Source organism: Uloborus diversus, chromosome 3 (genome assembly GCF_026930045.1).
Source record: "Uloborus diversus isolate 005 chromosome 3, Udiv.v.3.1, whole genome shotgun sequence".
NCBI lineage: Eukaryota > Metazoa > Arthropoda > Arachnida > Araneae > Uloboridae > Uloborus > Uloborus diversus.
In genome coordinates this window covers 203934383-203995330 of record NC_072733.1, presented here as the reverse complement: position 1 = coordinate 203995330, position 60948 = coordinate 203934383, and the positions used below count along the sequence as shown (strand labels likewise).

Sequence of the window (60948 nt, the reverse complement as noted above, 5' to 3'; positions counted from 1 at the left end):
CAAATATCTATATCTAAAACATGTAGAAATTTGGATAGCTAGACGACTTGCAAAAATCCATATCCAAAATCTGGATATCCATAAGCTATCCGAATATCCACATCCAAAACATGTAACCGTTTGGATGTCTTGAAGATATACCAGAAATCCATATCCATAGACATAACCAGATATGGATATCCATCAGCTGTATGGCAAATCCAATGGATATTTGGATATGTCATGGACCTTTTTGGATGTCTAAGAGACATTTGTGGTTGTCTCTGGGGTGGTTGTGGTTATGACGTATTTGGGATTTCTCTAGAAAGCCTGTTAGAACAGCTGTGTTTCGAGCGTTTGTGGTTACACAGCGGTAGTTCTAGTTCAGCAGCAAAGTGTAACTTTCGTGATGGGGAAAGTCACGTGCGTTACGATCAAAACATGAAACTACCGGATCGGCCGACACAGACTATGTGACGTATGTGACCTCGCTAACCGCTTCTAGACTGCGGTACGATAGGTTGCTACCAAGTCGACTGGCAAAAAACGACCGCAGCGTTTCCGAACGCTTGCGGTGGCACCGAGGCGACCGATCCGTGTTTCCGAATGCACCCCTTTGAGAGCGTCGTTTGCTGCTGAATTAAAACTACCGCGATGTAGCCACAAGCGTTCAGAAACACAGCTGTTCCACCGGATAACCAGAAAAGTTCCAGAGATGTCATTACCGCAACCTGACCAGCCGCGCGGTGCGACCGGAGAGGTGTTTCCGAACTTAGCCTCCATGTTAAGAAGAAACCTTGCCTGAGGCGGTCATCAACCAATAGGAAAATGATGCCACCAGTTAATCGGTTATTACTCTATGCTTACATTCGATGAGCTCAACCGGTACATTGATCACGTGACAACTAGTGACGTCAACTTATGCTAAAGCATTGGAAGTGACCTCATTATTTGAACCGGTGATCGAACACAACCTATTAGAACGCTCTGGTTAATCACCGGTAAACCGATTCGGCTATCTGAACGTAACATAGACTAATAATAAGAGTAGACCGAGCTATGGCAACCCTTTTGCTGCTCATAAACCAAACCATGTGACTGGTGGATATCCTAGCAACAGCGAGCGTTGATCGTAGCAGACGATCAACGCCAGCGCGAAATAAAATAAATAGAATTGATGGAACACGGAAGAATGATCTTTTATGGAGTCCGATTTGTAAATTTGTTATTCTAAGTTGTAAATATTTTGTTAATATAGTGAGTTTTTCGTTTAGATAGTATTGTGCATTTTCTTTAGTCAATTTCTATAACTCTCTAAGCAATAAAAGATGCAAGCGACCAAGAGGAATCAGCAAACGGTAAGATTTTTACCTACAGTTTCAATTTAAGATACCGATTAGTACATTTTTGCGTTAACGCAAAACGTTTACGCCAATTCGTTCACGCCAACGCTGACAGCTCCAAATGAAATAAAAGTTGCCGAAAACTGATCAAAAACTATTACTAATGTCAAAATAGTGCATAACTAAAAGAAAAACAGTTCAATCTCTGCACCTGGAAGTTTTTTTAATGAAAACATTGTCTTAAAATACATGTCGAGTGCCAAACTATAGATAATGCTGCCATCTAGCAACCATGCTGCCAAAGTCTTCGCCAAGCCCTTCCACTAGTCACATGATACATCTATGAACCAATTTTCTTTATCAGCAAGAATGAGAAAGCTCGGTCTACTCTTATTATTAGTCTATGGAACGTAACCATTGGTTGCGTTCGACGAATCGCACCGGTAAGCAACCGGTTACAAACCGCAGCGTTCTATCATCTATCGGTTATCAACCGGTTACCAATTTCAGCTGTTGATTGGTTGATTGAAGCACGTGATCATTAGCTGTCACATGATTAACTAACCGGTCGCTCCCAGTCGAGCTCGTCGAACGCAACCTTTGTCTTCCATGTCTTTTAAAAAAAAGTCTTTCTATCCGTTACCATAACTGTAATTTTTTTGTACCTGTGTTGCATTGCATTGTGTATGGCGTTTGAAAGAAAACTATCATTAAATGATTTTGATCAAAAGTTTCGCGTTCAGATGTGTGTACGAACTTCTTTTTTGCAAAATTCATGATTCATTTGTAAATTCGTATTTGTGTTTTAGAGTCAAACTATGTCGACGATCATTGTTAATCACTTAGCTTCTTCGGATGTTGTGGAAATAGAACCAGAAATCGGTGAAATTGAAATTTGTGATATTACCGGCGGAATCCAAGTTGAAACAGTCGACCCCACTGCACATTTAATCGATTTGCAACAGCTGCCGGACAGCAATAGTCACGAAAGTATGCTGCATACACAAGAGGAAATAATTGTAGACGTAGATGTGCCCGATGCAGAAATCTTGTCTGCTTATGACACTATTAGTGTGCCTCATTCGGAAGTGTTTTTAGAAACGACTGCTGGGTCTTCTAAGCGTAATAAAAAGTCCCGAAAATCGAACAATAAACTGAAAACGAAAAACAGCCTCCCATTTGATATGGAACGAAGCACGCGTAGGTGGGAACAGAAGCAAGTCCAAATCAAAACATTAGAAGGAGAATTTTCTGTCACGATGTGGGCCACGGGAACGGACGAAGGTTAGCATGTTCTTTTCATTTCATATCAGCTTTTTAATGTTTCTTAAGATTCCGCAGTTTATCGACCCTTGAATTAATTTATTCGTATTGTTTCTCGACAATTCGAAATTATGATGGGCGCCGCCATCTTTTCAAAATGGCTGCTTTTGTTATTGTTTACATTCTGTCAGTTAAACAAAGAAAGTGAAAATATTGGTGTTTCTCTTTTGGTCTCTCTGAATGTAGTCCTGACTAATGGAAACTAAAGATTTGCTATGAAAAATACTTTCTAATATAGTTGCATTGTTTTCACCTTTATTTATTCAAGTAGGAAATCAGTGTAAAAAGTTAACAAAATTCTTAATTAAATAAACTACCCTGTTTTTTTATCTGAAATAACAGGAGAAGAAAGATCCATTTGCATTGTAATTTTATAATTCTTGATTGCTTTTGGATAATTTAAAAAAAATTCATTGGTGCTGTTGTCTGGTCTATCATTAAGGGGAAGGGGGTCAACCGACTGACCCTCCCCCTCTTCAAAAAGTCGATGTTTTTTGCACAAAAGGAGGTGGTTTTTGTTGTGTTTTAATAAAACGTTGAACTTATGTCATACATCCCCCCTCTTGGGGTCAAGAGGAAAAATTCAGATAAAAATAGATGACCAATAAATATCTAGGAACACTGGTTAAAAATAATTTTCAGTTCACTTGTTCTTTAGTTCTCATAATCTACAAAAAAGAGCAAAGTGGGTCAAATTGCAATATTCCAAGGGAAGAAAACATCCCGCAAACAAATCACAAACGAAAACAGTATTAAAATCATGAAGTAAATTACTAATGAAAATAGTATTAAATTGTAAAAAACTATAGGTCTGCTATTTTACATTTTACAACACCACATTTATGACTTGACCAAAGCTAACGAATTTCTGTAGTAATTTTGTGCCAAGAATGTACGCTGACTACCTATTAAGGTGCTCTAAAAATTTATCAGCAGAACAGTTTTCTAACACAGGGCTGGACTGGACCATTAAAACGATCTGGACAATTACACAAAACTGGCCCGAAGCTCAGGAGTAAATCCCGCCCCCTCCCCCCTGTACACAATCTTGCAACTTTAAGGGTTTTTTTAAAATTGAAAGGAGAAAATTGAAATAAAACAAATGCAGGCCATTGCAAGGTTAAAAACTTGGGGAGTGTGAGTTTGATGGCCCCTTAATTTTTAACGCATTTTAACAGAGAGAGCGAGAAAGATTTTAGTTTCTGGTTTTTAGGAGAATCATTACAAGATTGAAGTGTTAGCAATATATAATCTAATCGTAAGTGTAATATTCTCTGAGTTATAGGGAGTTCGGGTGTTTTTCTCCCCCGGAAATTGTAGTTTATAATAAACGCCATTTTACAATCTTTATAGTGTAGGGGGAGGGGGGGTTTTGAGGGACTTCGCTCGATAATTTTTTTAAGTTGAAACTTTACCAATGCACGTGCAGATTATCTTCTATTATGATAGGGGGGATGGGTAGGGGATCTTCATCGGAAAAATTTCAAAATTGTAGTTCTGTAAACACAGTTTTGGCCGATCTTTGGTGGTGGACGGGAGAGATGAGATGGAGGAGTTTTTAAGAGTCTCTTCTGGAAATTTTCGATGTTAAATTCTTAAACGATCTCGAAATTAAATGGAGGAGTTTTCTGAGAATCTCTTGTTTGAGAAATTTGCCGATAATGTAGTTTTAAAGGTGCAGTTTTGGACTATCTTTGGTATACTGTGTATGAGAGGAGAGGTTTGGGGGTTCGATAATTTTTCGAACCTGAAGTTCCAGAAACACTGTTGTAGATGATCTCCAATTGATGTTATGAAGGGAGAAGTTAAAGGCTCTCCTCCGGAAATCGTTTAGAAGTGATGCCCTTGAGCAAAAGTTCAGATGATCTTTAATGATGGACAGGACAGGGGGCGTTTCTAAGGGTTACTTGGGTGTGCTCCTCCTGGGAGTTTTTCGAAATTGAAGTCCTAAATACACAATAGTGGAGTTTGGAAACTTCCCTCGGAATGTCTCCAAAATCAAAGTTTCAAAAACACACTTCTGGGCTATCTTTGATGACACAAAATGAAAGAACAAGGTTCGAGGAGCCTCTTCATGGCTATCCTCTGTTTTTTATTCTAATTATGGTTAATGTGCAAAACCCACCCTCAGTATTCTTCTAATACCACTGGACTGCTTTGGTTGCTTTGTACAGCCTAGTATTTTTATCCATTTGGAATACAAAGCTGTTTGTGGCCCCAATAAAAAGAACTTTTAACATTTTGGACTGATGAGGTGTATTTTGCAATCTTTTTTTCCAGTTTTTTCTTTTTTTTTTAAATTCTAAATATCATTTATCCTGAATCTCTTGATTATTATTTTTTTTTTTACATTAAAACACTTAGAACAACTGGTGCGCATATTCATTGCAATATTTTAAAACTCGTCCACTGTATTTTAACGTTTTTTTTTTCTGTTCAAAACCTTCAAAATATATTTTGGTAGCTCTTGTGTTTTTCTCATGAATGATATTTAATGTGAGCAGTTAAAGATATAAATATGTCAGTGGCCCATATGAAGCTTATATATAACTTTCATTGGAATACATTGCTAATGAACGTTTTATTAATTATTGAATGAATTCTGGCTCCAAGGGTTCAAAACACACAATTTTAAAATTAAATACACATTTCTATTAGGTATAATTTCTGGCCAAATCACAGCTCATGATTCGGCCAAGCTGAAACTTCGTTCCATCCCTAGTATTTAGTTGTACATTTGTTTTAAAATGTAAAAGCTTGTAAAATGTGAAGTGTCTCAAATATGCCATTTCTCCTATAGTGAAATAAGAAATTATCGTTAATGAAGAAAATGCGACATTGAAATAAAATGAAGTTTGTTACAACATTAAAATTAATTTAAAGCTGAGGTTTTTTTTATTTTAGTTCAAGTTTTTGTTCTCCATGTTTTCAATCTGATTTAATATCTAATTGAACTTAAACTGAAATTTCTTATATTATTATAATGCGTGTTTCCAAATATGTATATAGGTAATTTCTTAAAAATGGGCAATTCCACAAAAAACGTAATATATCGATATATATATTTACTGTACTGTGGTAAGGATTTTCAGATTTCAATCTGTCTGATGGGTCCTCGGACAGGACTTAACTAAGGGCTAATTAAAATAATGACTTCAAAATGCATATTCATTCACAAGTCTTAGTACTGAATGAGTGGATCTTACCTGTCAACTCTTCCACAGAGGCGTGCACAGAGCTTCATTAATGGGGATACCACTGCATCTAGAAAACATTAGAGGTCAGGTGTTGGCAGCTGCCCCTTCCCCATGGCTTTGAAAATTAATGCTTTTACATATAAGTGGACTTGATTTTTCTTGCTTGCCGATAAAATTTTCGTTCAGTCTACACCTTTCCCCCCCCCCCCCCTCCTCCAGAAAAAAATTCAAAATGATCGACCTGTTTGCAACTCAATTATTCTAGCTTTTTGGCAAGGACGCCCTACCCATCTTCCCCCTCCCCCCTTCCAAATAATGCAAGCTTTAATTCAATGCACAATAAGCTTCATAGCAGGCTCTTGTGTGAGGGGGAAAACTGCCCCTCACTTCTAAAAGTCAAACAGCTGTGCCCCACCACTTTTTAAGTTGCAAATTAACGAAATAACGACGGATTGAAAATTAATATAGTTTTAATCGATTTACGTGTTTAAAAAAAGGATTGACTTTCTCAGTATGTGCCTTAGATTTTTCTCATGTTGTTATTTAATATAAAATAAAATGGAATTTCGAGGATATAGTCTACTAGGAGGCCATTTGTCTAAATTTATGAGGCTGGGTTTTGATTTTTTAGAGGAATTTATTTAATCAATAATGACTTTAAAATCCAATAATATAGCCTAATTTTAAAAAAATCGTAAGGGCGCCGTCCACCTACCTCCCTGCCCCCACCATCTCCTTTGATCCCCCCTCCATTTTTTTGTTGCCCCAGCTGCCTATGATAAGTTTGATAACGACCATAGACAGAGTTTGACTTTTTTGTCTATAAGGAAGCAAAGACAAAGCCCCCCTTGAAAAAAAAAAAAGCACTAAAATGTATAGCTTGTACGCAATTTTACAGTTCAAGCCTAACCTCCTAGGGTACCTCCCGCACAAATTTTGTTGCATTGAAGACCTACAGTTTTAGTTTTTCTTTGATGGTATTTGGAGGAAAAAGTCAGGGACGGGATGTTCAGGGCCCTCCCCTGAAGAAATTCTTAAAATTGACATCAGTAACTGTAATTTTAAATATATTTTGATAATGTTAGAGGAAAAGATGAGAATTCTCTCCTTAGTGTTTTTCAAGATCGAATGTAATTGAATTCCATCTTTGATGACATTAAGAGGTCGAGGGCTTTTCTGGGAAATTTGGACATTAAACTCTCTGAAAAATGCAATTGTAGGCGACTTTTGCTGCCCCTGAAGGAAGGCTGGGTGCTATCATGAAAAAAAAAAAAAAAAAAGTTTTTAACACTCAGTTTTCAGACAGGGGCGGATGCAGACTACCATTTTAGTGTGTCATGATGAGGAATGACCCCCTTTCTCTTCCCCTACAAATGAGCGTACGGTTTTGGATGCAGAAATTTTCTGAACCTGCTTGGCCAAATCAGCCAGGAATAGTGCACATAATAGGGCAAAAACATTACTAATTAATTTCACGTATAGTGAAAGAAAGTATTTCAAATGTTTACTTTTAAAATTTTTGAATGAATTAAAAAGGATTACTGCAATCATTTATTTTATTTCTAAATCATTCGAACACAATGTTTATAGATAATGTCCACAGTTTGGGGGGTGAAGGGTCATGATGCCCCTTCTGTATCCACCCCTAATTTTAGACTACCCTTGATGGCTTTCTGAAGAAAACTTTTCAATACTGAAGCAACAAAATGCAATTTTTTATAGTATTTGGAAGTTACAGAAGAAAAGGTAGGGGTTTTCAGTGTCAATTTGTTTTTTGAAACTAAAGTCAGCTTTAGACTAGCTTTGGAAGAATGGGTTTTTGAGGACTCTTCCACAAAATTTTAAGCTATCGTTGGGGATGTTATGAGAATAGGAAAAGAGTTGCCTTTTTTTTTTTTTTCTGAAGTTGATGAAAGAGAAGAAGGTTTGGGTTTCTGTGCTTGAAATATCTTTTTTTGAAAATGAAATTAATTTTAAGGCATCTTTGATAAGGAAAGGGTCGGGTTTGCTCACGCAGCCGCATCTTATCATTTTCTTTCCTTTTCTTCTGCTTTCTCTTTATTTTTCTTTCTTTTCCTTTTCTTTATTTATATTTATTTATTTATTTGCTTTTGAGTTGATGGGGGTACCGCTTCTGCGCACGTCACTGATCTTCCAGATTTCAAAGACATTTTACGGATTTTCATGTTTTTTTCTGTTCTGATTACGAGCAAAATTTTCTTGTTCTGTAAAAGAAAAAAGTATCGCCAGTTTTGGCACTACAAGTTTTGTGGAACGCATGCGTTAGATGGAGTACGAGAGATGCTTGTTCTGTTTCGATGAATACTTCTGCAATACTGGGAATTTCGATATTATGTGTAAGTTTCAGCCTTCAGAAGTGAAGCTGTTTGCATGCTTTGGATATCAACTCTTGTGTGCTGGCCCAGATCTACGTACTATAAAATCCAGAAAGTAACCCCCCCCCTATTGATTATAGCCCCCCCCCCTTCTCCTAAAAAATTTCTGATCATCTTCATTTGCCACTCCCTCCAAAAATAAATAAATAAATAAAGGATAACATTCTCTGCTTTACTTAGAAAGCCCTTACAGAGGTTTAGTTTCCCCTCTTTGTGCAGGTTTTCTTTTCTAAAAAAAGAAAGAAAACACAATGATTTAAACAAAAAACAGTTTCCATGGATGGAAAATGTCTAGACTCCTTTTGTTGCAAGGGCGCCTTTTTTTTTTTTTTTCATATATTTTACAAAAGGAATTTATGCAATTGTAATGATTTTTATTCATTTTGGAAGGAGCATTTTTGTTCGGACTTGTGAAAATAAACAATCTTTAACACGACGCCAATTCAGATACGTGTTGCTTAAAAAGTAGCGCGAAACTTAAAAATAACCATTTTTAAAGGAGAAATGAAGTAGTCTGTAAGTTTAGGATCATCAGAAATGTATATTTTACAAAATCAAGTAAAAGAATTGTCTCTTTTTACGTTCGCGAATTTTGGAAGCGCAGTTTTCTAAATTACGATTTTCGTTACGAATTTGTGCTAGTGATTGTATTTTTTGCTTCTATTTTGAAACAAGAACATTAAGATTTTGCTTCTTTTACTATAACCTTATTACATTCAGCACATGATGAATTTTCAAGCAATAAATTATAGGGGTTTTGCCAACTTAAGGTGCAAACTCCTTTCTTCAAAAAAAAAAAAAAAAAAGGCGTCCACGTGCAATTTATTACAACGAGAAAAGTATGAAAGATTTTAATTATTTTCTCACTCTTCATTAACATTAACTCTCATTTACTTATTATTTCTTTTCTCTACTCTAAAACTAATACTACTAAAAACAATTATTTTGGCTAATTTTTCAAAAAAATCTCGATTTTAACCTCCCCTCCTAAAATTAACAAGTTTTGTTTTGAAAATAGGGGGGGGGGTACTTTTGGGACTTTACAGTACCTGCAGACCTCACAATGTAGGGGGCAAGGTATGCATGAGTAATATGCTTGAAATATTTTCTCAATTAAGAGACAGAAAAACGGAAGTGTTTTCACCTGCCATAGGATTAACAGTTCACTTAAATTTGCACAGAAGAAGTTTAAAAACATTGAAGATTAAAATTTCTGTTTTTTTTTTGAGCAATCACATTGATTATTGTTCTCATTTGACTGTTTTTAATGTCTATGATTTTATTTTCCCCCGCCTCTTTCTGCAGCACCACCGTCGACCGGCCTCATGATGCTGCTCCTCTAGCGAAAACCGTCTCCAGGTTGGGTCCGTATCCCACACACACATACGCCTACACAACGCATGTGCCTGCACATGTACACACACACTCACAAATGCCCGCACACTCACACCTGTACACAGACACAAACACACACACACATACATAACACACCTACACACACACTCATGCAAGCACGGACAGACACACACACACCCATAACTCATGCCTGCACACAAACACATACACACACACAATCACACTCATGCCTGACACAAACGCACACGCCTACATACACATACACACTCGTGATTGCGAAAAACATAAATTGAATTCGAGATGTCAAAATTCAAATTTTTTTTCCCAAAAATTTTTCAGATAAATAAGACTTTGATTTCATTCTGTATTGACATGAACTGCGAAAAGAACTGTATGCTTTCAGTGAGATATACGCTGGTCAAAATAAGAGCAACACTGCAGGAGACTTGTTCTAAAAATAAAACACTGAAGAAATTTGACAAAATTGCTGATGACTTTCCTGAGAGGACATTCATTTGTCCTTTGCGACCGGGATTTTAGGACAGTAAAACGAATGTTAAGCAAATATGACAGATTATTACCATGTGAAATCCAATCTCTTATAAATTAAATTCTGAAAATACATTCAGATTCACCGTCACACATCTGTTCAAAACAATGAAATCTTTAATTGCTAAAACAGGTGCCCTTCATTTTTTAAGAGGACTTATCTCCCAAATTGAGTTTTTGGAAACATTCTACTAGGCAACAAATATTTTCACTTATCAACATTCATGATGTTTATATATTCGATAGAACATCAAAGGAATGGTTTCAGGCTTTCTTTTCTATAGACAGTTTTCAAGAGAATATTGCAAAGTAACACTTGTCGGCTGAACTGCCTTTGCCAATATTGAGTATAAAAGGAAAATTTTCATATTGTTGGAAGAAATAACAAATATCAAGATGATTATTCAGTGTCATTTGGAGCATAGTCATACTAATATGTGCATCAAACTTGGTGTACATGAAACTAGACAAAAGGGGAAGGATAGAAAAAAAGATTTCCATGGATTATGTATTTGATGAATATAGTTTCATACACATGTAAAACTTTTGCCTTTTATCTCAGTTTGTTAGTTTTTGTATTTTTTATTTTTTTTACACCAGACTTGATTATTTCACTAAAACAAAATGAGAAAAAGAGGAAAACACACAATGTATTTTCTTAAGATAATGTATTTATGAATACGGAATATTTTTGTCACTTTGTTATATTATTTTTTACTATCATAAATCAGTTTGAAACATCTGTTTCACTTGATTTACATTTTCATCACTCTAAACTAGTCTTTCAGGATATTTATTGCAGAAAGGGCATAAGTCCAAATTTAAAAAAAAAATTCAAATTAATTTCAGTGACAAAATAAAATGTAATTTAAGGTGAGGTAATGATCCTGCTTGTGGCTAAATTAGTAGTAAATTTTTTTGTAGAATTTAGTTCATTTTTGAATGAAATAATCGCTTTTTATTGATTCCTGAGAAACTGCATTTGTTGGACTTATGCCCTTTCTGAAATAATCGATTCACTTGTACCTTGGGTATCCACTTACCCACCTGTTTTGGATGCCCAAGGCCCTGTGGCAGAATTTTATTTTACTTTCTGCGACAAATTTTCTGGACCTAATTTCTTTCTGCAAGAATGTTCCGTGAAGTGAAAAATGAACTAATGGACAAACTTAAGCGCAGTTCATTTCAAAAGCGAAAAATTTATTTATTTATTAACGAATTTCACACAACTTCTTGTTTAGGTAAATTCCTTTACACGAAAACGAAAAGCATTAAAGCTCAGTATCAGGGCTTCCAACAGATTTTCAGTTTTCGCTATGGAAAAAAAAGAGGTGACCTTGAGCTAAATTTATATGGTAAAAAATATTAACACCATGGTAATAGCAATTGGTAAGTGGAGAAAAAAAAATCAAATCTAACCAAAAGTAATATAAATTATTATGCAAATGTATGCAATGCTAGTGTAAATTATGTTATAGCAGGAGTGATTGTTTAAACAGAGATGCCAATCTTATATTTAAATTTTCAGTCTTCATCTCTTAGCACTTACTTATCTGCAGTTCTCAATACCAGAAAAATACAGATGCAACATCTATTCAATACTCAAAGTAATAAGATCCGAAGAAAAAATAATTTTTAATTAAAATATTCAATACAGTTTGGAGCCCCCCCCCCAAAAAAAAAAAATTAAAATGTGCATGTCATTTGAAAAAATAAATAAGGATCACCCCTCCTCCTACCATAAAAGAAAACTAAATTAAAATATGCATTTTACACAACTAAAACAAAGTATCCCCCTCCCCTAAAAGGAAAATGAATTTAATTAAAATATGCATTACAGTTCGGAAAAAAAACTAAAACATGCATGTGATTTGGAGGAAAAAATGAAGAAATAAAGGGCACCCTCCCATAAAAAAATTAATACATGCTGTACACTAGATTAGAAACAAAGTATTCCCCTCTCCCCAAAAGGAAAATAAATTTAATTAAAAAAACACATTTTAGTCAGAACAAATTGAAAATTCAACCAATCCCCCCAGAAGAAAATAGGATTTTATTAAAATACTAAAGCAAAAAAAGAAATTCCACTCCGGGACTGCCTCCCCCCTAAGGGCAAGGGCGAACCCCCTTCAGAATCGCGGAGACCCCCCCCAATGAAAAAATACCCCTAAAAATAACTCCCCCTCCTTACAAATTTTAATGTCTCAGTCTGCGCCATGACCCCCCCCCCCCTCAGGTGGGCACTCCTGCTCTCTCCCTCATATGAAAAAAAGAATTTAAATCAAGTACTGGAGCAAACAAAAGTTCCCTTTCCATACGAAGAAAAAATAATTTAATTAGAGTATGCATTTAGAAAAAAAATCTGTAACTCCTCCAAAGAGAGAAGATTTTCATTCATGTAAGCACCCCTATCTAAACAACTATTGGTCAGCCCAAAATAGAACACAATTTATCAAATATTCCATCTGTTTTCTGTTGCTGCAACTTGCGACACCGCAAATAAGCAATTTTTTAAAGGCTTAAATTAATTTTTCGACAGAGGTGAAAAAAAGCAAGTCGGTACAAGTCTTTCACACAAACAAACACAAACATGTACATTGCTAGAACAGCCACTCTTCTTTTATCAACACAGGGTTGCTTTAAAATCGCTCCAAGTGGTGAAGAGAAGTTCTGGTTAGAACTGGTTTCTATCCATGCCATACCTCCCGATCTCCGATGTTGCAGATTACCACAGTCATCAATGATCGCTCGATTTGGCGATCGCCAAAGTTTTTTTTTCTTGTAAAATATCATAATTATTTTGTTTTTCGTAGGAAATCAGGCCTTTTTCTTAATTTATAGTCCAGTTATATTTTTTACCGTGAAACAGCTATCCTTTGGTATTGTTCTGCAGAATGATTTTATTGCTGACCTTTTTTCCCCCTATCTCTTTTTTCCCTCCTTATTAGTGCAAAATCTTTCTGCACAAAATTTCTCTCATTCTGCGACAATGTCGCGGTGTCGGCAGCTTTCTGCCACGGGGGCCCAAGGTACACGTTAGTGACTTTCAATATATTTTTGAAAAAACATTAAAATGTTGTCAACAAAACAGAAAACCCAATAGCACATTGTGAAGCACACATTTCAAAGTATAGAAATAATCTAGCACTGAATTAAAAAAAAAAATAAACACTAAAAAACACAGGTGATTGGGTGAGAAAAATTTACATTCTACCACTTGTTTCTTACATTACTGCACAAAACTGAAATGGAGACCGAAACACAGGAGCAATGTTGCCACAACATGCACCTCAATTTCCCATGTTCACACGAATTTCCCTTCCCAAATGACAGAGATAGCAGGGGGTGCCCAAGATACACGACCTTCCCCTACTCTGATTTTTGGGAGAGGTGCCCATTGTACACGGGATACGCAAAAAATTACTTCTGATGTTGAAGATCCCAATCCTTTTGTGTCATTTTAATATTTCAAAATTTTTTGATGTCACAAAAACCAGTTTCGCCATCTCATATTTGTTTCCAAGTTGGTCTGCAATTGGGCAATATATCACCAAATGATCCGCAGTCTAAGACTATATTAATTTTTCATTGAAATAAGTAATTAATAGCCACAAAAACATGATTAAATAGGCCTTTTAAAACACTCGATTGAAAACAAAATGGGAAGTGCACAACTGGGACGTTCACAGACCCCACATATGAAATTTTAACCTCCTTCAGCTTACCATTTTTGATTTATGACTTATGAAAGATACATATGTACATCCAGTTGCAAACAACAATGCAGTTATTAACTTGTTTGCCCCTGAATGCAATATTAAAAATTCTTTCAGAGGTGACTAAAATAGAAATTCATACTGAAATTTAAGTAAAAAATTTTATATGAAAACACTCCCTTCACTTTGTATAAAAAGTAAAATAGCGAAGGTCCTTTTTTCGTAAACATTGGCCGATTCCATCGGCTTTTCGAAGTTTTTTAAGGCCGATGGACCGATGTTTCCTGCAAGTTAGCGGCCGCCGATGCCAATGACTAAATTGTCGAACTATTGGTGACGATGCAATGGCCAGGCAGATGCATTGGTCTAGTCCTAGTATTTATTTATTTTACTGCTTGTTTGGATTTAAAACTCATTATGTTTATTGTGCAGTTTATTGCAACAAGTACTGCCAGGAAACTTTGAAGGGAATGTCAAAATAAATGCTGTGCACAAACTTCAACATTCAAATTAATTGAAAGTCAAATGTGCACTTTTCTTTAGTCGATTATTATTATTATTTTCCTCAATGGGGAGGGTTTAACCTCCCCCCCCCCTTGGATACGGCCCTGGGTTTCAAGTACAGTAGACCCTCGGGTTTATTTTACACAGTTTTGATTTTACACGGTTGAGTTTCGGTTTTACGCGGATGCGGTAATGCAAACAGATAAAATTTTCCCCTCTTTCAAAATCCAAACTCCTAAATATCGCAGATTACGTGTAATCAACTGCATTTTGGCGGGCTAGTAATCGAGCTTGGGCCACTGGAGACATTTTATGCGATTGGTTCCAGAGAACTTTCCAGAAGTAAAGTTATTAAACTCCCACAGTTCAGAACTCACTGGAAGAAGAGCTTTTAGGAATGACAAAGGGGGCCAAAACCATCGAGGATACCGACATCAGTGACGCACAACCGGAAACATTCACATTAAAAATTTTGAGCCTTTCCTAGACAATAGAAATGATCTTTCTGATTTGTTACTGAAGGAAGATTCTATCCTGGAAATGATGCATGTGATCATGGATGCGTTAATGCTCTGCAAACGCAACGAAAAATTCTTAATGACTGCCAAAAGACTCCACTTATCAAGCCAGCTCCTCTTTATAAACAGAACACGAAATTAATTTATGTTTTCTTTATGCATGTTTTGCATAAAAGTCGATATAAGTACACATTAAACTTATTATACAATTAGGCATCACTAGAATGAAGTATTTTGCTATCTAGGGAACCAAACCCCTATTTTAACACTAGTATTAGGTCTCAATTTACATGGTTTTGATTCATGCGGCATTTCCGTGGAATGTAACCCCCGCATAAAACGAGGGTCTACTGTAGTTGTAAACAGTAGGTAGCACTTTGAAAGCACTACAACAAACCATTGAATTTAAAAAACAAGAAAGAGTTTTCGTAGGTGTATCAAATGCTTAGTTTTCAAATTATTTACTAAAATATAACTTTTACCCAAATTATCCCAAACCCCCCACTGAATTTTTTGAGACTAATAGTTTGCAGTCTAGTTTCAGAAAAGGTACTAATTTTTTGCATTTCTATGATAAAGTTACCATGGCTGTAGGTAAAAAAAAAGTGTGTAGATGTTGTTTATATTGATTTTCAGAAAGCTTTCAATAAGGTGCGTGCATGCAGGGGCGTCGCACGGGGTCACCAGGGATACCACGGTACACCCATTGTCTCAAAAAAAAAAAAAAAAAACCACTGCGATGGAAAGTTCAGAGCACCATAATGTTTTGCTGCGTTATGCAGGAGGCTGAAATGAGACTGGGGTTGGGTGTTGCTGACTGAGTGACTGGGAAGGAAACTTCTACATCACACACCCAGCTTTCATCATTTCTTCTTCTTGTATAAACATTTTATTTATGTTATGATAGTATTTTGAAAAAAAGTGTTTTCATCAAACTGTGCTTCAGAGAGGAAAATTTATGTTTCGTGAACTCAATTCTCTTTAAACGAAAATTTCTCTTTAGGTGGACTCTTGAATCCTGTCCTCCGACTATCACCGCACCTGCAAAGATTAACTAAAACTGTGTTTCTAAGTCTTCAATTCGGAACATTTTCGGGGAGATATCACTTGATCCGCCCACCTTCATCCCTCTTCTTATTCAAAGACAATAAAACTTTTAAGGAGTTATAACTTTTGATATCTGTCTTTTGACATGAGGAGGCAGCTAAAAACTGCCATCTTGTTGAGCCTTCGTTTGCCCTTCCTTAACATGAATGCTGGTTATGCCCATGCTACTGAATGCTTATTAAAAAAAAAAGTTTTTTGTGTGTGTGGGGGGGGGGGGGGACACTGACAGAAACATTTGATCCAATATTGTTGGGTTGCTGGCCTGCCTCGCCTTCAAAAATTCTCAATGTGGCCCTCAAGTAAAAAAAGTTGGAGACCACAGATCTCTCTCTATATATATTTATATTAAGTAAGAGCAAGATGAGTCTGCAGGAACAAAAACAGCATTTCACTTCCAAAAATGTAAAAAAAAAAAAAAAACACTTAGATCTACCCTAAAATAAGTATACCTCTGTCTTATTTTTATTTATTATTATGAAGCGATGTTAATTGTATTCAATCATGGCATTGCATATTTTTATGTTTCAATCATTTTAAATTTACCACAAATGAATTAATATTCATTTAAAGGAAAATATCATGCTGTGTCTACTAAAAACAGCTTGCTGGAATGATAAGCCGGACCGCATACCCATTTTAGCCCATTTTCAAAATATAAGGTGAAAAATAGAAGAATTTCTTTATTGTTTCTTCCCTGGAAAGCAACAAAAATGTCCAACTAAAGATATTATTACACCGTAATAGAAATTCCTCAAAATCAGGAGCTGGAGATAGAAGTTCAAGCAGGCAACACGTGACTTTTATTTATCTACTCTAATTTAAGGTGTTACCACTCACTAAAAAGAATATTGAAAAAATATATAACGTTGAAATAGAATTCATAACAGCTCATTTTATATCCGACTCAAAAAAATGTAAATGCAATTTCAAATAATTCGTTTTTTAAACTATATATCTTGCTACCCTTTTTACCCCACCTGACCCTACAATTCAGTTATTTAAATTTATTAAAATGAAAGATGTTAATGGGTTAAAATTTTGCACGTAAAGCAGGACAAGGGATTCTTGTTTTAAGCTTTTCAAATCTTATGCTAACAGGGAAATTAGGAAAAATTACTACCTTAGTTCAGTTGTGAGCACTTGAAACAGCTTACTGGAAGAGGCTGTAATGAGCAAGAGGGTAGATAGCTTTAATAGGGCCATTGATCTTGATTGAGGATAAATAAATTGACTTGAACCAACCTACCTGGGCCCAAAGCCTGTTGCTGGTCATCGTATTTGCATTTGTAGTGTTTTCTTTGTTCACAAGCAAATAAAGCAATAATCAAAAGGATCCGTCTAAGGAGGCAAAAATGCAAAATGTTACAATTGTTAGTATTTTGCACAAATGCTGATGGTTTTGATAAAAAGGAAACTGACAGCGATGGGTTAAGCAGCAGAGAATTTTAACACATCTTTGTTTGTTGATAATAAAAATAATGCAGTACCTTGCCTTATTATTTAACTTACAACTGTTGCTTTCTTCCTGTTGCAGATGATTCTACTTTACCAGAGCCTGATCCAGATTACACTGAATATATGATGGGTAAAAAATTTCCTTCTGAGGGTGGTCTTCCAGGTGTGGATCTTAGTGATCCTAAACAGTTAGCTGAATTTGCAAAGTATGAATATATTTAAGCTTAGCTTGAAGAGTTTTATCTTGATAATTAATTTTTAATATGCCATTTTTCCTTTTTTTTCATTTTAAGAATGAAGCCTAGAAAACTATCAGAAGATGATTTAACAAGAACGATTGCTTGTCCACATAAAGTATGTTCTTGCAATTTTCTTCAGTCTCATTAATATATATGATTTTTACATTGTCTTAAGGTGAAAAAGTTTATTTTAAAATATTAGCAGAATAACAGATAATTATATTCAAAATTTTGTTGATTTGTGAGCTGTTAATTTCAATGTGTTACAATTGTAAGTTCAACACGTTTGTGTTCTGTTGTTCTTTATGTACTATTCAATGTATAGCTCATTTCTTATGAAAAATACCAATTGATTTAAGAAATTAGAGTAAACCCTCATTAATACAGAACCTATTACAACGGGCTTTTCCTGATCCAGATAGCCATTTAGATGCACATACTGTATGAGTTGAAGGTAAGTAAGCATTATAATGTATTTTTGTTGTCTGTATTTTGTATTTTTGTAATTTTTTCCCTATAGTTTTTTATTTCATTCTCCCAAATTCAAAATTGGTGGTTACTTTACGCAGTGTGGCTTGCCTTCCTGACAATTCTATGCACATGTCGTTATCTCAATCATTAAGTGCAGGTGATCAACCACTGCAATGTCCATGGTGAGAGTTTAGGTATAAAATTATGCATTTTAGCCTTCTTTTTTTTTTTTTTTTTTGGCATTGGGAGTCTCAAAATGGTTGAATTTTTCAATGAATTCCCAAATTGAATATCCTTTGCTTCTAAATCCAACTACCAATTTGAGTTCAAAGTCTGTGAATTCCTGTTATATAACCATAATCAAGTGTAAAACATATTCAACTGAAACACTTGAGTACAAATAAAAACCTTACCAATGAATTTTCTATTTATACATTTTGTATGTGACAGGGCTACAAAAAGCTTTTTTTTTTCTTTTTAAAAGAGCCAGAAGGTTCCGGCTTTATTTAAAAAGGAATGGCCTTTTAAATCATGCTTTGCTCATACTAATGACCTCTATAGATTTGAATAAGGTAAGCATTGTCAATTTAAGTAGAAAAACAATACCGTTGCTGAAAACAATGATAAAAAGAATGTGTGCAAAAAAACGCAAATCATTTTAGACATCTAACAAAATCAATACGAATTTATTAGATAGTCTTCCACTTAAGTTGACATCTTTAACATTGAAAAGGGCTTCCTTGCAACCCTAAAACATGTGTATGCAATAATTTACTTCTTTTGTTTTAATGCCTTTTTATTGTTGCTTTTCTTGGTGTGTATTTATGCAAAACAGAGCTAAATTATGCATTCATTAAAGTTAAAAATTAGAATTTAGATTTCTGCTGCTATTGATGAGTGCTTAAATGCCCATCAATATAATAATATGAAAGTCATATAGCATTAGTCAAAAGTAAACAATGTCATAAAAACATACCATTTAAAATTGACGATTTCATTAAAATATGATTGAAACTCGCAGTAAAAAGCGTTTGAAGAATTGTTTCTAGATGCATATTGCAGATGGAAAATAAGAAAGTTAATTACTTATGAGTGTGGGGGTGAAAGATAGAAAGATTGAAATTTACCTCACAACTATATAGTTTTAGTCTTGTTTATTGAAATTTGTTAATACAGTAGTAGTTACATTAATAATATAAATATAATTTTCATTTTGATTAAGGTAAAATAAAATTTCAAAAAAATATTTTTCTTAAAAAGCCGATTTTCCTAATAAAAGCGGGTTTCTTAAAAGCTGTTTAAACCAAAAAAATAAGCTCGCTTTTTTTGGCCTGGCTAAAATCTGACAGCCCTGGTTCTTGACTCTATTACCATCTGTATATCTGCTATCCCATGACTTTTGTCACCTCAGTGTAATTTTAATTTTGAAAAGTAAGACTTTTTCATCTTAAAATGAACTCTTTGCTTTTGCTATGTAAAAATTCAATTGACTAGCCATTGATTGTCTGAAATTGCTTATGTAGGGCTGCACAAAAATGTTTCGTGATAATTCAGCTATGAGAAAACATCTTCACACACATGGTCCTCGAGTTCATGTTTGTGCTGAATGTGGAAAAGCTTTTGTAGAAAGTTCCAAGTTAAAAAGACATCAACTAGTTCACACAGGTGAAAAGCCCTTTCAGGTAAGCATTATGTTACTTTGCAAAATATGTGTAAATATTATATTAGTAATATTTGTAAAACTGTCATTTGACAGTTTAAGACACTTTCAATATGAAGAGCAGAGGGAAAAAAGGCAAGAGGCTTCCGCCCTTTCAAAAAACTTCCACCTTTTTTGGGTGGTAAAAAAAAAAGAAAAATGGAAGAACAAGCCAGTGAATGAACACCTCTAACCAGTAAAAGAGCACAAGTTTTGCCAGTGAATGAACACGATAAATTTTGATTGAAAAAGAAAATGAGTTTCTTGGAGATATTTTCATTTTCGTATTTTTTTTCTAAGGCAGATCTATTATTTTTGAGTTAACCATTGTGTTATGTGTTTATTTATTTATTTATTTTTATTTGTTTTATTTATTTTTTTCTTTGCAAAGAAAGCATGCTTTTAGCATGTTACTGTTTTTTTTTTTAAATTTTCATTTTCTTTAATTATTTTATATTATATGTTACATTACTCATCTATTACTCTCTATCTCTTTATCATGTCTGTTTTTCTCGCTATCTATCCATCTTCCTGTCTATCTATCCATCTATCTACCTACCTTTTTACCTATCTATATCAATCCATCTATTTATCTATATCTCAATCTCTCTGTCTATCTACCTACCTGCCTATCTCTATCTCTCTATTTACCTACCTACCTGCCTATCTCTATCTCTCTATTTACCTACCTATCTACATCTATCTATCTATATCTCTACCTACCAAGGTACCTATCTATATATATCCCCATGTATTATGGATGCGCCGTTTAATCTGCCGTAATGGCTTGCTTTGCTGATTATGTATAATCGGCCAAATTTTGCTGATTAATCGGTGGAAAAAATATTTTCCAAAATAATTTTGTTTTAAAGTATACCTCCAGCAACTGATCATGATGAATAAATACATTTATTAACAATAAATAAATGTAGTTTTCTGCAAACATTACTATAATATAGTATGAAAGTGTACAGAGAAAAAATAAAACAAATAGTTTAGAAAGTGCATAAAACTGAATGAAATACTGAAGAACAAACTTCACAGCTGATATTCACATGGCACTATTATGAATAATTAAAATCCAGGAAGTTGCAATGCGAAAAAGATGAGTAAGGCTCCCTCCAATCACGTATTTGCAATCAATAAAAAACTTTCAATCAATATCCATATCAAGTCAGTATTTTTCCTCCTTGGGCCCCCTACCCCATTCTTTTCACATCACTTACCTGCTTCGTAGTGACCTTTTTTTACTTTTTTTTTTTACCATTATGCTATTTTTATTTATCTTTCAAAGGACAGAAATAAACATGTGTATATAATTCCACTGCACCCTCCCCTCCCCTTAACTCTCTCCAACAAAAAAGAAAAAAGGTCTCAAATTCTTGTGTTTTATTTCTTACAGAAAATCAGGACTGTTTTCTAAGTTGATATGTCCTTACCCCAGCTTTTGTGGACATTTTTTTTTCAATTATTTTACTCCTTCCAACTTTACACTTGATTACATCATATATTTTACAACCTACTCTTTAAATTATTAATTTCTACTTCAGTAAAAAGAAAATTGTTATTAAATTTCATTTAATTTAAAATATATGCATTATGTTATTATTTTTTTTTACAAAATGATGGATGAAGTGATGTAAAATGTTTATTCATTTTTTCTATTTTGAATAAATATACACATGTATGCATTGATGCAACATTTTGTATGTGTTGATACATTTCTCCTTTAGCATAGTTCTTTCAGCTTATAATTTTTATAAAGAACAAGTCTTGGATTAAATGACTTTAAAAAATAATTTTAAAGTGCTTCAAGAAATGGGATGCAATTTTCAAAGAACAGCCGAGTCATGCTACAATGTGATTCGACTTACACGAAACAGCTACAAGCAAGTTTTTCACGAGTAAAGGATTTTATAGCTACAGCGAATTCCTTGCCCTGGACACTAAATTTTTCGGCAGCATAATTTGGGCACAAAGCAGAAGATCAATTCATCATTCTTTTTTTCTTGTTCCTCTTCTGCTGACAAGTTGTTTGATGTGCATGCGCTGTCAGGGGAAGACTGCTAACAGTCTGATCGTGCAGCATAATTCATCATCATTATTTTTTAAGACATAAATATAATTACTGTGTCTACTGTACAGCACTATTTTAGTGCTATATTTTGTTTTCACAATACACTGCATGTACTGTTATTTTATACCTCTCTCCCACTGATCATTGATTTTTTACATAGTAACAATACAGGGTGCAATGAAAAAACCCGGAAAAGCAATTTTCCATATTACTTTATTAAAAATAGATAAATTAACAAAACGCAATTAACAAGGCTCGGCCGATTAATCAGTATTCATCTGATTTGCTTATTGGCGCATCCGTACTGTCTATCTATCTATCTATCTATCTATCTATTTAGTATATCCGTTCAACCTGGTCTCATCTACAGAGATAAAAGGGGTTTAAAAGAGATCCTTGGGAAAATTTGAATTTTTTGGTATTTTGCTCGACTTCCTAGCTCTTGGCTGTTCTTGAGGCGATCAGAAGGGAAAGTTTTTAAGTTTAATTTGTCTTTCACATTGTTTATTTAACTAAGCTGATTACAATTCAGCCCAAATGAGAATTATTTGCACTAAGGACAAATCAGCGACTGTTTTTGTGTAGGTACACTTGTGTATCAAATTTTGTCTCAATCCTTGCATTACTTCTTGAGAAAAGACATTCGCAATTAAAGAAAAAGAACGTTTAAGTGTGACACTTTCCTTGAGCAGATTAGCATGAAAATGAATCAGCATTTACACTGTGTCAAGTGTACCTGCATACCGAATTTTGTCAAAGCCCTTGCATTACTTCAAGAGATATCTAAATGGAAATAAAAAATACCATGGAAAAAACTTCGGTTAATCCTCCGCTTTGGAGCTCTTGGCATCAAAATCAAATCATGTACATTTTAAGGTCTGCATTTGACTACTTTTAGTATGAATCTCGGCAATAATTCTTGATATATAGCAGTTAAGCATAAGGAAGGGAACATCAGATTGCTCTACCCCTTGAAATATGTCACCCAAAAAATTGTCTTAATTCACCTGTGGGTACATATCGTCAGCTCTGAGCAACAGTAAGACATCTAATCACAGAAATAACATTAAGATATCTTACTTTTGCTCTGAGGCGACGATATGTGTACCAAACTTCATTAAAATTCATGCAGTAGTTTATGAGCTAGAGTGGCTACAAGAAATAGCCCCACATATACAGAGATGCAGACATCATCCAAATTTGGTCAAAATGGATTCATCATACCTCAAAACTTATAAATACCTCAAGATTCGTAAATTTTCCCAAATAAAATTCTTTCTTCCATGTACTAGACATAGAAAAAGTATAAATGTTTTAGAACTACACTCCTTCATTATGGAAAACATTCAGAGACAAATTCAAATTTAACAAAAAAAAAAAAAACATCTTGAACTATTTCTTAAAAAAATTGTTGTGATGTGACGACAGCATTCAATTGCAATACCTGTAAATGTAAAAATTATTTTTTTGTGGCGAAATTTTCAACTTTCAGATCGCAAATTCACTGATGTCTTCATTTTCGCGAAAATTATGAATCTGCCATTTTTGGAGTACTTTGGGGGTCTTACATAAAAATGAAAAAAAAAAATCTATCAATATGTGTGGTGGAGTGAAACCTGTAAATTTTGTAGAAATCAAGGATAGGCAGGTTGAGAAGCTCATAAAATAACCCCAGTATAAGGTGAAGAAATGAACAGGATTAATTTTGTACATATAATTAGAACATGAGAGTGTTTTACTATGTAACCAATATTAATATTTAATGTGATGATTTAGGATAGGAATTAATGTATTAAAGACCAATGGTTAAAAACGACAATGATAGCTTCCCCTCGGAAGTACCTCCTGAGTACATTTGAGAGCATAGATGAGATAGTTAAAAGTATAACAAAGTAAAACATGTGATAAATTAATAATGAAGAATATACGAGGGCTGGTTTTTTTTCAACTTCCGTTCGTGCCGCTAGACGGCAGGGTGAGCGGCATCAGCCTACAATGCATGGCAGTCGACTGCGCACCTCTCTCACTACAACCTCACTCGTTTTCGGGCGTCCGACGCCATTACCGGTTTATTTAGCGACACATGAACATGGCTACTATGATAGAATCTCCTGCCAAGTGTGAGTTGCGAAGTGTCATTCCCTTCTTGCAAGCTGAAGGGTTATCCGCAGCAGAAATTCATCGTAGAATGAAACGAATATACGGTGAAAGCTTTATGAGTGACAGTGCAGTGCGTGATTGGTGTAGGAAATTTAAAGATGGACGAAATGATATTCATGATGAAGGCGGCCAAGGATGAAAGTCGGTCGCAAAGGAAGACCTCATTGATCGAGTTGATCAAACTGTAAGAAGCAATCAGAGGTTTACAATTACTGACCTATCTGATCAGTTTCCTGAGATTTTAAGGTCAGCCCTTTACACTATCGTAACTGACAAGTTAGGCTTCAAAAAACACCGTGAAAAACCATCTCAAATCACTGGCGGCAAACTTCTATGAAGAAGGTATTAAGAAGCTTGTACCTAGGTATAAAAAAATGCCTCAATTTAAATGGCGATTATGCTGAAAAGTAACTAATAATGTACCTAACTTTTGATAATAAATTTATTTAATTACTCTCACTAGTTTTATTTTTATACCACATCGGAAGTTGATAAAAAAAACAGCCCTCGTACATTGAAATAAATACGGAATGAAAGAAATGTAGCCTTCATAAATAAAACATATGGCTGCAAAAGTAAATACGTATCTCCTAAAGAATTATGTTTTTAAAAAATTCACATATCTGAACTACAAAAGGATATGAGTTACCATAACTTTTTCTGTTAAACCATTTAGGGGACCATTTAAGAACTCTTTGAATGTCTCAGGTTGTTGGACTACTTAAATATTGAAATGAAAAAACTGAGAAAAATCTATTTGCAAAGACTAAAATGGAACTTAAATACGTACTTTTGCAGCTACTCGCTTCAAATACTCTACTATGTATTTATTTGTAGCATTTAAAAAGTTTTGCAATATCTCATATCTACATTTGCTTTTTAGTGTACATTTGAAGGTTGTGGGAAAAGGTTTTCCCTAGATTTCAACCTTCGCACTCATGTAAGAATTCATACTGGTGATAGACCATATGTTTGTCCATTTGATGGATGTAATAAGAAGTTTGCACAGTCCACTAATCTGAAGTCTCATATTCTTACTCATGCCAAAGCAAAGTAAGTTCTTTTTTATGTTTTATACTGTCTGAATAAGTAGCCTTTCCAAATTGCAATGTTCCTTTAGGCTAGAGCTTCTCCAACTTTATAGCCAGTGGACTTTCTCATAAACCAACATTTAGTGCAGGCCCCCTTTAAAAAAAGCTCTTAAGGGCTGTCTGTAAATGATGTCACACTTTTTAAAAACTTGCTTGACCCCCCTCCACCTGTGTCAAAGTGGCATTTTTCACCTTACCCTACCGAGGGGGGCCTTATTGCATGTTATTTTTTCATAAGTATATTGTTGTAAAAAGATGTTGGGTGTCCCTCTTTTTGTTACCCCATCCTTTCCCTTGTCACAAACAAAAACAATTTCCCAAACCTCCACCCCCTCAAAGCGTGACATCTTTTGTGTACAGTCCCTTGGTAGATACAGTAAACTTATTATTATAAAAATTATTCGTGGAATAGGGTGGAACAGTAACCACGGATAATCCGAATAATAGGTAAAAAACTATATTTGGTGTATACGATAGCTAAAGGATATTAATAGCACTCTCACATGCATTTAAATTATAACCATAAACGTTGCTACATTGCATCTACTAACATTGAATATAAGAAATAGATGTGAAATCTAAAAGTAAACAATAACACAATCATAAGTTTTTATATTTAAAAAAAAATGTGGAAAGACCCACTCATAATCCGACCTTCGATAATTGGAACTTTACTGTAGTTAACAATTTCTGACTTTGTTTTCAAATTCTAAAGTTCAAAAATCAAATTGGTCAGACAGAAATCAATTGGTAACACAATGAAAATTTAAAATTGGATATTGAATTAATGGGAAGAGTGAGGTTGGTTTAGCTGGCACAATTTTACTATATTGGGTTCCATTTTTGACTGCTGGAGTCGAATACCAGATTCAAAATATCGACAGCTTTGGTACTTACTTTTGCAGAGTAATCCTCAGACACTTTTGAGTATGTTTTGAACACTTTTTTTTATGAACATTTTGAAGTACTTTTTCAAACAGCTTTCAAAAAACTTTTCAGACTTATTTGGTTTAGCACACATTTTTTATACTTTTGAAAACGCATTTGAGAACATTTTTTGAACATTTGACATATGTGTTGTTCTTTTAGTACACCTTGTAGCATAGTTTTTGGGACACTTTTTGCAGCACTTATGAACCATCCCTTTGATTATACCAGTAGTTTTTGCTGTTAATTTAACAACAATATCAAGTGGCAGCTGTAAGATGGGCTGGCAATAGATGGTCTTGGACCAAAGAAGGGCCATCCCTTTTCCTGGCATTCTGGACCCCAACTGATAGCGATTCATTGCAACAAAATTTCTCTAGTAGTATCATATTAAAAGATTCTATTGATTGGTATTGAAAGAGATGTTGAAATTATATTTGTGCGAAAGAAAGTGATGATTTCACAAGTGTTACTATGTTCCCAATCCGAAATTTAGCAAATATCCCTAGCCGGACACATTTGGAGCACATGTCAATACACTTTCTTTCTGACGGTCAATGGTGCAAATTTGAAACACATTTTAGTGCACATTCAGGCAACTGGAACACTTTTCTGAATTAAAGTATCCTAAACAATTTTCCAATATGTACTGGGAATTGCAGTGTAGTGGCTAAAGGATCTTACAGCATTCTATCTTAACATGTTAGGAAGTAGTGTTCAAATGACAGCTCCATACTTCAAAGGTGAAAATTCTAGTTTTCAAATATAAGAGCATTATCTAAATATCATTTAATGTGTTTGAATCATTCTTTCCTCGACCACAGTTTCGGAATTCCTGCTTTAGGCACTGTTGCTTTTGATGCTGTGTTATGTTTATAATGTATATATCGTCTTTTCCTTGTATGGAAAGGAACAAAGTTGTCAGTTATAAATTCAGAGGTTTCTTTACTGGTGCTTTTAATTGTCAGTTACTGAACATTTTAGGCAAATATGATGTGTGAGCGGGCTTCTTGCAAACCATATCTTTCACATAATCGCCAAATGTGAAAATCAACTCCTGTTTGTGAAAATTGCAACACTGTGAAGGAAGCATCATAGTTGAATGAAATTTAACACGAAGTTCAGTGATAATGGTACAAATAAATGATTACATTTTCAAACCAAATAAACAATAAAAAGAGATGGAAATTAGTATTTTGTGTGGCCACCATGCACCGCAATAAGAGCTGCTACACGACTCAGCATAGAGTGAAACCAAGTTTGTTACCTGCATGAGGAAGAGTGTTCCATATTGTTTGTATGCGCAACCGAAGTTCGTCTGTCGAAGCAACAGAAAGAGGATCACAAGCGAGACGCCGCTCAACGAAATTCCACACATGTTCAATGACATATCCGGGGAATATGCAGGGCAAGGAAGAAACTGTACCTGCTGCGAATCAAGGTAGTATTTGACAGTCCTGGCGACATGTGGACAGGCATTATCCTGCTGGAATACAGCCCCTGGCAATCCTTGCAGGAAAAGAATACCTTGGGGCTGTAAAATTTCGTTTATGTATCGGGTACTGTTCAAATTGCCCGCAATTTGTAGCAATTGTGATCGTCCATGATATGCTATGGCGCCTCAGACCATAACTCCGGGTGTTCGTCCGCTATGACGTTCGATAATGCACTCAGGAATGTTCCGTTAGCCGGCATAGCGCCTGACAGGAATTCGACCATCATGGTGCCACAAATTGAAGCGGAATTCTTCAGAAAAGACGACTTTCTGCCAATCAGTACGCCAGCTCCTATGCACATTGGCCCTGGTTTTGCGTGCGAGGAATCCTGTATAACAGAATCTTTGCGCCCAGCCCACGCTGCAGCAAACGTCTCTGAATTGATGAAGCACACAATGAAACTCCTGTAGCTGTTGACCACCGTGCTGCCAATTGTCTAGAAGAAGCTGTGCGGTTCGTCAGTGTCATATGCACCAGGTGTCTGTCATTGCAAGCTGACGTCACATTTCGGGATCCACTCCCGGATTTCCGAGCTGTCCGTCCACTGCTTCCAAACACACATGATTGTGCTGCTGTTACACTGCATACAAGTGGCTACTGCGCAATAAGACAATCCAGCTTCACAAAGTCCGACGATTCTGCTCTATTCAAACTCCGAAATTCACTCAAATTTCGCTTTCTTTCGTCGAAGAGGCATAGTAAAGATTCAGTTAACGTTTACTCTACCATATAACCACCAATAGTCATACAAGCCTCGCTACAGCTGTCTCTTTATATTCGGTTCGATCCGCCGTTCAGAGGTTCGCATGCGCTACCGGTCTACAATTCTAATCATTTGCATATCATGCCCTACTTTACATTTCCTGCAATTTTCAGCTCACTCACACAAGTCCTTCGTGGTGTTGCAATTATTATAAACATGAGTGTAAAATGATTCCTGTTCTGCAAATAAGGTAGCCAGTGCACCAGAATCACAAATTGCATTGTCAAAAGTGAATGTATATAACTAAATTTTTAGGAATATTCATGTAAAAATACAACTGAATGTGTGATACCATAGCTTTTATTACCATGCATTAATTTTATATTATTCTTTCAGAAGTTGTGTGAATCGTTGAAAACCAATCAAATTACTTTAAGCTGTGGTGTTCGTGTGAGAAAATAGGACATATGTATCATTTGTACTTCAAACCTGGTCATGAAGATGAAACATTTCATCAATGTTTGCCTCATCAAATTGCTCACTTAAATATTTTGTTTGTAAATGTATATATTGTTACAATGTTTTCTTTATTATTTTCTTACTTTTTTGGCATTTTTATGCTTTGGGTATGTATATAGTGTAAAAATGCATAACTTCAAAGGGTTCTTCAAATTCATTTTCCACTTTATGTGAGTTCAATGATCAGTAATATTATCTTTTTTTTCCCTTTATACATTAATTAAATATTCCCTAAATGATTGCTTTATATTATTTTCATGTAAGTGTACTACCCCGTAATTCTAAATATATTTTACAGGGAGTTAAAAGGGGAAAAAACATGGTTTTGTGTTTTTCATCTAGCAATTACTTTAAATTTTGAAGCTTTTTTTTTTCTTTTTTTCGTTATTAGTTGATATCATATCATGTTCCACATTACATAGGACAAAATTACCTCAAAGCAGAAAAAGATGGACTTGGAAGATTTTACAACAACATTGACTATAAGTGATGATGAATATGTATGGTAATAAAATTCTTATTAGACTCAAAGTTGTTTTATGTTATGAATATTGTATGTTACAAAATGCATGCACTGAAAAAGTTACTGATGAGCTATTAGTAGTGACAAAGTACAAAAGCAATGCAGTGTGTGGAACAATAAGATGAAATAAAGAACGTGCCTCAAGAGTGCTGGCTAAGTGAATGTTCAAGGGAGAGTATATAGGAAATATCCTGTGAAAATGATGTGAAAAGCTTACTTTAAGGAGTACTTGAAAAGTTAGACTGGGACTGTTATTGCAATTGAACATTTTGACTTTATAGTGTGGAAAATTTGGTCTTTGAAACCATAATCATTTTAGTATGCACTATATAGTACATATATTGAACTGTATGAGCCAAGAGTGTTTTGATATAAAAATACTAAACACCAAAAACATTAAGAGGGTTTGTAGTATTTCCAGAGACTTAGTTATATCTTCATCAGGAATAATAAGTTATCGCGTCATTTATAAACTGTATTTACTAAATATAAAATTGCTTTGGAGCTTATAAGTATTATAGATTGAATTGCGCCAAAAAACATTGTCACTGCAATTGTAGAAAAGGTGGAAGAGTAATGTTTTATATGTCATGTGTGCCTATTAGAAATAGTATTGTTAGGATTTTTTTTAATGAATCATTATTATGTAAATGAAATGTTCCTGTGCCTTTTTAATTATTTTGTTTGCATTATTTAAAGATTTATAAATTATGTGTACAAGCTGTGCATTCTTTTAGGGACAAAAGGACAGTGTATTTAAATTTAAAATATTGTCCAGATCATCAGTTCAAGTTTATTTTTCATAACTAACGAGTATTTTGTTTAAAGGCTGTAGGATATTAATTTTGCAACTTTTTGATTTGGGATAATTTTATGTAACAACAGTGTATCTTCGTATATAATGTTTCAGTGTCAATTATGTGTATCGAGTTTAATAGCTGAGCTATGCAGCTCCTATAATTTTCTCTAACTCAGTTACTTTATATTATCTTTTAGTATTATCATATTTTGTTAGTGGAATATAGATATTTCTTAACTGGTTTCTTCAATCATTTTCTTTTTCATTTCTACAAACATTTCAACAAAGAATAGTATTGATTAAAAATTGTGTGTAATCATTTTCTGTGTTTTAAGTCTTGTTGCTTTGTTTCACTTATTGATAAAAAAAATATTTTAATGCAAATCATCGATAATATCTCAAGTGTCAAGATGAGTGAGTACTGTGAAAGAAAGTAGTATTTCATGTTTTTAAAACTTCAGTATGCTTTAAAAACTCTCATTTTTAAATCTTTATTTTCTCCAAAAAAATTATAATAAACGTTACTGTTGTTTTAAATATGATGATTTTTCTAAAATTATGTCATTTAATGTCTGAGAATACTGAGAATTGGTAAAATTATCGGTTTACTATGTGGTGATATGCATTCTGTATATGCAATACATTTTGGTACTATGTAAAACATTTTATTATTTTTTCAATCCTTTCTTTCCACTTTTACTTCGGTATACCTTCTATAAAGTAATTTGTGTTCCTCTAATTTTGAAAGTGTCACTGTTTATGATGTTCAATATTCAAATAACAGTCGTCTCTCGATAACTCAAAGCCTTATGACTTGAATATTTCATGCACCATTCCTGAGAAACAAAAATTATTCTTTAGAAGGCTGAGAAATTAACTTTTGACAATTCAAACTACCTATTTTTCGGACATTTTTAGCCAGTCTCTTAAGACTTCAGGTTATCGATAGATTACTGTATTTAAAAAGTTGGATTCTTTCCTTTGACTTTCCTTCATAGAATATATTATAAGTTCATTACGCTAGAGTTTCATAAATACAAAAAAAAAAAAAAAAAAAAAAAAAAAAATAATAATTTAATCACTCAAGCATTTTTCTGCGTATTAATGTTTATTAATCTGTTTATAAATGTTTTTAAATGTCTTAATGAATATGTAATGTGAGATTTCACAAGTTATTTAAGTTCCAAAACGTAAGAAATATTTCTTTTTCTTCTTTCAGTAATTAATATAAGTATGTATATTGAATACAAAAATTAAGAATAAGTTTGGATGAAGATATGCAGCCTGTTTGCATTGTTAATTAAGAGAGATATAGACTGATGTTTCTCCTGGGTCAAACATAAAAATACATCCTTTTTTTTTAAAGTAGAAGTGCTGCTACTTTTCCTTTCCATTCCATTCTCATTTCTACTTATTCTTACCTGGCAATTATGATTTACAGAATCAGTAATATTCACATTTCTTACATCCACTTTGGGGTGAAACTTTTCCTCGGCTTTCCCAAAATTCCAATGTTTTTTAAATTATTGAATCCAAGAACTCCTAATTTAAGCGAACTTTAAAATGGTTTAAATATGTAAACATGTATTCAAAATGGCATTCAATTTCAAACACACATTTTAATTCTTTAAATAATGCAGCTTGAATTGTATTATTAATAACTACGTAGCTATCCAGTAATTATTCAAAACATTTTTTTCAGGAAAAGTGGTAAAAATTTTCTTTTCATACTTAACTTGCAAAATATGGACAGCGAAAAGAAAATCCACTGTTTGAAAGGGGGGGGGGGGGGTTGGAGCAATAACTGTTTTGAGAAGCCAGAGCTTAATTTGTAAGAAAAAAATACTTGAGCTCTATATTCTTCAGGATGTATATTCACAAACCAACAATACGATATTTCCACCATTTTAAGAAAAGAAAAGTGAGGTCTGACCCCTGTCGTTTTGCTCACCAACCACCTTTTCTCCACCTTGTGTGGCTCAAGGCTGCCTGTGGCGGGTGACAATTGATGATTTTAATGTTTTTACCCTTGAATGTCCTGCCACTGCTTGTTTTCTAATTTCTAAAAATTGCCAAAGAAAAAGAAGTGCAGGAACGAAACTCTTGTGAGCTCCCATGCAAATTAAGCCCTGCAAAAAGCTGATCAGCTTCACATACATCAGAGGACTGCAAACAGAGCTTCTGCCTCCGGACAAGTACACAGGTAAGATTTTTTGTCACAAAGGGAAGGAAATAGCACCCAGAGCACCAATGGGACTCACACCCACTACCTTCTTTCTTGTGCTCAGACAGTTATCATAGCAGTGCTTTCCACCCCTCAGCTCCAGAGACCTCTTCCTGCATGTTTGTTACACAGAGTTTTGCGACCTAGGTTCAGTTTCATGCCTTTAATATCCAAGTTTTAATATTTATAGATGCATGCTATCTCTTTCAATGAAAAATTTCAACTTGTTCAATTTCGAAACTTTTATTCTTTGAACAAGGTATTTGATTGCTTTTCTGGAGAATATTATTGTTATTTTTACAAACTTTAAAGATACTTTTTGAAGTTGGCATTGTTTTGTCATCAGAAATGTATTCATTGACGAATCTCTATACCCAGTTGTACATAAAACAAAGTTTTCAATCCAAAAACTCAATTTATGATGAGCAATTTTAATCGCAGTGTACACGTATGCCAATCGTTCTGAGTTTGCTTTCTGCATGCTCAAAAGTTTTTTGAAATAGAATAATCAGACTTGTGTGTATGTGAGAGTTAATTATTATAATTAAGTGTCCAAGTATCGTCTGGTTTTGGAAGCATAAAATTTAGAAGTAATAATTACAACCCAAATTCAAAATAATAGAATAGCTAGTTTTCACCAACAAAATTTAATTTGCTGCTGCATTAAAGAGTGCTTAGAATAGTATCCATAGCCATAAATGTAAATAGTTGGTGGAATCAATGATTGTAAGGATCATAGCTAGGATTCCACAAAAATGCAAGCCATAAAGTATTGTTATTTTTCGGTCTTATTTTTTTAAATTAATTTATTATTATTATTTAAATATTCTAATTTTTTGATGCAATGTGAACCATCATCACTATAAAATATTGGATTATTCAGTTTAAAATTAATTTCAATTAAGTATAAATCAAATGCTATTTTTGCTTTAAAGAGGGAGAAAGGTTACATGTTCATTTAAATTCCTAATTCACTCTATATTTCACATGTGGCACGAAACAGTTTCCAAACAGTACAACAGTTTCCCAAAATGATAAAAGTTTCTATTATTTTGAATTTGGTTTGTATAAGTTAGTTTAAAGATATGATTAAGAAATCTAAATGTTATTCATAAAATTATAAATTTTCCACTTCAAAAAAATAATATTTACTACTTTTATAAATGGCATTTGATCTTTATTTAAAAATTGTTTAAGTTTCAAAGATATAAAACTATACATTTCCTGAGTTGATATATTTCTGAATGTATGCAGCTTTGTTTGCTTCTGTCATTGGTTTTCTTGCGAATTTTCAAATTTTTTTATTAGAAAATACGCACATATACAGTTTTCTCAATAAATGATATTTACATCATGCTTGCTTTTTTTCAATTATTTTTAGTGAAAGTACAATTTCTTTGTTCAGAATGATGTTATTAAGATTGACATTTTTTCAGCTTGGTTGCAGTTATGTTGATAACTATTTTTCCCTTCTTTTAAACCTTTTTGTTACTATGTCAGTTGTCCTTTCTGCAATACATTTTAAGAACCAAATTCCACTATAATCTGTCTAGTAATGGGGAAAAATAACTGTATTCATTTTTTTTTTAGTGAAAACCATCATTGCTGAGTTTAGCTAGCTGAGTATATCTTCACACTAGTAGCTAAAAGTACTTTCAACAAAAGTGAAAAGTATGGATTTACATACTTGCCAACTCTACTGTTTTTAACAGGAGACTCCCGTTTTTTAAGATTTTCTCCCGGTTTTTCAGTCAATAATCAAAAAGTGTCACTTTCTTCTCAATAGATGGCGCCCCTTTCTAGTCTACCAATGTCAGGGAATAAGAATTTTTCCAATTAATAACTCCGTTAGTAAAAATGAATTTTTTGGAAGCTTTCCACATTGCATGTTCAACGAAGCACGTGCTCTGCCGAAAATTGCAGCAGATTTCAATCTTTTTGCATCTTGAAAATATTTCAATTAATTTGAAAGTTTGAAGTTATTTCAACATGTGCTACCCAAAACCTACTTATTCTATATATTATTTTCATTATATATTGATTTTTTTTTCGGATTTTAAGAATTAAATTTTGGTTGCTACTTTTCTGGAAGAGACTGGGGATGTACAGAACTTTAAGCAAGTTCACTACTTACTATTAGCTTTTTCCTTTGCAGTATGTTTTTCTTGCTGCTACCAATTAGCTTACATGTGCGAAAAATCCCCATTTTACTTTAAATTTAGTACAGTGAAACCTGTGTAAGTTGACCACTTGCGGTGCAGTACTTTGGTGGTTAACTTAGACAGGTGGTCAACTTATAAAGGGGGTAATGATTTTTTTTTGTCATTTCTTGCACCATGTATTCATTTTTTGACTAATTGACACTTATTCTTTCTCTTCAACTCACTTTCATTGTTTAGCATTACTTTGAAACAATAATTTAAAATGTTATTTAAATATTTTTAGAGATTATTTTCCCAGAATGATATATAATGTGTCATGCAAATTTAAAATTTCAGTAAATTGATCAAAAAAAAGTCTTATTGTTTATGAAAAGTTACTCATTTGATATTAATAGTTCCTAAAAATTCATAGCTAATCAAAAAATTACAAATTTTTCGCTTCATTTTTTTCTCATATACATTTATAACCCCATGATGATCTACTCAAACTCTACAGGAGGTTTAGTTATGCTGCTGTTTCATTTAATTGGTAAAATGCTGGTCTGACATCAAAAATATTCTTTGAAATCTATAAAAATACAATAATAAAAAAAATAATTTGCTAAATAAAATTTTAAAAAATAAACCAAGTGGTCAACTTACAAAGGTTTTTTTTTACAATACTCCAAACCAAATTTGGTGTTCATTAGTGGTCAAGATAGACAGGTGGTCAAGTTACAGAGGTTTTCCTTCATTATATGAGATAGGAGCGATTCCGTTCCTGACAAAAGCGGTCAACATAGACAGGTGGTCAACTTACAAAGGTGGTCAACTTTACAGGTTTTACTGTATTCATGTTATTTAAAAGCACAATTAATAATTATTTTGTGAAGATATGTCGCTGGTGAATCACCTATATACCTCTAGTGGAATCTCCTGTTTACTTCAAGAAAAATATAGGTTCTCACTTTTGAACTTCCATTTCAATTAACGTACTATTTTAAAGAATGAAAAACTTTTTTGTCTCCAAATTAAGGTATTTCTGTGAAAGTTTTGCTTACAAATGAAATTGAAGAACAAAATCAAAGTGTTGAAAAAGCCGCATCGAGGTACATACCTCCGTGGTCCTAAAAAAATTTGTCCCAAATTTATGACTAACGTTAGAAAAAGAAAAATAAGCTAAAATGGCAGAAAATTTAGAACGTGAAATAAAATCAGGAAAAAAAGTCTCACACTAAAAGTGTTGTTGTCATAACATTCCCATTATTTGAAATTATGAAATTCTAACTAAGAAGTTAAACGTCATTCATACAAAATCCAGCATCTTATAAACCAAGCCAATGAAGAGTTAAAGGTGTGGTTTAGTCAAATAATAATCTGGAAATTAAAACCTCTTATGAAATTTCAAAGACTGAATAATAAGGAAGTTAAGTACTTAAATTATCAAAACTAAACATTTGTGAACAAATCGTTTAAATTAAGGTAAAACATACTGAGGAACAAGACAAAGCTAAAAACCACATGACACCTAAATCTAGATCATGTTTTTAAAGAACTTCCCTGCATTCAATTTAATCTGGTGTAATATTTGGCATTGAAATATAGCAGAAACACGGCAGAAACTTGTGTTTTGACCCGATTAGCCCCGTCATTTCATTAACATGGGAGGGGAGAGAAAAGGGAATGTACTCAGAAAATGTTGTTTAAAAACAATAAAATACAAGCAAGGAAACTTTTCATTTGTACAATGTTTTTTCTCAAAGTTGGGGGGAGGGATACCCCTCCCCCCCAAGAGAGATTGTCGCAAATATATTACTTTTAATAATAGTCATTTGTACCATATTCAACTTTTATTCAATTACCCTTTCATGAAAAGGAATAGTGTTGGAGATACAGTTGAAATAAAACAATAATCTGCATTTTGTGTGAGCCCCCTCTTTGTCCCCCATAACTCCCAAACCCGACGCTCAAACTCCTGGGACCTTTTGGTGCGTTATCTCCTCATGACACTGAACAACCTGGTATAGGAGTTTTTTTTTTTTTTTTTTTGTTAGAATGTCGGGGTATTGACCTAATTTGACTGGACTATTACTCCTGCTTCAGCACATACAATATCAAATGAATGAGAGGGCTCGTCTATCTCTCAATGGTCTAAGCTTCCAATTGGTCACACAGGTGTGCGGGATAGTCTTGTGGCAAAAAAAAAAAAAAAAAAAAAATGAAGCTCATTACATTTTTGTCAAACCCTGTTTGACATCAACCATCCCTAGGCGGATTTTGGCAGTAAATCCTGGGAGGTATTCCCCAGGCTAAGCTCAAGCCCCATGTCCAAGGGCTTTCCTTTGGAAAAATTTTAAAATTTACCTTAAAAATGCTGTTTTTTAGTCAATTTCAGAGCAGCACTGTTTACTGGAATGATGTGCAGGAACTTGAAACAGTTAATATTATTTTTGATAAAGTATACGTATTACAATAGCCATGTTTTTTTTTTTGACTTCATTAGCCATGGTTGTTTCAAAGTAAAATAAATTGTAATTCAATATCAATTCACACCTAATTACAAAGTATACAATTATTCTATAATCCAGCACTGAGTAATTAATAATTTAAGAATTGTGTTTATTTGACATTTGTAATTATTTAGTACCCTTTTTCCAAATGGAAAACACAACTCTTATTCTTAATACAAAGCACAATATCTCTTGTACTGGCGTTGCGTGGAGAAACACGGGTTACAAAATAAGTTGCACATTTTTGTATTCCTGGGTTTGCTTTCAATTAAGTTAACTTGTGCTGTAGCTCTGAAAAATATAAAAGGTATTTTTCAAACTATGTATCCTGATGAACTACATTTAATTCAAATTTATAAAAAAATCCAACCAAAATGTTGGGAGAGAGGGGGCCGGTACGCCCTTTGGCACCCCCCTATGCAACCAACAGTTTGAATTTCTTTAACCCAGCGTCAATGACCGGGTACTCGGATACCTTTTGCGACTTATATCATAATTTTTACCCTTTTTGACTAAGTCTTGGCAAAATTGCATTTAATCCTTGTCATTTGCATCAATCTGAACTAAAGAAAGCATTGAAATGTAACCGTGTTTTCAAAAAAAAATTTAGGGGGTGTGTTTTAGCGTTTAAAAGTACCCATGACACTGCACATCAAAAAATACCCCTTCAAAATGCTTCTAACACCATTTTTGATGATTCTCACGTAAAATGAGCCCTTGAATCAAAATATGACCACAGTTTTCCCCCATCACTCTATCCCTCCTCCCCCCCCCCCTTGATATCGCGGCCGCTAATTTTATTCAGTTTTTGGCAGTTACATAGCAATTGTTTTTATTTGATGGGGAAGACAGCATTGTATTCACCATTAATATTCTTCTGGAGGGTTAGAGAAGTGTAGAGTTCAAAAGCATGAACATTTGTAGCAAGTTGGGACCTCAAGCGAGTATCCTCTCCCCCTTAAAATATCTAAAAAATCATCACAAACGACTTATTTATTTTTTGATAGAGGTTCGTTTTACAATTTTTTCAATTATTTTTTGGTGTAAAACCAAAGTATTGGACTCATTTTCCATGTCCAAAAAAATTTTCACGTTATAAAAAAAATAAAAAATGTGCGTCACGGGACGCTCGGCAGTAGTGATAACTGTTATAGGATTAAATTATTATCATTATTTAATCCTATGACAGTAACAATTGGCTTATGGCAGCTATAATAAGCAACGAAATTTTTGCATTGCATGTTATCTAAAAATCTTGCAAAGACTGCATCAAGTACAGTTCCGTGACTTGTAGATGCTTCTTCTGGCTTACAAATCATTTGCAATTGTAATTTGGATTGTAGAAAGGGTTTTTATACTTGAGTGACCCTCAAGTATAAAGACGCCTCCCTCTGCTGCGACAATTTTTTGATAATTGAGTGAAATTTGACACTTTGCTTTAGAAATGAGATTGTTTGTTAAATCCACATATAGGCAGCCTTTCTTTGTCATAGATTCTGCAAATTGTTAAATATGTTTAATTTTATGAGCCGCGCAGTAGGAATATTGCATACAGTCGAATCTGTATATTTCGAATTTCACATTAAAAAAATCGAGGTAAAGAGGTTTTGAATTATGGAGGCTTTAAGAAACTTTTTATAGAAATTTGAAATATCATGGTGAAAATTTGAAATCGATACTAAAGACAATATGGGCTCTTAATTAAAATTCCTCTTTATTAGTTTTGTTAGGTATTTATTCTATTATTACATTATTAAGTGCTTTATTGCGAGTTTAAGGATTCATTTTGACAGTAAAAGAAACTTTAAGCATATCTTTTTCAAGAAAAGTCTTTTATTGCTTTTTGGTCCCTGATTTTTTTTTTTTTTTTTTGGATTCATTATTTATCCTCTTGAGGTTAGCAATTGCAGCATATCTAACTTAGCCAGTAGTCTACGATTTTCCTTTTTTCATCACTTGAAAAAAAACTTATACTTTCTTTTCACTCCTATCATTTTGGTTTTCTAAGGAATCACAATTTTAAGAAAGAGAGAAACCAAAGAACAGTACTAATCCAGATAACAGAGCGAAATGGCTTTTTACTTGAATGACCTTTAACCATGAACTTTAATGTTCATCTTAACGTGCCGAACCTGTGAATTTCACCTCTTAACTCTCCTTCTAAGAAAGTGCGCGAAATTAATTATTAAACCGAATATTAGTAAAAAGGTGTTTTGAAGAAATTTTCGACCATTTTTAAGAGTAATTTCTTTTTTTCCCCCATATAGACTTTCTGAGTTACAAATTACTTAAAGTGTTTTAAATATGCATTTTATTATTAGAAAGTTGGTGTAGTAGAACCAGGGGCGAATACAGAAAAATCTCTCTGAGGGGGCCCGGAAAATTTAATAGCACCTCCTCCTCTTCCCTGCCACATACGATGTTTCATAACAAAGTTGTCATTACTTTATTTTAAAATTTCTTTCTTTTTTTTTTTTTTAATTTTTTTTTTTTTAGGATCCCTGAAACTAATGATCCACTTCTAAGTACATACATATTATGTACCAATATACTTTGAATGCGGACGTAGAACATCTTTAACATTTCAAATCAATTAAATACTAAACCAAATATAATGTTACCGAAATGCTATACAATGAGCGGTTTTAATTTTAGGAACAATCATAATGATTATAACACGAGGTTATGCAATAAAAAAATATACCCATACCTCATTTGAGTTTTAGAAATTATTTTGTAGTATTTTAACTATAAAATATTATTTAAGAAAATCATAGCTATTAAACATATAAGTTTTATTGAAAAATTCAGGACAATTTCTGTGTGGATTTCAAAGCAGTCGCTGATTGTTCTTGAGTCATGATACAGTTGAGATAACATATTCATATTACATGCCGCCTCCATTAATATCATGGTTTTCTCAAGAAACTACGATACGATTCTTTCATTTTGCATTTTTTATAAGCTGAAAAGGAAAATGCTATTTCGCAAATAGCTTCCTGAATCAAAATAATTCTTTTAGGCACGCCTGCACATTTTTTGAAGAATGTTAGTTATTGATGCCATCAAAGAAAAATTAATGGACGAATTGCGATATTACGTTCCCTTGAATTCAAAACCAGTGAGTTAAATGTATAAATGTATTCTGCCACTCTAGAACTCCAGTATAACTTCTTTAGCAAATAAAAATACAGTAAAACCTGTAAAGTTGACCACCTTTATAAGTTGACCACCTGTCTATGTTGACCGCTTTTGTCAGGAACGGAATTAGTCCTATGTTATATTATGAAGAAAACCTGTGTAACTTGACCACCTGTCTATCTTGACCACTAATTAACACCAAATTTGGTTTGGAGTATTGTAAAAAACCCTTTGTAAGTTGACCACTTGGTTTATTTTTAAAATATTACTTAACAAATTATTTTATTTTATTTTTTTAAGCTTTCCAAGAATATTTTTGATACCAGACCAGCATTTTACTAACTAAATGGAACAGCAGCATAACTAAACCTCCTTTTGAGCTTAACCACATGGGAAAACTACTAAGAACCCTATAGAGAAGTACAAAGTATTTTTTCCAGTTGCAATATTTTGTGGCAACAATGGAATTGTGCTAAAGAGTAAAGTTACTTGCATTGCAGTATTTCTGGTGCAAGGGATTAAGAGATACGACATTTTCATTTTCAACTACTTTTTTGAACTATGAGTTTCCAACTTGTTGCTCTTTGTGTTATAGTTTTACATAAAATGGCTTCAAAAAGAAAGTTAGTTGAACTTGAGATTGATAAAAGATATGAAATATTAAAATTAATTGAAAAGGGAGAAAGACAGAGAAAAATAGCTGACACATATGGAATTTCTAAAACTAGTGTCTAATAAGTGCACCAACTTCAATAAGGAGTTATTTTGTTGAAAAGTAGATCATCATGGGGTTATAAATGTATAAAAAATTTGTAATTTTTGAGAAGCTATGAATTTTTAGGAACTATTAATATCAAATGAGTAACTTTTCATAATTTTTTTTTTTTTTGATCAATTTACTGAAATTTTAAATTTGCATGACACATTATGCGTCATTTCGGGAAAATAATCTTTAAAAATATTTGCATAACATTTTAAATTATTGTTTCAAAGTAATGCTAAACAATGAAAGTGAATTGAGCAGAAAGAGTAAGTGTCAATCAATCAAAAAATGAATACATGGTGCAAGAAATGACAAAAAAAAAAATAAATCATTACCCCCTTTATAAGTTGACCACCTGTCTAAGTTGACCACCAAAGTACTGCACTGCAAGTGGTCAACTTACACAGGTTTCACTACTATTATTCAAAATATGCTCTATGCGTGTTTTGTGTTCTGTTTAATTAACTATATAAAAAAATGCTACGGGGGAGTTAATTAAAAATAGTGAATAAAATAGTTAAATAAATTCATCCTTTTTGGGGGGAGGGGGGCACGGGCCTCCTGCCCCCCTTAAATCCCCTTTTGAGTAGAACAGTAGTGAGCTAAATTAACTATGTCATAAATTGTTTGTAACTTGGGCAAGAGTTTAAACTTATTCATGCAAAGCAGTATCATTTATTAATTACTAATGTGTGTAGTTTCCTTATGGAAAATTATTCACTTCTAAAAAATTGCAAAATTTCTTTTTGTCTTAACTAATAAGGTTTTATTTTCAGCAGGACTTTTCCAAGTTTTTTTCCCCCCAATACTTTCTTGTTTCTCATGACGATTTTACATTAAAAATGCCTTTCATTTAAACCAGATTTTTAAGGATACTACTAGTTCTTAAAATTTAACAAACTGACAATAAAATATTTTAACCAGTTTTAAATCAATATTTAAAAAATAATAATAATTGAATTATTTGATACCAATGGAAATTCAAATAAAAGTGAAGATTACATCTGTGACGAACTGTTATAAATAGCAATAATGAATTTATAAATTAACAGATACTGGGATAAATCATATATATATATTTTTATTAAAAAGGTTTTCACATCAAAGTAAAAATTAAACGAAAACAGATTTTTTCGGTTCAAAAAAAAAAAAAATCTTCACATAATTATATAACTTGACTTGAGTTACATGTTACTATAATCTCAAAGAAGCTTAGTTGTTTTAATGAATAATTTCATACTTTTAATATCTTAATTTTTATGCGCAAAAATAGATAAATAATTAACTTGGCAACATACTGAAACTCATGGCTATGACACAATTAAAAGCAAATCGACGTTTTCTTAAAATAATTTTGCTACAGTTATTGAGACATTTTGAAACTAACTAAACAAAGGAAAATTTACATTAAAAATAAATAAAATAATTAGTATATTTATATTTTGACGGCTTTGTTATCTTAAACTCAGAAAAATCAGTTTTAAAAACAGGGCAAATATTTTATTTCTGCTAGCAATTTATTAGGTGCCGTTACATAGTTGAGCTTTACAATATTTGAAGGAACTATTTATGATGATTTTAGTGAATGTCCTTATTATCCCATGAAAATTAACAAACCATCAGACAGTTTCATGAAAAGTAAAAAATATTACAATTTCAACAAGAGTTTCAAAAAGTATCTGAAATTGCACAGCAGTATTGATGAAAACATTTAAAATACATAAATACAGTCAAGCCTCCATATATCGAACTTCCACACATCAAAATTTTCTATATATCGAAATCCCAGCAAATTTCAATGTTCATTGCATAGAAAAATTGTTTCTATGTATCGAAAAAAACTCTACATATCGAAATTTTTTTTCGAGACATTTGTAGATTTTTTTTCCACTTTAGCCTGTTTGTCTCATGAAAAATGAAGGTTAGGGGAGAAAATTATGTTTTCTAAAGGTTGCTAAGAAACTCATAAGAAATCTGGGTTTGAGGGGTGTGTAGATAGGTCGTTGTTCCGTTCTGGAGTTCTTAAATTCCCTCAAGTTTATTTCAAATCTTAGTTGTAACTCGTAACACTAAAATCAGTTTCAAGTTATCCTTTTTGTCTGTTGATTATCATTCTTAGTCTTTTTAGCTTCAGTAAAAATCATTCGAGTTAAGTAGATTGATTTTTTACTTTTCTCTCGCTTACATTGTCAAAACGAAAATCCCTTCATGTTGCGAATCAAGTTGAACTGCCCGAAGAATGAAGATGTATGAAGGCACAAAAATGTAAGTTCTGTTAATTTTTCAGTTATTAACTTTCATTTAATCCGATGCTCGTATAAATTATAAATTTGGTTTCATGCACGAAAATTAGCTTTAATTTTAATGTTTTAGGAGATTTTTATGATAAAATAAGATCATTCCTATATATCGAAATTTCTATATATCGAATTTTTTACCGGCAATTTGCTACTTCGATATATGGAGGTCCGACTGTTATCTTTCAATGTATTTCGGTATAGTAATTTTTAACTGTTAGAACATCTTAATGCACTACACCAAGGCATCTTTACAATAAAGATAGCGTTTGATAAAAAATACGAATAGCAAAGAGAAAATATCTAGTATTCCGCACAGTGAAATCACACAGGCAACGACACAAAATGGCGGACTGAACCCACGTGACTGCCCGCCTCCAATCGTAGTCGAAAGCGACGCGCAGTGCATGGATCCAAGTGTGTCGCCACTTAAGAGAAGGATCCAGGGCTTTACGCGAAACGACTGTCCTTTGGTTAATCTTATTCGTGGAACGCATTTACTGCCTCCTCAGCTCTTGAAGACAATTCCTTTGTTTCTGAGTTGAAGAAAATCAGGGCCGGATTAGCCATACAGCAGAAGTAGCAAATGCTACGGGCCCCGCGCCATGAGAAAAAAATCCAGAAAAAAAAAAAAAAAAACTACTTTCCGTACTTTAACCCGTTTAAATTTCTCTCGATCTTTCTCATTTTATTTAGATTTAGCTTTTCTAAATGCTCAGGTGAATTAAAAATATCATTTTTTCGGTACATTGCTTTCCAGAAATTTCTTCCAATAGGGAAGTATCAACCTATCAAATATTCCAATTTTAACTATTGCACAATGTTGACAGGCTTACAAAACACAAAAATTCACCATGGCCGGATTTTTAAAACCAACGATTGATTTTTTATGAATTTTTTAAAGAGCGATGCGCAAAAAAGAGGTGTGGCCTAAAACGTCAGCAGCTGACGTCATTTCCCTGTTCCGATCAGAGCTCCATTTCTATGCCGTGTTGCGCCTACCAGGAGGTGAATAGCACTGTTTTTTTCAGCCTTTTTAAAGCCTTTAACCAGCATTTTTTCCATCATGGAGCTAGGATTCACGAAAGGTCAATCCAATAACCTTCCTCAAGTAAAGTCATTCATGGTGTTTGACTTTTTTCGAAAGGACGAGAGATTTAATGTCCTAGAAGTACGGGGAGTGAAACAACAAAGTTTCACCATTGTTATTCTTTAAAATTGTACGTACATATCCGTCTATGTTTGCAGTTCATAGTATTCGCATTAGTTTCCCTTATCAAGATTGATCATTTCCATTTGTGTGTCGATGGTTTTTTTTATCTAAATATATAAATTACAATGTAAGAGCGCTATTCCAGTTCTTACTTGGCGGCTTTTAATGAGGCGCGCATTTTGTAACAACCCTATTGCAAGTGATTCCAGTACTAAGTTTCAGGGCAGTTTTTGCATGAAAATTTTTCGCTTTGTTGGCAATAAAAGTTGATCTGCTTTTTTTTTTTTTTTTTTTTTTTTTTTTTTTTTTTTTTTTTTTGTGGAAAATTGTTTTAAATCCATTAATACATGTTAATTATCCTTGAGTTTTTGTGCAACTTAGCAAAAAAAGGAAAAATATATTTTTTTGCTCTTTTGATAAAAATAATAAATTTGAAAATGGTGTTCATTTCATAAAATAAGTACCTTTTTGCATGTGAGAAAGGTCTTGTATATATAGAAACGCTTCTAGTGATAAACTGAAAATGTATTTTTAAATTATCAATTTGTAATAGTTAAAATTTGAAGATAGTTTGAATGTTAAAAAGAAAGTATTAATAGTTTTTGCATTGTTATTAAAATGGAAATAGTAATGCATCTATTACTTTCTATTTAAGTTTATTGTGCAGAGTTTAAATTCCTTTGTTTACTTGCATTTTTTTAAAAATATCTCATATGCTTATTAAACATTTATTTATGAACAGTTGTGAACATATATTTCAAACTGTATTTCTCACTTGACATAGTTTTTAATTAAAATGAAGTGCAAATTTTCATTTTCAAATTTTAATTAATAAACACACTTGAAAACACTTCTTTCGAAGATCCTGCTGGGACGGAACAATAACAAATCGCTTGTGAGGAGTTTTTTTAGATGTAGATACGCATCCAGGAACGAAGCAATACTTGTAATTGATTCTACTAGCCATGACAAAGAAAATCAAATTAAAATCAATCGCAGAATGCATTAAACCCTACAGACAGCAAAGGATTTTCACTAGCCTTTTATGCGCGCTGCTGTTAGAAGGCTCTTGTTTTCCCGCGCCTTCCCCCAAAAATCGCCAAGCACTTCTTTGTCCTAGCCAACCCCGCCGCCTCGCAGCGCGGCAGTGACGTCAGTCAAAGGACTTACAAGCAAATGACGTCACTCGCGCGTGAACTTTAAAAAATTATTTTAAAAAAAGTATTAGTCGTATCGTAAAAATTTTTTCGCAGATGATGTTCATGTATGTTACTCTATCATATAAAAATAAAATTAGAAAATCGAATACTTCCCTATTGAAGTCTTAAAACGCAATTTTAGTTGATCTTTCTTAGTGGAAGGAGAAAAGCTCCGTTGGGTCAGAAAAGTTTCAAAACTGACTTAAAAATTACAATTTTATTCAAAGTTTGGAGAACGGAGAATTGGGTTTTCTCGGGATTTTTTTTTCTTTTTTCAAAATGAAGTCATTTTAAGGTATCTTAGGAAATTTAAGGGAGTTAGGGTCCTAAAACTTTCAGCTATTCAAGCCTAAAAAAAAAGAAAATTTTGGTTGTTTCATAACAATAGAGGAAAGGGGAGGGGGTTCTTTCCTGAAATTGTGCTCAAAACTGAAGTTAATTTCAATCTATCTTTGGGAGGAAAGGGTTTGAGGGATCAAACCATGGTATAGCTGAAAACGAAATTTCAAGCTTTGTGGGAAGATTAGAGAAAGGAATGAGGGTCCGAACTCCCCCAGAAACAATTCTGACTTCAAACTTCAAACCGTGGTTTTAGATTATCAGTGGAGACGTTATCGGGGGGGGGGGGATACGGGTTTGCTTCGCAAAATGTTAGAAATTGAAATCTTCAAGACGCATGCTATCTTTAATTCTAACTTTAGGGAAGAGTATGGTGATTTGGTGCCTTTTCCCCAGAGTGTTGAGAAGCTAGGGAAGTAGGTGGGTATTCTCCTTTGGAACTTTTTTGAACTTTTGAAATCGAGATGGTTCAAGGGCTTTCTCCGAAATTTTTTGGAATTTAGGGTCTAAAAACTCAAATTTAAGCAATTTTTGTTGCTAGCAGGATAAGGAGGATGCTGAAATTCTTAAAGCACAAATCCAAAAACCACATTTTAAGGCTCTCTTTTTTGATGTTAGACAAGAGAGGGAAAAGGGTTACCACCCAGAAATTGTTTGAAAGTTGCTTTCTTAACGCTTTCAAAATTGGAGTCTTGAAAAAATAATTATTAGTCATCCTTTTAAACTCTCTATGTTACCCTCAAAATTTTCCACCCCGCGACACGAGCCCGTAGATCCGACACTGTAAACAAGAAATAAAAAGAAAATTAAGAGATAATGATGGAAAAAAGGAAAGAAAAAAATTTTGAGACTTCACACTTATGCTGAGCGAAATGAATGAATTGTTAAGAGAATATTATTTTTTGATGAACTAAAATAATTATGTGTGGAAGAATGACTTTAAATATCGTTTTGATTTTTTTCCTCCGAGTGTGAGGGAACTTAAAAGCTGCCACCCATACCCCGAACCTAACCCCTTTCTTTTGCTTCACCAAAGGTAGCCGAAAACGTTTTTATTCGAACTTGAAATTCAGAAAAATTCAGGAAGAAAATTGCTTAACATAATCGAAAACCCGCTAAACCTGCTTTCTGGAAGTTCAGTTTTGAAAAATTCCCGTTGGTGTAATCCCGAGCCCGACCCCGTCCTGTAACGTCGTCTAACAAGGTGGACTACACGTGCGTATTTTGGACTATAATTTCGAAAACTTTCAATGGGAGTGTACCCCTCCACTCCCCCCCCCCCCAACATTGTTAACAATGGTCTAAAATGTTCTTTTAAGACATCAACTTCGAAAATTTTCTGGATTGCCTCGAAGAGTGCCTGAACCCCATACCGAAACGTAACCCGCGATGGCCTACTATCTATCACGTTTCCACAACTTCACTTAAAATTCCAGGGGATGGCTTTTGCGAACTCCGCCCCAAAATCGCCAAAGAATGTAAAAAAAATACCCTTTCAGAGTATAATATTTCGAGAATTTTTGCTTAAAATTGTGTTTTTAGATTAATAACACATAATAAATTCAAAAAATTTCCAATGGGATCTCCTTGAACACCCCTCTTACCTCTCTCTACAATATCATTAAGGATAATCTACAGTTTCATTTAAGACTTCAATTTTAAAGAACTGCCTGGAGAGTCGTTGTGAGCTCAATTTTTTTCCTTTGATCTTACCTAAGATAGGATGCAATCACGTTCTTTGACTTTAGTTTCTCTAAATAATGGTCTCCGAATCTTCTCTTCCTAATATCATTAGGGGTCGTTAGAATTGAGTTTTTAGCATTGAAATAGCGAAAATTTTCCGGGGGTGAGCCCCCGGACCCCCTTCCTTTATATCGTTCAAAAATTGCGTTTTTGGAATGGGGTCGTATCCAAAATTTTAAAAGTATTTGTTTCTGAAAGAGCATGCTTAAAAACATAGGACTTTGACCAATTTTTGATAAACTTGTTTACGTTTAATATTTTTTAAAAAATTGCTTAAATCGGAGCGCTTTCATTGTTTACGGCTTCTGCCGATGACATCGCAAATGATGAAATGCCATTCACAGTGCAAAATATTTAATTCGCTTCTTTACTTACGTGTATTGGCAACAATATGGATGATAGCAAGCGTAGAGCGCAATTTTAATTCACTGCTTGATTATCATAACGTGGAAACGTAGTAGAAAGGTGCGGCAAAGTGCACCATTTGTGACGTCATCAAGACCAAGACTTGTTTCAAAAATCGAACATTTTAAAAAATTAATATAAAAAAAACCTGTTGGGAAAATAAAAGTATTTTCCGGGTCTATGTTATTATTATTTTATTTTATTTTTTTTTCTCATTCTATCCGTTTCAATGACTAAAAGTAGTACTTTGACTAAAGGAAACCACCCCATTAAAGTTAAAAGCGTTTAGTAACGGGAAGACGAGGGGCAATACAAGGGGATCTTAACCATCGTAAAGCTCTGAAATTATATCCACATTTATGTATCCCTACGTGTTATAAGTACACCTTCCGTCTCCATGAAGAAGTGCTATATTGTTTACTATATCATTCGAAAACGAGGGCCCCTTGGAAACATTTGCTACGGCCCCGCGCTGGCTTAATCCGGCCCTGAAGAAAATGTTTTTGTTTGCTGCTTTGAAGATCATTGGGCTTCGAATCCGAAAATGATAGCATAACCGGAATTCGAGACGATAGAGGTTTTTGTTGGTCTGGTCTCGTGTGTGTCATAGGTCATAGTCAAAACTACCTTTGCTAACCAGAGTATCCATTGCAATCACATTGATTCTTCAGCCAGTATTTACTGCGTATTCTTTTGGAAACGTACAGTCTGTTTAAAGTAGTACATTCTAAGTGAAAGTTGTTGCATAATGAAACGAACAAGACCGATAACAAGCTTTTTTCAACTCAAAGAAAAAAATTTAAATGACGAAAAGGATTGCTCTAAAAAGAGAAATTTAACGTCGTCTGAAGAAAACGAAGTACAGTCTGCAAAGCAGCGTTAGTCCCATCGGACCCTTCTGAAGGTAATTTTATCTTAATTCAAAAGAAAAACTGCATAGCATTACATGAATAAAATGTTTAAAAACGAGATGAATCTAGATTATTTCTATTAGCTTGGTTCGGATTAAAAAGTAGAAAATAAAAAAGACTTCTATTTATAATACCCGAAAATTTACTGTTGCTCTCTCAAATAGATATTTATGTAAATTCTAAAGCAGCTAATAAAATTAAAAATAAATATCTTTATAGATATATCTTTATAAATATAATATCTTTATAGTCTGACCACCGATGAGAATGAAAGTCAAACATCCAGTTTACAGGCGGAAATGGAAGTATCTATTAGCTTTCAGGGATGCCAGCTTTTGTAGATGTATGTTAGCCTCTAAATTAAGCAGTCACACTGAAATGAACGGTGAATGAACACGCTCATCAGATATTTGATTTCCCCCTGATTTGGATCGACTGGTTTTGACAAGACGTTGCTAGAAAATTTCACTTTAAATTAAATGGAGGGAAAAGAAAAAAAAGTTGAATTTTCCATAACATTAAAAAAATAAAAAATTCCTTGCTTTTGTTTTGTTTGACACAAGTATCGGAATTAGGGCACCCCATTCCAAAGTATGTAAGATTCACCTCCCTCTTATTTTTTTTAATACTAAAAAAATTTACACACACACACACACACACATATATATATATATATATATATATATATATATATATATATATATATATATATATATATATATATATATATATATATATATATATATATATATATGTGTGTGTGTGTGTGTAATCTATATAAAAAACCCAGCCCCCCCCCCCCCCCGAAAGTCGGGTCTAGCTACGCCTCTGCTCCGCACATCTGCAAAAAAAGGTCCATGTAGGGAAATTTTAGGGTAAGACATAGAATTTACATTTTCCCCCCTTGGTCTGGAAAGTGAATTAAAACTTAAAATTTGAAAGTATGACATTTTTCAACTGGAATGTTCAGTAAAAAGTTTAAAACTAAAGGTTATGCATTTTTGAATTATGGAAAGTGCTTCGAAAAATTTTAAAAATAAAAAAAAATTAGGTAAATGATTAATGTAAAAAAAAAAAACTTACATAAGAGAAATTGGTGCAATTAATGTTAATCACTTTGATACTTAATAAGTTTGTTTATGGCCTAATATCCATCGTCGGCACCATGCTGAACTAACGAATGTGAAAATTGGCTCTTTTCAGGAAAGCCAAAACCATATTTTTGTCTACCAGATGCGTTTAGTTATTTTTAATGCTTCAGTTTTTACACAAACCTTTAAGTGTAAAACTTATTGCTCTTGAGGAACTTATAAGCAGTAATATCCCTTTTTGAGTACTACGGCAAACCACTGAATTTGAAAAACGCGATTCGCGATTTTTCACCTTCGTTTGTTTATCATGGTGCCGATCATATTATCAAGTGTTTTTTTTTTTTCCGAATACACAAAACACATACACACACATTACTTTCGTTTTGTACATTCAAAAACTTAGAACCAGGGCTGTGGAGTTGGAGTCAAACTGATTTTAAGGTAAAGAAGTCGGAGTCAAGAGTCGAAGGTTTAAAAATTCAAGAGTCGGAGTCGATCATTTTCCCTTAAAGTGTGCAACTCTGCCAGTTATTGTGAAATCGGAGTCGAAAAGCACGAAACTGCAGTCCTCGGATGGAATAACTGAGCTGGTTGGTGTATTTTAAGCACTGTCTGATATTTTTAGAACTTTTATTAGCATAGAAAATAATTAAAAACTGTAAAAATGTCCACCTTTTCCAATGTTTTTAGCGCAAAATTTTTATTCGTCTCTAGTTTCGTTTGTTATTAAATAAAATACTTGTAATTGGTTTTAGCAAGAAAGACTTTTCGAAAGATTTTCAATTTTTTCTCTTAATTTTGCTTCAGCACTAGTAAAACTTAGTAGTTGTGATTGTCTTCCCTTTTCGTGCTTTCCCATGTTATTTCGGAAAAATAAAATAATGAAATAAAATATAAATAAATTTAAATTAACACGTGTTCTGACCCGCGAGGTTAATATAAAGCTAGGCATCGGGCTAAAGTTTCTTTTGATTTTTTTAAAGTTAATATTGGTTATTCTTCTTCTGCTTACTTAAGATGTGAGTTTCTCTGCTCCCCAATAAATATTTTGAGCTAGTGGATGAGAACTGCTATACCCTTGAGCCCTGGAGTTGCCACCCCGTAAATTTGTGTTTTTTTAAAGGTTTGATTACGGAAGGGAAGGGGGGGGGGCGGAGAGGAACCCTCAATATCTTAATCGATCACGAACCCCATCAACCTAACGTTACCAAACATGACCTACAATTGCGTTTTTGATACTTTAATTTTGAAATTTTTTCGGGAGTGCACCTCGACTCTCACTCCCTATAAAATACCATTACAGATCGACTAAAATCTCTTTTACAGTCGAATCCCGCTACAACGCGATTCGACTTTCGCGAAATGGCTATAACGCCAGTTTTTCCCCAGTAACAAGTTTTAGAGCTAATAACGCTTGCAATACGAAGATATTTGGAAAGGAATCGTGTTGCAAAGTGTCGGCTTCCTTATTGACTACTAAATATTGGTTTCGTGAATGTATTTTCACGTTTTTAGCATCACTGACTGCGCAAGTTCCCACACCACACTAGTCTTAACTTAGCTTTGCTCGCGTGCATAATTAATCACTCTACATTTTTTTTTCCTTCTTAGTTCTAAATATGAAAGTGAGAAAAAATAGTGGCACCTATGCAGACTGTTTCATTTAAAGTTTGTGAACATGGAAAGAAAAAGAGAACTAAAAAGTGGATCGAAGGTAGCACGACAATTAGGTATAAGTGAATCTTTCATACGTACAACTAAAAGCCAAGAAAAGGCAATCCGTAAAAGTTCAGAACTTAGTTTTAAAGGAAGCTCGCAGAGAAGTGTCTAAGCAAAATGCAAAGAGTATGAAATTGGAAGCTGCTCTTGTATTGTGGATCATAGAGACTTTGGAAGAGGGGTGTTACCATAGATGGAAACGTTATAAAAGTAAATGCGAAGAAACTATATAGAAACGTATCTTAGAATAACAATCTGTGGTTGGGCAGCATAAATCATCATCTTCAATTTTTAAGTTATAAATATAACTACACTCCTGTTTGTGAAAATTGCAACAATATGAAGGAAGCAGCCTAGTTGAATGAAATTTAATGCACAGTTGAGTCGTAATGGTACAAATAAATAATTACATTTTCAAACCAAACAAATAATAAAAAGAGATAGAAATTAGTATTTTGTGTGGCCACCACGAGCCGCAATAAGAGCTGCTACACGACTCGGCATGGAGAGAAACAAAGTTTGAATATCTGCCTGCGGAAGAGTATTCCATATTGTCTGTATGCGCAACCAAAGTTCGTCTGTGGAAGCAACAGGACGAGGATTACGAGGGAGACGCCGCCCAACGAAATCCCACACATGTTCAATCGGTGGCATATCCGGGGAATATACAGGTCAAGGAAGAAGCTGTACCTGCTGCGAATCAAGATAGGATTTGATAGTCCTGACGACATGTGGACGGGCATTATCCTGCTGGAATACATATCCTGGAAATCCTTGCAGGAAAGGAATAGCTTGGGTCTGTAAAACTTCGTTTATGTATCGGGTTCTGTTCAAATTGCCCACAATTTGTAGCAATTGTGATCGTCCATGATATGCTATGGCACCCCAGATCATAACTCCGGGTGCCCGTCCACTGTGGCGTTCGATAATGCACTTGGTTATGCCGTTCATAGGCATAGAGCCTGACACGAATTCGGCCATCATGGTGCTACAAATTGAAGCGGGATTCGTCAGAAAAGACGACCTGCTGCCAATCAGCACACCAGCTCCTATGCACATTGGCTCATTCTAGCCGCAGGCGGCGATGGTTTTGCGTGAGAGGAATCCTGTATAAAGGAATCCTTGCGCGTAGCGCACGCTGTAGCAGACGTCTCCGAATTGTTGAAGTACACAATGAAACACCTGTATCTATCGACCACTGCGCTGCCAATTGTCTAGAAGAAGCTGTGCAGTCCGTCAGCGCCACACGCACCAGGTGTCTGTCATCGCGAGCTGACGTCACATTTCGGGGTCCACTCCCGGACTTCCGAGCTGTCCGACCCTCGTCCGTCCACTGCTTCCAAACACGCATGGTTGTGCTGCTGTTACGCTGCACACGAGCGGCTACGGCACGATAAGACAATCCAGCTTCACGAAGGCCGACGATTCTGCCCTGTTCAAACTCCGAAATTTGCTCAAATTTCGCTTTCTTTCGTCGAAGAGGCATAGTAAAGATTCAGTTAACGTTTACTCTAGCATACAACCACCGATAATCATACACGCCTCGCTACAGCAGTCTATTTCTATTCGGCTTGATCCGCCGTTTAGAGGGCGCTGCTCAGCATAAGCATGCGCTACCGGTCTGCAATTCGAATCATTTGCATATCCAGCCCTACTTTACATTTCCTGCAATTTTCAGCTTACTCGCGTAAGTCCTTCGTGCTGTTGCAGTTTTCACAAACAGGAGTGTACTAGTCTGACTTTTCATTATTTAAATCCCTCTTTCTTTTTTCTTCTGTTAGAAACATATTCCTACGGCTCATGTGTTTTCCTCTACTTCTACTACTTTTGATGCAATATTTTCATTTAAAAGAGAGAGAGAGAGAGTAAATATTCCAGAAGCTCCTACATACTGTATGCACCGTATTTTATGTCCTCTCTCCATTGATTTTCGTGCAAATATGCACATTAAAAAAAAATTAGTAAAAAAATCAGCTTTTTATGCAATAAACGGTAGTAAGAAATGGTCTAAAACAGTTTGAGAGGTGTTAAAATAATTGGGTACGCTAATAAAAAATTTGTATACATACCTTTTTCTACAACGCGAAATTTCGACTTACGCGAGGAATCTTGGAACGCATCCCTCGCGTAAGTCGGGACTCGACTGTATTGGACTTCAATTTCTTTAAATTCTTTGGGAGTGAACACCCAAACCCTTCTCTCCATGAAATCACTGAAGATTATCTAAAAGTGCGTTTTTAGAGCTACAATTTCGAAAATTTGCCGGGGGAGAAACCCCAGACCCCCCTAATTTCTTTAAGTACAGCATTACACTCACAACTAAATTCCTGTTCTTAAGTTTCTTTATCTGCATAAACTCTGTAGAGCACACATTTATAATGATTTTACACATCATATTTAGATTTTTCGTCAAACTCTTATTCTCAGACAGTTCTAGCTTATTGATCTCGCGATGACCCAGCTTTTTCACAAAAGCCTAGTTTCATGTTTTTCATTTAAAAATTTTTTCTCTACATATTTCATTTTATCTATTTTAAAATTTATATTTTTTGCTTTTAATTTTTATGGGAAATTCGTGTTGTTAGAAGCTTGAATGATAAGTTTCTTTATCACCTAAAAGGGGGGGGGGACCTTGCATACCGAAATTTGGCTATGCCCCCTGTCGGGCAAGCTTGTCCCACCGTTGGAGATTCCCAAGCGCCACCACTGCCACTGTATCCCACTGTTTTCCTTTCAGCACTCTCTTGAGTCGGGGAAATAAAAAAAAGTCGCATGGAGCCAAGTGGGGACTGTAAAGGGGCCGGGGGACCACCGGGGGCCAGGAAGTTGGTTTTCCGACAACACTTTCGGCACGAGCATCGCGCACTCGGTCACTATCCCATGTACCGCGAATGGGGATATGCGTAGAGTGTCAGCAATTTGCTGGATTCTCAATCGACATTCGGAACACAAAACTTAGTGCATACGAATGTTATCGTCGGTTCTGGCCGTTGTTGGGCGTCCAAAACGGGGTTCGTCGGCGATCTTCTCCCGCCCCTTCTTGAAACCTTGGGCGACCTACAGGACTGCGACCATGAAATGCAATCGTCCTTGAAGGCCTCTTGAAGCATCTGGAATGTTTCGGTTGCAGTCTTCGAAGCTTCGCTCAAAACTTTATGGCACATCGTTGCTCAAGCTAACGCTCCATCGCGCGCCGTGCTACAAAAGTCGAAAACACACTTCATCACCCTTTCCGTTCACACTGCTCGGAGCAGTGGCGGATCCAGACGATCCTGTTGGGAGAGGCGATTCAGTAATGCATTATAGGGGTTGGGGGGGGGGGGCTAGTGAAAATAAAATTTTACAAAAATTTCAGAACTGAAGTATGTTTTTTTCTTTTTTCTTCGAATAATGTATATCGTTCAGAGTTTGAATGAAAGTTATAATTGTTTTGAGTACCATAAGGATAAACAATTGAGAAAACAAAAAGAATTTCTGCTAATATTCTGGATCCATTATCTAAATTAAACCCCTCAAATTTTGATTCATTTGAGGACTCGTGAAGTATTTTCAGTAGTCATTTAGAGGTTCTCAACTGTACTTTTTTCCTTATAAAAGAAAGGTGATAGTGTTAAGATGGCATCTTTCTTTTTACCAGTTTTCGGTCCGAACATGATGAAATAATAAAATTGCATTTGAAAATAAATTTTGAAGATAATTATGGATTTGTTTGTTGATTGAGTTGTTTAATATTCGTGCATAAGTAGGACGGTTTGCAGGCTCTTCCCCCAAAAAATTTTTGTTTGGAACGCATTTTTAGACTATTTGGTGGTTGATAAAAGAGGAAGTGAAGTTGGACGATCCCTGTCCGGAAATTCAAAAACGCAGTTTTAGATTTTTCTAGTGAAGTTAACTGCCAACCCATACTGCGCCATTAAAATTTCTGGGGGTGGGGGGGGGGGCGGTATTTTTCTCAGTTTTGAGGGTGCTTCCGATTTGGGGTGTCTTTGTGGTATGGGGATGTGCGCCATTGCCCTAAGAGGGGGTAGGCACCCCTGTTGACGGGGTTCAGAACTTTATCCCTGAAACTTTTCGATGTAGGAGTTACAAAAACGCTGTTTTGGACGACCTTTGAACGATGTTGAAAATGAGGAAAGAAGGGCATGGGGTCTCCTCTCCAGAAATGTTTTGAATTTGAAGTCCTGAAAACGCAGTTGTAAGCCATCTTTTATTACAGGGGGAAGAAACGGGGTTTGGAACTTTTCAAAGGAAATTGTTCGAAATTGGAACCTTGAAATGCACTGGTTAGCCATCTCTGGTAGCGTTAAGCCTCCACTTTTCGATATTGAAACTTCAAAAACGTAATGTCATTGATGAATGGAAGGCTCGGAATCTAGGAGTCTCCCCCGGAATTTTTTCGAAATTGAAGTTTTAAAAACATAGTTGAAAGCCCTCATTAACGACATTTTCGAAAACGTTTTCAATTCCGGCGCTTTTTCAAAATGAAAGCTCCAAAAATTCAAAACTTTTGACGATATTCGATAACATTGGAGAGAGGGGGGTTGAGGGACTCTCCCCTGGAAAAATTTTGGAAATATGGTCGTGAAACTACAGTTTTAGGCAATTTTTTGTGATGTGTTGGAGGAGGTGGGAGAGAGAGCTTTCTGTGACTTCTGCGCGGAAATTTTCGAATTAACAATCCTTCTGGGGGGAGGGGCGATTCCCCCCCCCCCCCCCGTGGATCCGCCACTGGCGCGGAGCAAATTAACGATCAGCTTCTTTCAAAGCAGATCCCCCATCACATTTCCCCCGTGTTTTACCGCGCTGCCATCGACCGTCGCGTCACAATAAAATCCAGCGCATTACTTTCATAATGAACCCTGTACATTGAAATTTCGGCTCTTATGAAAGCGCAAACCGTCCCGCCCAAGCTGTCAACAACTCGTTAAAGTAAATCATTGCCACTTTCCCTTGAAGATTGATGCCTATTAATGCATCCAACTTTTCCTTCTTGGCTCGGTCGTTTTGTCCTGAAGCACCTACAAAAAGTATACAATAGCGGGGATCATTTTTCAGAAAAACATAGTTCAAGTCATTTATATAACAAGGGGGAGAAATTTATTGGAAATTGGAAGGCAATGGGAAAAAGAATCAGTCCGTTTTCGATTCTCTACAATAACGCAAGTTTTTCTTTGCTTTTCTTTTCTTTTTTTTTTTTAAATTCCGTTATAACTTGTCTTTTATTCAGAAGTAAAAAGCCACCAAGAGAAGTGTTTGGATGGATACTGCAAATAAATGAGGTAAGTTATCCCTTCAATATTTTATGAGCTGTTAACTTTAAATTTCATATTACATCAGTGGCGTAACTATAGGGGGGGTGTTTTTGGGGACAACCCCCCCCCCCCCAACCCAATGTCCGAACAAAAATTGAACAAGAGAAAAAAATCGCAAAACTTTTTTTCCTGAAAAAAAAAAGTTTTTCCTCTGAACAATATGTTAAACAAATATCTTTGACCCCCCCCCCCCTCAACACCACCACTAACAGCATTATTATTCACCAAATATCCTAAATAAACAAACAAACCACTGACGTAGACCGGAAGTAGCGAGTCTTATTTCCGGTTAAGCGCCAATCTCCATTGCTAGAGATAGGTGTTCATAGCGAAAGCGATTTTGTTATGCTTCTTTAAAAAGCAGAATAATGTCTTCTGCGTATTTCAATGCATTAAATAAGAAAGACAAACTTAGTTATTGTTAAAAATTATCTTTCAATGGCTGTGACCTTACCGATCCTTTAGTAGATGGATGGCGAATCTATTGCTAACGATTGATGTTTACGCAGTGTTCAGGCAATTTTGTTTTCTTTCTGTTCTAGGTAGAATCATGTCTTTTGCGTATTTTAATGCATGAAATGAGTATAATAGGCTTTGCTATTCTCAAAAATTGTCGATCAACGGATCTGATTTTCCTGATCCTTTAAATACAGAAATAAGAAAAAAAAGTCTTAGTTTGTCGATCATTACCGCGATTTCAATGATAAGCATTTATGAATATTTCCTAAACAGAAATAAAGTTGATACAAAGTCTGCTTTCAAGAATCACAAATCTACTGGATTGCAAGTACGTTGTGAATTGTAATTCCTATTCTTAAGTTGAAGCTATTTTTTCAAAGATGGAAGCTTTTCTGCACTGTGTTCACACAGAATGGCTGTGACAGGGAGTTTTGGTGTCATATTCAATCAATTCTCCTGTTGTAGCTTTTCAGTTCACACACACTTATTACAGTTGCTACCTAATTTTCAGGTTTGATATTTAATATATTTTATTACATATTTGTTCATCACTTTTTTTTTGTTTAATCAACTTGCTTCTGTAGCAAGATTGATAGGCATAAAAAAAATTGAAAGATAACAAAATTTAAATTTAATCTCCGAGTGCTTTCTCCTGCGTTAAAATTGCTTTGAATGTAATACCAATAGCTGTACTATGATACTATACTATAACTTTAATTAATGTGTTTGTTCACCGATTGTCGAATATCTAAATTTGTTTACAATTAGAGCGCCTAATATTAAAGTACCGTCAATAACTCGAAGTCCCAACAGACGAGCTAAATGGTTCGAGTTATTGATAGTTCGAGCTATGGGAAGTTTTTTTCTCATGAGGTAATGAATAGTGGTTCTTTATTTTAATCACACAAATCAAACTGTTTGAAACCCGTCAAAACACTGGAAACTTTCAGCTTTGCAGGAAGCAAATAAAAAATTGTTCAGGTTGAGTTTTTCTAATAATCAATTTAATGTAGATCAATATAGATCTTCACACATTACAGTAAAAATACAAAGCTGATGAAATTAAGGTGAATGTTTCCAGCTCGTAAATACCTCGCACAAAGTGTGTTTACTACATAATATTCATTAAGATTCAATCCTTTCGCTTTAAAGCATTGGCTTTGATTCGACGATCAGGACCTTTAGAAATTTGAATATCTTTATTTCTGACATCTTATTTGCTCCTGTCCTCATGCTGTACCCGAAAGCAGAACAACATCCCCTCTTTTTACGAAAATTTTGCGCCTTTGAAATTCATGATTAATTTAAAAAATTCAATCAAATTACAGATACGTAAACAGAGCAATTCGTCGTAAGAAGCAGTGGCGGCTCGTGCCTTAATTTAGTGGGTGGGCCCGCAGTTATGTTTATGGGTCATTCTTCAAAAAGTGTAACTTTTCTGTCACACGGCTTTTACAGTAAAAACTTTAGGGAACAATTCATTTAACGATGATTTTTAATGTCATCAAAAATATATCTATTTAAACCTGACAACAATTTTTTAATTTTTTTTTTTTTTAGAAAATTTTTGGTTCACAACCTTTGTGGCGTGTCATACACCTTGTGTGACTGTTTTTGTTGCTTAATAACTTGTTTATTTAAAAGCAGTGATGTTCCCATCAATTTTCCTGAGGGTATACTCCCAGTAATCTACTAAGTACAATTTGTGTAACGTGAACATATACATAGTATGTCATAATATGAAAATTTATGATTTTTATTTTTGTTATTTATGAGTAAAATAATTGGAACTTAGCTGGGCCATTGTTTATGGCTATTTCTAGAAGGTAACACTTTCTTGTAAGAATGAAAAAAAAAAAAAAGAAAACAAAAGGTTTCGAAATTGAAAAATATTTGCGTTCAAAAGTTACGTTTTCTGGAGAATGACCCTTATATCATATGTTTACACAGATAAAATGATGAAAACAATGGTTGGTAAACTAATGCTGAGGAACATAAAATGATACTTAAATCAGTTAATACAAACTTCAGATAGCCCTACAAAATTATACCACTTGATTTAATACTCCCAAACCTGTTTTTGTGCGGTGGATAAGAACCTCATAAAAACAAATTGTTCGTTTTAAAGATAACTTCGTTCATTTTAAAAAACATTTTGTCTGTTTCATAAATAATTTCGTCAATTGAGTCCCAATCTGATTGAAATTTTCATATATCGCCGGAAAAAGAAATCACACAAAAAAATTGTACAAAAAGAAAGATCGCACAAAAACAGGTTTGTGTGTACATAGATTATACAGGGTGTTTCGTTTTAACCAACAAGACCTTCTTTTTTGCAACTGTTTGTCCAAGATGCATACTTCTAATTGCAAAAATGTTCAAAATCAGATGCAAGGTTAAGGAATTGAAAGTTTGAAGCAAAAATACGAATGAGTCAAATGATACAAAATTCAATTTTTTTATAAGGGCCCTAGGTTTTCCAACTTATATTCAGGGAAGTCATCACCATTAAAATGTAATTCCAACACAAAAAGTTTGACATTAGTACGACCAATGTTCACCCAGATATGAAACGCAGCGTTTCGTGACTTACACCACTTCACACTCACTGTCAATAACACCTTTTGAGGGAAAATATAGCAGTTTAAAAAGGCTTAAAATTTTTGTGTGCAAATCTGGTTTTTCAAATTGATTAATGTTTTGTAGTGTTTTCGCGTATCACAGCATAAAATTTGCATTTGTTTTTGAATAGCATTTAAGAACATAAATACTTTGTTTTTTTAACTTTGACAACCTATCATTCTTCTGAAAGGACGATAAGTTCCTATCTCATTTCTATCTGGTCCCTTAAAACTTTAAACTCGAATATCTCCTTGAGTTTTGCTCGCATAAATGTCAAATTGTTTCTGTTAGTAATATATTTCAATTGAGATTATTTCCCTAAATGTAAGTTAGGAGACCTAGGGTCAGTATAAAAAGTTATTTTTAGTTTTTGACTCTTTTTTTTTCGCTTTAAACTTTTAGTATCTTAACTCAGCATCTGATTTTGAACATTTCTGCAATTGGAAGTATGCACCTTGAACAAACAGTTGCGAAAATGAAGGTCTTATTGGTTAAAACGGAACATCCTGCATATTTTAAATGAAACACTCGGCTTCCCTTAAGCGATCGAATTGATAATAATATTAACAGCAGTAATAACAATAATATGTTGTAATAAAAATATTAATCTCATCAACTGTGCCATTCCCCTCCCTCCAAGAGGGGTGGCACACCGTGAAACATTAAGGAACCAGACTCTCAAAAAGAGAAAGACCCCTTACCACTAAAAACA

At 34.3% G+C, this 60948-nt stretch overlaps 1 protein-coding gene across 2 annotated transcripts; it reads left to right on the top strand.

The window, feature by feature from the left end:
* The first annotated feature begins 1983 nt into the window (after positions 1 to 1983).
* LOC129219391 (transcriptional repressor protein YY1-like) lies at positions 1984 to 33715 on the top strand. Of its 2 annotated transcripts, XM_054853778.1 has the most exons (6): positions 1984 to 2606; positions 17523 to 17649; positions 17737 to 17797; positions 19677 to 19835; positions 24973 to 25142; positions 28703 to 33715. In XM_054853778.1, exons 1-6 carry the CDS (start codon positions 2141 to 2143, stop codon positions 28719 to 28721), a joined length of 1002 nt encoding a protein of 333 aa, XP_054709753.1. In that variant the 5' UTR covers positions 1984 to 2140; the 3' UTR covers positions 28722 to 33715. The 2 variants fall into 2 exon arrangements, with proteins under 2 accessions (XP_054709753.1, XP_054709754.1); XM_054853779.1 differs by lacking the exon at positions 28703 to 33715 and having other exon boundaries at positions 2028 to 2606; positions 24973 to 25146.
* Positions 33716 to 60948: the final 27233 nt, after the last annotated feature.

Excerpts from the sequence above, each read along its gene's own strand:
- LOC129219391 (XM_054853778.1), top strand. The coding sequence starts at position 2,141 with ATGTCGACGATCATTGTTAATCACTTAGCTTCTTCGGATGTTGTGGAA. Across the intron at positions 17,650-17,736 it reads CAGTTAGCTGAATTTGCAAA|AATGAAGCCTAGAAAACTAT; the intron begins GTATGAATATAT and ends TTTCATTTTAAG. Across the intron at positions 19,836-24,972 it reads CAGGTGAAAAGCCCTTTCAG|TGTACATTTGAAGGTTGTGG; the intron begins GTAAGCATTATG and ends TTTGCTTTTTAG.